Here is a 72,089-nt window from a genome sequence, read left to right on the forward strand (position 1 = left end):
GTTCTAACAAGGTTCTGTTCATCCGCTCTGCTACTCCAATTTGCCGTGAGTATATGCCACTATGAACTACCTTTTGATACCTTCTTGTTGACAGAAGTTATTTGTGGCACCCCGCCAAACACTAACACAAATCCTCATGTCAGATCTCGAGGTACTAGGTGGCACCTCGAAATTTCGACATGGTCTCCTCTATTTATGTTAGCATTCCAAGGTGTTCAACCTTCACTTGATAAACGACATACAATTCTGCATATAAACAAATAAAATATAATACTAATGGAAGCCTATATACATCTAATAATGTACGATATATCAGAGTACGGAAGAAGAAAATTTATATATTGGATTATACAGAGATCCCTCACTCTAACAAAATTCCTAATGTTAAAAACAAAAATCTATATTACTTTTGAATGAATCGACATCACTAGGGGTAATAACCCTAGTACTCACCAGGTAATGGACTTTGGTCGTCTATCTGACCCACCAGATAGTCCCCACTCGCTGGTTCTACGCTCGTCTCGCCAACTGCAGGCTTTGAAGTTAAAAAAATAGGAAGGAACGGGTGAGTAACAATGGTTACCCAGTAAGGAAACAAACAATTTCTACTAATAACCCCTCCTAACATGAACAAATAAACATACTAAATCATTTTAAAATATACAAAATTTTACAGAAGAAACTACGATTAACTGGTACATATAGCTAGGGATGAGCAACTAAACATTTTAAAACTGACATTACATCAACCAACGGTATTCACTATAGCATTTTCTTTATATACAAATCTAATTGATCAAATAAAAATATTAAATATGCATTTCATTTTATATATCAAAGTAAGACAACAGATACATAATACACTATGGTGGAGTATTGGAAAATTACTTAAAGGGCCTGGCAAAGGGACTTTTTTCTTCTTAATAGTCCATAAGTTTTGGGTAGTTTCTTAATAGTACATTTGGCAAACTTTTCTCTTTTTAAAATAGTACATGGACTTCATCTCCCACATTTCTCACGATAGATTGTCCTAAGAGTTCTAACTCATTGTTATCATCCAAATTAAAAGAAAGGATTTTTTGCATCTCAATCGAGTTTCGGAGATTCAATTTGATCGGAAAGACTTTAAGAAAGAAGAAGAAGTCATTTTTAAAGATTTTTCACTTTCATTTTTCTTAATTTTTGGATGAAAATTGACCAAGAATGGCTCTTTTTTGTTGAACCATTCTTTTAAGCAAAAACTGCTTCAAAAATTATCATTGTTATAACTTTCGTTCTTTTCATATTAGTTGTAACAAGACTTTGCACATTACTACCCAATCCGTTTCAGGTGTGATCAAACAATTTTCTCTTTCCTTATTGCTTGCATATTGAAGACAATATGTCAGTTAAGTTTGGGGGTATTATGTTAGTTCAAATTGCATTATATTTCATTACTAGTTTAGTTTCATGTTTTCAGAAAAAAAAAAAAATTGAAAAAAATCAAAAATATTTAACACTTCCAAAATATTTTTTTCAAACTCTTTCTATGTACTGTTTATATATGAATTTCAAATCTTAGGCTCATGTCTTAATTTTTTATCATAAGTTCTTTCTGGTATTCCTCCTCAAGAAAATTAAAAGAATACTTTGAAAATTCACGACACTTCTAATTAAATAAAAATAAGATTTTATGGAACAAGTATCGACCCTCTTCTCTGTATAGAGTGGTAGGGAAAACCAAATCTAATAAACTATGACTTATTTGTCCTTTGGTTGGCTGCTTAAAAGAAAAATAAAATTTGAATTAGTGTCACTTAGACAGCAACCATAGAATTAAACTAGGTACCTTGAAAATGACTACCTATTTTTTGTAAAAGGAACACCAGAAAATAGCGAAGTATGACAAATTTGATAAAATAAAAATCAGAAAGATGTGAAAAAGACAAAAGTAAAGTAAAAAAGTTAGAACTGAAAAAGTACAAAAATAAAAAGAGTCCAATGAGACCAAATAGTTCAGTAGGGTAAAAGCCATCAATGGTAAAAATGTGAGTAAACTAGAATATCACAGATAAAGCCCCTTAGAGGTATTAAAGTGAACATCCAACCTCTCACAATCCCAGATAGGATGTTTAGTTCTAAGTTAGAACTTAAGTAGAACCAACCATTCTTAGCAGTTAGGAGGTATAATCTTGTTTCTAAAAAGATGTTGCTTCTAAAAAGAAAAATCAGAAAATTGCACAAGTACTCAAGTTATCTTTGAAATTTTCTAAAATGAGGAATGAAAACTAGAACTTTGCTCAAATGTTTGGATATTTAACTGATTTATTAAATATCATTATATTCGTTTTACATACTTTGATTTTGATTTTAATATTTCTATAAAATGTTAGAATTTTGTGGGTATATTATCTACAAACCCTCATGAGTCAAACTCGTTCACTAAGAGTAACATAGGGGTTTAAGGGCTTACTGCATATGTTAAATGTAATCGGGAACCTCACGAAAGAGGTGTTATTTAAATTTAATTTTTGCTCGAAACTAGTAAAATTGAAGTTTGGGGTGTGATCAGGTCCTAATAAGTCTACTATGAGACCATAATTGTATAAGAATTATCCACAATTGATTGACACATTGTCCCAAATAAACATAAATCGTATAAATTTGCCAAAATATTGAAACTATTAGAATTTCTAACTATTTACAGGTAAAAAGAGCAAATTTGGAGATAAAGAATATTGAAACAATTTTTATTGCAACGCTCAAGCCAAAATAGAGCATCCAACTAAAGCACAGATCCCAATGCTACCACATCACCGTGCGGCCGTAGGCACCACGATAATCTCGAGAAGTTATGCCTCGAGATTTGTACTAAACATTCTAGACTCTTTGGTCGATACAATTGTAGACTCTTCTCAAATCAATTAAGGCAAAAATCCCATCCAATAATCCGATTAGAAAAGCTATAAATTGAGGGGATTGTCCCAAAGGAATGTGTCCCTCTTCTTCTTCTTAATTTAATTCTATATTTTCTGATTTCTATAAGAGAGAGAGTTCTTTTAAAGTGAGAGCTAAAAGAACTCTCTCCTCTTTGTAATCTTAGTTTAGTTCTTAATTTAATTGGAAACTTTGTAATTTCTTTTAAGGGAGATTTAGCTAAAGTTTGAAAATCAAGTTGCAACATAGATTGTCTCACTCTCTTTTCCACTATGTTTTCTTTATTTCACTATTGCTGTAATTTGTTCCTCGCAATAATCGGCTAGACTCTCCATAGAGAGGACAATGATGCCAAAGCGAGTCTATCTTGATCTAGTTTAAGCAATTATATTATTTCTATTTTAATTGTGCTTATGTGAAGTTTATTAAGTTTAGATTATCTGATTTGTATTGATTGTCTTCAATTTGATGATTCATGCTTAGATAAGATCAAGCTTAATCATACTTAGTGACAACTTGATATATAAATTTGATAATATCGTCTTGATTCACTAATCACTTACTATTGGATTCATCTATAAACTTAATCGAATTATCTTTTGATCCACGAACAATGGTTTGTTGGGTGAATTGAGATCGAATTAAAGTTATTAGATTATCAAGATAGCTTGCAAAGGTTGAATTGATCTCTCCACTCTTTTACATTGCTTTAATTTCTAATATTGTTTCATTTCATTTTACTTCATAGTTGTAATTCTTCTATAATCTGTTTTCAAAATTTGTTTTGGTTTCAATTTGAAAGAAAAGTTGAATCTCTATTTTTCCTGTGGAATGAACCTTACTCATCAAAGTTTCCTTTATTATTTGTTCAATTTTCATATTTGTAATCAATCCAAACTACAAGTTCGAACACTTTACCTGAGAAGGAACATACTCAATGGTAAGATACCCCACGAAATTCACCTTCTAACTAACCTCACATCCCTTGATTTATCTAATAACTCGTTTACTAGTGGGCCCATACCATCTTGGATAGGTAACCTTATGATGCTTAAGGTCCTATATCCCTTAAATACAAGCTTAAATTCCAGCATTCCCAATGAGATTGGATCTTGCACCAACGTTTCTTATCTTGACCTGTCATCTAACAACCTTTCTGGTGAAATCCATCCATATTTTCTATCCAATTGGACTCAACTCTTCTATTTGGCCTTGTCTAGTAATAGATTATCAGGGCACATACCAACTGAGCTTGGATTGCTATCAAAATTAAAATATTAGAAACTCAGTGATAATGAATTAATTGTAGAAATTCCTGAAACTATTTGCTATTTGAGTTATCTTGAAATCCTTCAAGGTTCTCAAAATCAATTGGAAGGACCTGTGCCAAGATGTTTAGGTAGTTGCATATACCTAAAAGTTCTATACCTCGGAAGCAACAAGTTATATGATACATTTCCAGTTTGGATGGAGACATTGCCTTTCTTGCAAGTCCTTGTATTGGGATCCAACAAATTCTAATGTCCCATTGAATGTCCTCAAACCAATTATGGTTTTCAAATGTTTCATATTATATTGGAAATTACTATAAAGTCTCAGTGAGACTTGCAATCAAAGGACGTGATCTGCTACTAACTGACAGCATCTTGACCATCTTCACATCAATCGATTTCTCTAACAATCAATTCCAAGGTGGAATTCCTGAAGTGATAAGGGACCTCAAATCTCTTATTCTATTGAATTTCTCTCGTAATAACCTCATTGGTCACATCCCATCATCGATAGGAAATTTAGCTCAACTGGAGTCATTGGATTTCTCGCAAAACAAGTTCTCTGGAGAGATTCCTTAGCAACTAATTCGCCTTACATTCCTTGCAATAATGAATCTCAAACATGATCAACTTGTAGGGAGCATACCACAAGGTTATCAATTTAACACATTTTCAAATAATTCGATTATGTGGGTTTCCATTACCAAGACAATGCAAAGGCATATAGGCGATTTCTCCCCCAACAACATGAGGTTTCAATGTCCACAAGTGACTTCAATGGGAAATCTAAGATGATTGGATATAGATGTGGGATGGTAATTGGTGTTTCAATTGAATATATTACTTTCTTGAAAGAAATGGATGGCTCATAAGGACTTTTGAAAGGAAATGATGCAGTCAAGGCAAAAGATTGAAGAGAATACATAGACTCTAGTGACATGGAAGATGCATAAATGTAATAAAAGAACAAGCTTTTGATCAATTTAACATAGTCGGCAAGGTTTATTTCAAAATTTTCATAAGATGTTGTAGTTGGTAACATTTGTTAATAAAGCAAGTTGTCTCTTCGCTTCTAATCTAATATTACCGACTCAAAGATTCAACTCCTATTTCTCCAAGAGTCCTAGGAAATTTGTTTGACAACTTATAAAGTTTTTCTTATTAATAGGTACATTTTTTCTTAAATCAGTGTTATCAAAATCTTAACCCAAAAATTTTGGAGTAATTTTAAAAGTATTGTAAAATAATTATAGAAATTGAAAATGTTGTCTTAAAAATCATTCTTTCGATGATTTAAATGAAGAGTCAAGACTACATAGAATTAAGGTTTTGTGTAATTCAAAGAGTTATAGTGATGATTGAAGTTTTTTCACTCAAAAATTAAAAATAATTTAGGGGTTTTTATGTAATTTTACATAGAATATGCCTTCTTAAGAACGTTTACTGGTCCCCCCAACTCGTTTTTCCCGTGTAGACTTTGGTTCGTCCTTTTTCTCATTAGTCATGCATGATTTTTGGACTATGACGAGGCATCTGTTAGAACATACATCTTTTTCGTTGGGAATCACAATTTTACGGTATCATACATATGTGCAATTGTGTACCTCTTTTCCCATTTGTCGTGATTTTCGGAATCCCCCTATGACATGCACCTGTGAGATTTTATTGCGACAGCCAAATATCTTAATTTCTTTTAAAATCCTTATACAAGTTCTTAATTAAATAAAAATGCAACCACTGAGATTTCCCATTAAAATAGTGAGTTACTATTGACAACCCATCAATTAGTTATTACATTCCAATTGTTTAAATTATTTATCACACACTAATTAAAGATTAAAAACACACTTTTCAAATATTATTGAAGTTTATCTCAAATCATAATCTCAATATTATAAAACATTAGAATACTCATATGAAATCCTAAACGCTCATAAAAAAAGAATTTAAACAAAAAAATACGAGAATTTCTATGGCACACCCCAACTTTTACTTATTCTCAACCATTATTCATCTATTTTCTATATTTTTAATTGGGATGTAATAAGTAAAAGTTGGGGTGCCAGTAGAAACTCTCGCAAAATATCTCTCACTGTAAGAAGTTGACACACCTCTTTTTTATTTTTGAGAGTTAGTTAGAAAATGATTTTTCTTTCAAAATTATTTTTATTTGAATTTTTTCAGGTAATCATTTCATTCAAAATAAATAATTTTATTTTTCATAAATTACTTTTTTGAAATTTATTTTTTCTTGATCTAAAACTTTGGTGTTGGATTGCCAATTTGGTAATCCATTTGTGCTCAACGACTCTTCATTAGTAAGTTATTAGGGAAAGTGATACTCTTAACATATTTTAACGAGCCCTGCTTAGGGGTGTCAATGGGTCGGTTCCAAGTTCGATTCCTATGACATTTGGAACCATAATCTTTATATTTCATCGGTTCTGATTGTAAAATAAGTGGAACCGGAATCAGAATCATAAAAAATCACGGGTACCCGTCAGTTTCGGTTCTCAAGAATCGAATAAGAAAAATTATTTCAAAATCATTATTAAAAAATTCCTTCTAAAAAATAACATATTATTTGTAAAGTATCAACTTAATAATAATTTGTTCCACTAACATGATAATTTAATGACTTTTATTTTCAAATATTAAAATTTATTTCCTTTGCAAGTAATAAATTTAAAAAGAAATGACTCATCTTAAGCTCAAATATTTAGTTTATATGAAATTTGAAGAACTTTATATCATATATGTTAATTTTAAAATATAAGATTACCTTGAATCATGTATAATGTAAAAATAAATGACAAAATAAATGGGTTCTAGGTACCTGCTGGTATCCATCGGATAAAACCTAATGGTTTCAGTTCCTATCGATTCGGTTCCATATTAGACTCGACTCTAATCAGTTCCAATAAAAAGGAAACTAGAATCGAGGTTTTCAATTTCGGATAAACCTCGGTTCCGGTTCTGGGTAAATGGGTACCCATTGACACCCCTAGCCATGCTACCCTTATTAAGTTAGTAAGGATTTCACCCTTACTAGGGGTCCTTGGGCTCACCTTGTGGCATCCAAAAACATGACCCGATGCTTTGGTATTGTAGAGGGAAAAAACCTATGAACTTTGAAAATAGAATTCCAAAAAGAAAAAGTTCTTTTTCACCATTGAATTTCATTTTTAAGTTTGGGAGTTATTTGAAAATTAGATAGTCGTCCATTTTCAAAACCTTGGATCAAGCTCAAAATAAATTATTTTTTTAATTTTTAATTTTTAATTTTTTTTATCTGATTTTTTCCATGAAACTTATAGGGTTGTGGCATTTGACTAGTGACTGATGATATGATAATCCTTTATAGCAAAATGACTTAAAAATTAAAATAAAAATAACACCTTTTTTACTTGTGTGACTACGACGGTCGATTCCTCCAAAATTAGCGGAGAGCGTTCATCGTGTGAGTCTTCCTATTTTTTATCTTTATCAATTGATCCGTTTCCAATATCCGAGATGAGGTATTCTCCTCCTAGATCTGACAATTTTCTACCTTTTCTAGGTGTTTTTTTTAGTAAAAAATGATATTTAGGTGTTAGGTAAGGACTTGGGACTTCAAATTTAGGATTTTGAGAAGATTGGAGAGAATTTTTGACCTCTCTTTCCTAGGATTTTTCTTAACCTACGTATTTAGATTGTGGATGCTCCTTTTTATAAAGTTTTTTTGGGAGTTTTTCAGTTTGACTAGGTTTCTTCAAGATAAAATTAAGTTGTTTAATTAAAGTTTTAATTCTTATGTATAATGAAGATTTTTAGGTTTTTGGGAAATCTTCCTAATTATATTTTTAATTCATTGGGACCCCAAATGGAGGGTTCTTTTATAAATATCATGTGGGCCCCACTTAAATAAATGACTCACCACTTAAAAGTTGGCCCGTGGGCTTAATTAATTGGTTTTATTTGTTTAAAAATTTTAATTTAATTTATTAAGATTTCACTTTACGTTAATAAATATTTTAATTATTAATTTCAAAATTTTACATCTTTTAGGATTGAAAAATTACTGGTTTGCCCTCAAAGATGACTTTTGAGTTGAGAAGTTATTTTTTGACGTTTTGGAATATTTTGAAATTAGCTTTTCATAAGGAATTTAATGAGGATATCGATCTTTGTTACTTGTCGAATTTGGTAAAAATTGGCGAAACAATTTATTTGATTTTAATTTGTTGTTTTATGTACTCGAAAGGATTTTTCTAATTGTAATGTAAGCTCTAAGGAAGTTTTGATGTTAGGTGTATTTTGATAATTTAATCATTTTTTATGATTTTTTCTCGTAAAACTTCTTTTTGTCTCAAAATGATGATTTCTATGTTTTGGGTCATATTTTCTTAGTGTAACGTGGTTTCTAAAGTTTTGCTTGCTTAAAATACATCATCCGAATTTCTAAAATATATCTAGTAACAAATAAAAAATATTAGAATATTCATCCATCATTGGGACCTATCGCAATAAGATTGACGAGTTGATTAATTTGGCGTATGCAAAAATGGGATGTCTACAACGTTATAGAGAAAATTAGGAAAATTTGTTTATAGTTTTGTTTTGGAAAATAAGAAAGTCACTATTAAAAGTAAGTACTTGCTGAAGTTTTTTGTGAGCTTGGGACTTTGATAAAAATTCACTTGGATTTCATCATTTGGGATCTCAAAACTTCAAAACAAGTTTATGTGCTCCCTTAGGAGACTTTGTTTATTAGTTTCATCTATAGGTAAGATTAATGACTTGAACTACACCATGTAAGGAATCAAAACTACATGCATGAGATTTTTGTCCACTTTGAACTTTTTTTTGTTGGTTCAAAAGGTTAGATATAAGCCTAGAAAGACTTACATCCTTACTTGTAGTTATTTTAATGAGTGTGTGCATAAGTGTATGCGTGAGGTGGATTTAGCAAGAGAAGATTACCTCATCAGAGGGCTTACTCTCTAATACTATTGCCACCGAGGAATAAAAGAAGATAAACATCTAGGCTAGGAAATTAAATTTGCAAGAAAAGTAAATGAAATGTAAATCAATTATACTATGAAATTTAAATTGCATGTAAGTAAATAAAAGTAAAGTAACCTAATATAATGCTCTCAAAGAGCTTATTGAAGATTTATTGAGGAGATTACCTCTAAGAGGGATCACTCTTTACCCCTAGAAGAGATTACTCTTTACCCCAAGCCTCTAGCTAAGGAAATGTAAAGCTACATTACTAAACTAGGAAACATGTAAATAAGGTATAATTACTTGAAATTAAAAAATGGGGATAGTAAGAATAAAGATATTAGATGGGGGAATGGATGGTTTAACCCCACCTTGGTCTTCTTATTCTTGGATTTTGAGAGAATAGAAAGCTAGAGAGGTTAAAGAGATTTTTGGGCAGAATTTCAAATCACCAAAATGAGCTTGTTTTTTTTATTTGCCTAGAAAAAATCTCAAATTTATATGATTTTGGAAGAACCTTAGGGACAGTTTTGACTTAAAACCTAGACTTCTCAATATTTTCACTAAAACCTTCATGGAAGATCTAAATTATTTATCTGTTCCTTGGTCTTGATGATCTTTCATTCATCCACGTGTCTTTCCAATTATGATGATCAAGGGATAGATTAATAAAAACCAACAAATTCTAAAGGATTCTTAGTTGAGGCTAAAATGGTCCTAAGACCTTCATATTGAATCAAATTGAAGAGAACTAGACCAAATGAGATGTAATTAAGTGGTTGGATTTTGAATAATTTAGTTAATTCCCTTAGGAGAGTCTCCAACAAATTAGGGATATGTTGGTTATTGAGCTCAAGTTCTAGAGAATTCTCTAGGGTGGACAAAGTGGTCATAGGCTTTGGAAGGTGGTCAATTTACATGAAATGCCATGAGAGCTCTTCGAATTTTTAAGAAGATTGAAAGGGTAAAATGGTGAAGCCTCCCTAATGTGTCTAAATCAAAGTTAAAGAAGGTAATTGACTTTCAGTGGGGACCAAGCAAAACCTTGGTTCAAGATTGAGAAGATCACCAAAAGATCCTAGGTGAAAGAGAGTTATGAAGTTTAAGGTGTGGGTAAAAATGGGATTAAAAGATGATTAAAAGAGGGAAAATCCTACTTAGGAGGGTGGATGAGGTCATTTGCTAGGAAGAATCTCGTGCACACATGGGTTCTCTAACTACCTAACTGAATTGGATGTATGGTAAGTACAGCCAAAAGAAATTATGTCTGGCCTTACTTAAGGTAAGGCCAGTGCAATTTTGACTTGCACATTACAAAGGTAAGGTCAATACAAACATTGGCTTAGTTATATGCACCAAACGGCCAAGCAAAGCTATGCTTGGCCGTTTGGTCCCCATGGCTAAGTAAAACCTGATTTTTGATGATCCTAATTAATCATCTTTGATTAGTCTAAGTGGGTCTCACTGATTGATCGAAATTCTCTCGATTTGATCTTTGATACTGGATTCGAATGACTCCCGAGCTTGTTCAATCAAATTGGAGTGTCTATATGGGTCAGGATTCAAAATCTCAACTAAGATGACTTGGATCTTGAATAAGTCACTCAAGTATGTTCAATTAAAAATGGAAAATAGATGTAAAATTAAAATTTCATGAAAAATCACAGTTTCCATTATCATTTTCAATGGAAATTGATTTTAAGTTTCATCTAAAATCCATTCTTGGCTGGATTTTATTTTCTACCAAATCTCACGGGAGAATCACTTTTACAGCCTATGCAACTGAGCCCTGTGCTCTCTCTCCATCTCGTCTTCTAATTTTTATTTACTTATTTAATTTATTTTATTTTATTTTATTTTATTTTATATTTCCCTATGTACAGTGAAAAGGTGGACTAAAATTTCCATTGGATTTGTATTTTCTTCTTCTTCAAAGATGGGGTATTTACAGTGGAAATCTCGTCCGGATTCATCCAAGACTGAGATGATGACCTATACATCATCCGATCTATATAAAAAAAATTAAAATTCATTAATAAATGGCTGGAAATCACTAATAATTTTTTTTGCCTATAGTTCCACAATAGGTGGATCCAAAATTAATGAGATTGTGGGCCATAATCATTGTTGTTCAGTCTTGTCACATGTGGCATCCATAAATAGGCAGGTGTCATTGGATTGGATGGGCAATCATTTTGGAGTGATTTTAAATCAAAAGTTTCAAATAAAAAGTAGAGTCCATTCGAACTTGCTTCAAATGTATGCTTAATTATTCTCACATTGAACTTGCATCTCACTTCAACTCTAGTCTCCCTCACATACAATTTAAGAGAGAAAGAGAGAGAGAGAGAGAGAGAGAGAGAGAGAGAGAGTGAGAGAGGTGTGAAGGATGGCTTGCTTTGAGAGGGCATCCCCAGCACTTAAGGAAATACTTCTCAAGTTGCATAGGTAAATTATCTGCCTCAAAATCCTAATCAACATTATCTGTTAATTGTTGTTTCTTTGTGTTCCGAATGTTGATATATAGTTCTCCTAGGAGTCGGATAATATTCATTCCTAACTTTAATTATCAATTTTATTTTTTATTTTGTGAAGTTCTGAAAAGATAAGAGAGATTGATCACCAATTATATGAATTCGGGTCCGTCCAATACCATATTCAGGTTTGTCTCAAGAACTACAGCACACACTAATAATTTATCAAAGACTTCGTCATGTATTATTATAAGAGTAACTTAACTTACTTCTCATGAAATATGTAATATTAATTGGTAATGTGTTTGGACAGGCTTCGGCATCAGAACCTCATCATATCTACTTATCTGTATCAACCTCACTTCTTTCTCCAGGATTCCCTCCTGCAGATAGCCTTCGAAATGGTACCCTACAGACCTTAAAAAGAGTGTATTCTGATGTAATGGAGGTCGTGGAACCCCCAGAAGTAGGATATCAACTTACTGTCAAAATCAACTTTTCTAAACTTCCACGAAGCAAAGGTTTGGTTTTTTTTTTTTTCTTTCTCATTCTTCGAACTGCTCTTAAAAATAAAAATAATAACAATAAAAGAGGTTTTTTTTTTTTTTTTTTGAATTAAATGTGGTTGCTTTCTTTAATTGGTCACAAAAACTATTGGTGAGACTAAAACAAGTTAAGCACAATGAGATGTGAATACTCGCATTCGGCAAAAGTAGTTGGGGGTAAAATACGAAACAGGGCACGCAAGAAGTCGAAAATATTTAGAAAATATGCTATTATGCTAAATATTTTGAAAATGCCAATGATAGAGTAATTTATATTTTGAATATATATATATAGGGTAGCGTTCAATGGCTAACTTTTTGGCAAAACATTTTTCAAAACATGAGAGAAGTTTGGAATGGGCTGATTTTTGGTGAGGATGATCTCTACGGTGAGGAGATCATCCTCATCAAAAATCAGCCCATTCCAAAACTTCTAACCCATGTTTACAAGTTGAAAATTTGTGGACCGTCCATTTTTTGTAAATTATTTTGATGGGATTAGAAGTTTTGGAATGGGCTGATTTTTGTGATGATGATCTCCTCACCGTAGAGATCATCCTCACTAAAAATCAGCCCATTCCAAAACTTCTAACTCATGTTTTGCCAAAAAGCTAGTCATTGAACGGGACCCATATATATATATATATTATATATATATATAATATTATATTATATATTCCTTTAAGCAACTTACATTTGTAAATCCTGTTTGGGTACAAAGTAAAACTAGAAAATAACTGTATAAGAAAGCAGATTCGGGAGAAGGTTACTTTTAAAAGTAGAAAGTAATTTCATTTACCTTTTTAAAAAGTTGAGATTTTCATTTTTTAAAGTAATGTTTTGAAATTGACCCAAACAAGTTTTTTAAACATTTAAACTTTCAAACCTAAAAACATATACTTTTTTTGGTGTATCCAAATTGGCGCTAGAATAGAATGAGTGTGGCTTGAAACATAGATTCTTGACGTAGTTGAAGCCGGGAAATGATGTGAAGGTCAACGTATGTCTTCTTCCTCATGATAAAACTTTGAATCCACTAGGAAAAATTAGAGAATGAGTTAAAAGAGCAGAAATTCGATTGATAATCGCAATTATGAAGCAAACCATCCCTTACAATAGCTTAAATAAAGATCGAGATTATTAATTCTACTCCATTTGCAAGTACAACTAGACTTATCTAAATGCAAAATTGAGGAAAAAGTCACCCAAAAATAAAAAAATAATGTTGGACCCGCAAAATCACTCCTGGTGCAAGTAGTTGTACAATACATTCTGCCAAGACAATACAACCAATATGCAGAAGAGAAGGCGCAGATAGACATAATAGTTCAAATAGAACCAAATAGAGGAAAATACCTTCTATCAAAGACCTTTGTTTTATAATGCTATTGGCACCCCAACTTTTACTTATTACACCTCAATTAAAAATAAAGATAATAGGTGAATAGTTGAGAATAAGTAACAATTGGGGTGCCAATAGAAGATCTGTTTTTTTCATTCTAGATTTCTATTTTTAGAGTTTAGGATTTTATATGAGCCTAATCATAATTGTAAACAACTATTGAAATTATTTGAACGAGTATTATAATGTTGAGATTATAATTTGAGACAAATCTTCATAATGTTTGAACTTTGAAGAGTTGTTTTAACATTTAATTAATTGGTGTGATAAATAATTTAAGAATTTTGTACAATGTCAAAAGGATCCCATTGAAAGTAAAAATTTTTTTATAAAAAATGGTATTTTTGGTAAAAAAATATATATATATCATTTTACTGTTCAAAGTTTTTTTCTGTTTTGGTAAAATAAGTTCAAAAGTGCTCTGTTTTTGGAATTATGCCAAATGTTTGCTCCATTTTGGTAAATTCCTCTAATTTTTGTGTATGTATGTCCTGTTTCAGAAGATTCTGCAAAGGTGATAACAGAGATTTCATCATTGCAAGCAGTGATACTGAGCTCCCAACTGAAAGAGATGTTATGGCATCTTGGTTCCAGAGATACCTCACATGGGATGTACAAACCTATCAAACTTGTCTATCACCCAAGAGAGCCTTTCTTTGTTATCAGACTGGTATTTTCACTCCCACATTTGCAATCTTGTCCATGAAAACTAGAGATATATACAACTCATGTTCTACATAAACTTGAAAGAGACAACCACTTAGATGAAAAGAATTACATAATAACTCCAAATTTACTACCAATTTATACTAATGCAACTGCTAACGTCAATTATTTGAAATTAACTTCATGTGCCTTGTACAGCCAGAAAAAATCACCACAATATTTCCAATGCGCTTCAAAGATGACTCAGATGTGATTATCGCGACAACTTTATTCCAGGTTAATTTGTGGACACTATTATTGATTATCAACTCAATCACATTTTCTAATAAGGACCAGTATCGAAGAATACTAAAGCGAACTAATTCCTCTAAGATGATATGGACTGTTATCTGCAGGAACTAATGGATGTGGGATGTTCTGGATCTTGTGCCAAAGCACCTCCTTGCACTTGGTCACCTATTCCTCCTCCAGAGCTGAGAGGTGAAGCTTTCCAAGATTTGAACACTAATGGGGGATTTGTCTCTTTCGGTACGAACTACATCTGGTTTACCTTTTAAGACAACGGCATAGGCATTAGCCTTAAACTTGTTCTAACTTCTAACACAAATTCAATTTACATTAATCAGATATTTTTTCAAGACATGTTGAAGGTTCAAAACTTGACAAAACTGTATGGAATCTATTGAACTTCTATGCCTATGTAAAGTATCATATAAAGGTAAAGTTTTTTCTTTATATAATTTCTCTAAATCTTTAAAGGCGTAATTCCTACATCCTTGGGCTGATCGATAAGATTGCATGATTAGTGTACACGAGGTTTCATACAAAGGAGGATGAGAAAGCGTTTGGAAAGTCTATCAGAGGTATCATTCAGTACTGTAATTGGCATTTTCGAGTCTTACAAATAGATCATAATGCTTTCTTTTTTGTTATATGATTCTTTCTAAATAATTTTGAGTAAAATTTTTAAATATGGTCCCCATTCATTCGAGATATAGCTTGAAGAAAAGCTAACGAAATATCAATATTTTCCTTTCTAACATTCAGGTCCTGCAGAACGCCAGGATGACAGAAGATGAGAATAATAAGAAATTCAATGGTGGGTAATTTCAAATGCAATATTGAAATTTATCTAAAGTACATATGTTCTTTTAGCTTGAATATCTAAAATACAAAATGCTGATTGATTTCACACGCGTGTGTGAGCACGTGTGGGCACACATTTGCACACATACACACAAAGAGTAAGCAAGGATTACAAGAGATGAAATTAATAAGAAGAGAAAAGGTAGATAATTACAATTGCAATGAGTTTATCCGAAGTGTGTATGTTCTTCTAGCTTTAATTATACAGATGTTGTTGGATCATGGTCCTTAAGAAACTGATTCTAAGCTTTTTCAAGAAACTTTGTTATTTCTCTCTTATTTCTATACCAAGATTTGCAACAGGGTGATCATGTGTGAATAAAACAATAACAATTGATCGTTTTAATTTTTTCCAATATTTTGATGCAGGTATCAGGTGTACAAGGAAAGTTATATGTATGTCAAAATCTAAAATATTCAGACGAAAATGCCGTAGTTTTGCTAAGAAGATCAAGAGAATCCGTTCCCCAATTAAAATTCATGGATTCAAACGATTTCGTTGGCGGTGGTTGAAAGTTCCAAAATTTTATTCCTTGACGAGATATACCAAATTGGATTGATTATCTTATTATTATCCAAGAATACCCATGTTTAATAACAGACATATTTTGAAGATCTATACCTTTATAGATTTTTATTTTTACATATCGGAAAATAGGGACCCTAAGTTGATTGATTGTCGCAGTAGCTGAAAAAAGACTTAAGTTCAAGGAAAATCTATATCTTTCTCAAGTTTCTCAAAAAGAATGGTTCGCTTCAAATATTAGGAGATTTGAATGCCCTTAATGTGAATCCACGAAGCAATAAAAAGAATAAGAACACACGAAACACACGAGGATTTACGTCATACAGTAGCATAGTCACCCAGTAGGGGTTTGGGAATAAGTCAGTAAGGGAAAAAATCGAAATAAAAGGAAAGAAAAAATCTAGAAAAATTGGGAGAAAATCGTAATAGCATTCAGACAATGTATTTTTTACTATGGAGTGGTGATATCATTTATATCATCAAATCCTATTTTAAACTATAAGAATAAATGGTCTTTGAAAAAAGCCTTTTAAAAAGTGATAATTTAATCACATTTTTTTTTTAGATCATGACTTTTTCAAAAAGTCGAGATAAAATCATGATCGCAACTTTCGTTTAAATCGCGATTTTTTCAAAAAGTCATGATTTAATTACCAATCTTGAAAATAGCGATTTAAACATGACTTTTTGAAAAAGTCAACAACTTTGGTGACTATGTTCGGCAGTGTGCCTTCGCCCACGGATCAGAAGTAATCTTCTTCACTAAGAAATCAAAGGATAACAGTACAAAACAAACACGAAAAAACTAAGGTTTAATCCCAACCCAAGCCCTAAAACCCTTGTACACCCTTCTCTCTTTCTCTCTCAAATCCTAGAAAAAGAAAACCAAATGTGGGTTTTCTAAAAAATGAACTGTGATAGGCTAATTAGGGAAATTCAAGTCATGCTGGAGCAGGTTGCATTATAAAAAATTCAGTGTGTTTTTGTTTCAGCAACTAGTCATTTTATGGGGCAGACAACAAACAATGTGGCTGAGTTCAGTGGTTTGCTTGAAGTTTTGTCTATCATTCCCTTGAGAGGAACAAATCTAATTATTGAAACGGACTCTAAATTGCTCATGGGTGTTTTATCGGATACTCTTCAGGTTTTGGTAGGAAACCCTGATGGATAGGAATCTTACTAGAAGAAGATATGGCCCTCTATTTATTTTTATTTAAGTGGATCAGTACCCTATAATAGAGAGATGTGCACACATATGCTTATAGGGTTCTGAATCGTGGTGATCTCCATCAATCACTAGAACTCTAGCCGACCCAACATGGAGAGGAGAGAAAAAGTGGGTCTGGAAATTGAAGAACACGATTGGGGATTTGCGCATATTGGATCATTGGCACAAGGATTACGAAAGGCACGCCTCCAACATAATCTTGGATTATTATTTTGACTTATGGTACAAGGTAAGTACCATAAACTCTTGATCTTTAGGAACATGAATAGGTATTCTTAAAGATGTATGAATGATTCTTGATCTTGAAAATTATAGAGTAATACTTATGTGAATAAGATTTTGTATGTTATAAATCTCACATGTGGCTTTGGAACATAGGTTCTTGAGTCTTCATATCTTGGATTAAAGTCTATTCATACATGATTGTTGCCATATTTGCTAGATTCTTTTTAAAATCTTGTAGAAACTTTATGGTTATTAAATTTATACTCATAGTTTTCAGATTTTGGTTTTTGATATCATACTCATAGATTCAGTTTTTCATTTTGATGTCATACTCATAAATTTCAGTTTTTTTGTTTCGTCATAATCATAGACTTCAGATTTTCGTTTTTGGGTTCTATACCCAGAAATTTCGATTTTTGTTTTGGTTTTATACTCATAGATTTCAGATTATCGCTTTCGATAGTATGCTCATGGATTTCAATTTCGTTTTCGATCCTTATACTTTCAGATTTTTCGGTTTTACTTGGGTGTTTTTAAACCCATGTACTTTCAGAATTTTTATTTTTTGCTTGGGTTTTCCAAACCCATATATTTCAATTTTTCAATTTTTTCTTGGAGTATTCAAACCCACAAATTTAGATTTCGTTTCTTTTGGGTTTCATGAACCCATTCAAGTTCCAAATTTCAGTTTTAATTTAGATATTAGGAATTCATATTTGGGATTATTAATTATTATTAATTTTCTTATTCCCATTATTGTAAGGTTTCTTGCTCATCGACTACTAAGTTATTGTCTTCTCAAAGAGTATGTAAGATTTTAATGCCTATATAGTTGTATTAGCAGATGAAAATTAATGAGATTTGTGTTGAGAATCAGATGAATCTGAACTTGGTGAAGAAAAAGTATCGAAAAATAGATAAGACAAAGGGAACTTGGTAAGCTACTCAAATTGTAATTCATGATTTTACATCAGACTTGAGTCCTATTTATAATACATCAATAGTACAATAACAGAATAAATTGAAATAACTAACTCTTCTCTTCTAATAAACTGAAATAACTAACTCTTCTAACTTTCTTTCTATTCCAAGTCTTTCTTCTTTCCTTTTTAATTCCATGCTTTCAATATGAGATGTAACATTCCAACACCCCCCCTCAAGATGAACATGGATGTTAATGATGTTCATCTTGCGAAGATTATGATGAAAAGGTAGAGATTTAAGGGGCTTTGTAAATATGTATGCGAGCTGTAATCTCGATGGAATATGGAAGAGTTTAATAACATGCTGCTGCAATTTTTCTCTAATCAATCTGGTTATGCTTTGTTCTCTCATGCTGAACTGGATTTGTGGCTATGGACATTGTTAATTTAATGTCAGTATATAGCAAAGCTGACTGTGAATGATTGATATCCAGGTCTTGTAAGGCATACAAAAGCCATTGAATTTCACATGTTGTAGTTGCAAGGGCTCGGTACTCTGCCTCTGCAAATGATCGACTGATTGTAACTTGTTTATTTGATTTTCATAAAATCAATGAGTTGCTAAGAAAAATTGCAAAACCAATGACACTTCTTCGAGTATCTACACAACCTGCGCAATCACTATCTAAAAAAACCCTTTAATTGAAAATCTGACGAGGATGGAAAGAATAGACCTTGCCCTAGTGTGGCCTTTTCATACCTCAATACTTTTGTAAATATGTATGCGAGCTGTAATCTCGATGGAATATGGAAGAGTTTAATAACATGCTGCTGCAATTTTTCTCTAATCAATCTGGTTATGCTTTGTTCTCTCATGCTGAACTGGATTTGTGGCTATGGACATTGTTAATTTAATGTCAGTATATAGCAAAGCTGACTGTGAATGATTGATATCCAGGTCTTGTAAGGCATACAAAAGCCATTGAATTTCACATGTTGTAGTTGCAAGGGCTCGGTACTCTGCCTCTGCAAATGATCGACTGATTGTAACTTGTTTATTTGATTTTCATAAAATCAATGAGTTGCTAAGAAAAATTGCAAAACCAATGACACTTCTTCGAGTATCTACACAACCTGCGCAATCACTATCTAAAAAAACCCTTTAATTGAAAATCTGACGAGGATGGAAAGAATAGACCTTGCCCTAGTGTGGCCTTTTCATACCTCAATACTCGAATGGCTGCTTAATGGTGACTGACTGCAGGTTTTGCTAAAAAATGGCTGACCAATTGTACAGAATCGGCTAAGTCAAGCCTAGTAAGAGTTAAGTAAAGTAATCTGTCAATAAATCTCCAGTAACCTGATGGATCGTCATATAAATTGGTATCATTTGCTGATAACTTAAGGATAGATTCCATAGGGAAGGCAGCAGGTTTTGATCCAATTAAACCTTGTCTTCAAGTATGTCAAGTATATACTTTCTTTGGCGTAATGAGATACGATTTTTGGACCTTGCAACTTCCAAGCCAAGAAAGTATTTCAGCTATCCTAAGTCTTTAATAGTGAACTTTTCATCTAAAAAAGGCTTCAACCTTTCAATTTCCAAAATGCTACCACTTGCCAATAGCACATCATCCATATAGACTAATAAGGCCATAAAAGAACTTTCAGATTTATTAATGAACAGAGAACAATCATAATTACCCTGAACAAATCCTTAGGAAATAAGGGCATTGGATAGCTTGGCAAACCATTGCCTAGAAGCCTGTCTTAAGTCATAGAGGCTCTTAAAAGTCGACAAACTTTCTGTTCTCCTTGGATAGCCAATCTAGGAGGCAATTCCATGTATACCTCTTCATGTAAATCTCCATGCAGAAATGCATTATTTACATCTAGTTGATGAAGATGCCACTATTTGACTGTAGCTACAACAAGTACTAATCAAATGGATGTAATCTTAGCCACAGGAGAGAAAGTATCAAAGAAATCTAGGCCTTCTTGTTGAGTATACCCTTTTGCCACCAAGCTTGTTTTATGTCTTTCTATAGTTCCATCAGCTTTATATTTCACTTTGAATACCCATTTACAACTAATAGTCTTTTTATTTTAGGAAGATTAACAAGCTCCCAAGTTTTATTCAACTCCAAAGTATTAATTTCATTTTTCATGGCAGCTTGCCTTTCAGGTAGTCTAGAAGCTTTTTTGTATGTTTTGGGTTCTGGAGAGTTTGTGATAGAGGTTAAAAAGGCTTTATGGGATGTAGGTAGAAAGAAAAGGGTGAAGAGAATAGAAATTACTTTTAGTTGGAGAGTAGTCAGTTGAAGTAGATGCCTAAGTTGCACTAAATTACTTTTAGTTGGAGAGCAGTCAGTTGAAGTAGATGCCTAAGTTGCACTTTGAGATGAAGAGACATTACGACAATAATAGTCTTGCAGATATGAAGGTGTTTGTTTAATTCTGGTTGATTTTCTGAGTTGTAGGACTTCTGGGTCAGTTGAATCAGATGTTGGATCCATATTGGATAGAGAGGGAAATGTAAGTGAGTCTGATTCAATATGTGCATGAGGTTCAGAGAAATGAGTAAAATTATTATGTGGTGATTTAGATTCCACATTTTGACATGAATTGAAAAATGAGTTAATAGAAGGTGAATCTGAAAAAGTTTGTGAAATAGGAAACAGAAAATAATGAGTTTCAGGATTTTGTGCTAACACTTGGAAAGGAAAAATTGTTTCATGAAAAATGACACTCCGAGAAACAAGTATCTTATTGGTGTTTAGATCTATGAGTTTATAACCCATAATATCATAAGGATATCCTAGGAATATGCACTTTGTGGTTCTTGAATCAAATTTTTTTTTGTGACTAGTTAAAGTTGATGCAAAGCAAAGGCAGCCAAAAACTTTTAAATGAGAAAGGTTAGGTGTTTTGTTAAAATGCTTTTCAAAAGGGGTTTTATTTTGAAGTAGAGGAGTGGGAATTCTATTGATTATGTGTGCTGCAGTAAGCACACAGTCACTCTAAAAAATTAATGGTAGATTTGCTTGAAACATTAAGGCTCTAGTAGTGCTTAGTAGATGTTGATGTTTTCTCTCCACAACACCATTTTGTCATAGAGTTTCTACACAACTTCTCTGATGCAAAATACCATATTTATGATAAAATTTTGTGAGTAAGAATTCTGGTCCATTATCAAACCTTATAGCTTTGACAGAAGAAGAAAATTGGTTTGCTATCATTTTACAGAAAGTTTTGATTAAAGATGGCACTTCTAATTTAGCTTTAATCATGTATACCCAAGTCCACCTTGTGAAATCATCGACTATAGTTAAAAAATATCTAAAACCAGAATAAGAAGTAGTGCCAAAAGGACCCCATATATCACAATGGATCACATCGAAACTTTAAATAAAATTACTTTATGATATAGAAAAAGGAAGCCTTCTTTGCTTTGCTAAAGGACATATGTCACAAACATTTGTACAATCAAGAATGATAGCATAGTCAATCTGTTTGAGGGAAGGTAATCTTGAACTAGATACATGTCCTAATCTACAATGCCATATATCTAATTGTTTGTGAGTAGAGGATAAAGCAAAAGGTACAGAATTAAACTGAAATTAATTGCAGGTTTTTATCTTTTGATGGAGCTTGAGTCAGATGGTAAAGTCCTGCTTTCTCAAGAGAAATTCCAATCATCTTCTCCATTAACTGGTCCTGTAAAAGGCAATAGGAAGCAGTAAAGGTAAGAGAAAGATTAGATTGTTTAGTAAGCTTGGAAAAAGATAATAGATTGAATAAAAAATGAGGAACACACAAGATAGTATGTAAAAATAAGGAATCTGAGAGACATACAATACCAATGTGTGTAGTCGAAACTGTAGTTCCATTAGGGAGATTTATGGATGCATTAATTGGTTTAGGTGTAGAATGGTATAAAAGTGGTGAATAGATCATATGATCTGTGGCACCTATGTCAAGAATCCAATATAAATTGGAATTTGGCTTAGAAGCAATAGAATTACAAGAAAATAGAGTTGGTTTAAGTGGAGGTTGCACGTTACCAGAAAAGTGAGAGGTGGTGACAAGGTTAATAGCAGGTTGGACATTATTTTGGTTGGAAGAATTGGGTTGTGCTGAATTTACAAGTGTCATTAGTTAATTAAATTCCTCTGGAGTGAAACAAAACTTTTGTTGCTCATTACTATTTTGATTGTAAACCTCTGGAGTTGTAACGGTAGCATGAGCAAAAGCCACATTTCTTTTTCCCTTTGGTCCATTCTAGCCAGGGAGATAACCATGAAGTTGGAAACATTTGTCCATTGTGTGACCATTATAGCCACAATGAGTACAGTGTAGGGCAGATTTCTTTGGTTTGTCCTTGAAAGATTTTGGCTGGTAATTCTGCTGATTGAATTGTTTTGCCATCAAAGCATTATATGTAGCAGAATTTGTAAGCTGCCTCTAACTTTCTTCTTGAAGCAGTAGAGAGAAAACCTTGGACATGCTTGGTAATGGAACCATTAGCAACAATTGGCTTCTGATAAAGGCATAAGAATCATTTAGCCCCACCAAGAATTTGAGTACATAATCAGATTGCTGTCTGATTTGTAGAAAGTTGAAAAGTTCACAAGTGCATGCTGCCATCTTGCCACATGTGCATGTTGGAAATGACCTATAGCTAATATACTCGTCCCAAAGGGTCTTAAAGGTACTGAAATATTCAGTAACAGAAAAAACACCCTGACTGACGCAACTCAAAGATTTCTCAAGATGGAAAACCCTTGGTCCATCACTCTTGAGATATCTGACTTTAAGCTTACTCTAAAATCAACAGCAGATACCATAAATAGCAAGCTATTTTGTATTTCTTTTGAAATAGACTTCATCAACCAAGAAAGAACCTGATTATTTTCTCTTAACCATGCAGTGTGTTTAACAAGTTGATCAGTAGAGGGAGAAGCAATTAAACCATCTATAAATTGTACCTTATTCTTTACTGTCAATGCAAATACTATCGAACGACTCCATACAACATAGTTCTCACCATTAAAGATTTCTAATACTAACAAAGCACCAAGATTATCACTTAGATGTAGGTAATATGGACTCAATGAGTCACCTGAAGGATTGACAGGAGAGGGATTAACACGATGAGAATCGCCAAAACTCATTTCAAGAATTTGTTCAAGAAAATGCAAGAAACTTGAAGACAATCGATGAAAGAATTCCATAGCAGAATTTCGCAAGGTAGAAGTTAAAAAATCAATCGATTTAGGTTGCAGAAGCTTTAGGTTTTCAATCTGATACCATGTTGAGAATCAGATTAATCTGAACTTGGTAAAGAAAAAGTATCGAAAAACAGATAAGGCAAAGGGAGCTTGGTAAACTACTGAAATTGTAATTCATGAATTTTACATCAAACTTGAGTCCTATTTATAATACATCAATAGTACAATAACAAAATAAACTGAAATAACTAACTCTTCTCTTCTAACTTTCTTTCTATTTTAAGTCTTTCTTCTTTCCTTTTTAATTCCATGTTTTTAATATGAAATGTATCACTCCAACAATTTGATCTTATGCATTAAAGATGGATAATTTCTTTGACAGCTTGACTGAACTGAAATGTGCTTACTATATTGATTTCTTGACCTTCTGCTGCTACTACTTGTTTAACTTACTAAAAAAGAACAGAGATCCCAAATGTGACAATTTCTTGAAAAATCAAGATAATTTCCTGGAGTATTGTACGATTGAGCTTGTTATGTCTCATGCTCAGTTGTTGAAGTTTGCTAAAATAATTGATTTTTGGTGGAATCGATCCCTCCAATAAATTACCATAAAGGATAAGATCTTGGAGGTTCTTAAGGTTAGTAGAGATCTACATTGGAATCAGACCAGTTAGTAAATTCTTACTAAGATAAGAAAATGGATTGTTAAGAGATTTCCAATCTCATTGGGGATCATACATGTGAACTTGTTGACAACCAAATTAAGATAAATGAGTTTTGAAAGAGACCCAATTTGAATTGGGATTTCTCTAAACAAGTGGTTGGAAGAGAGGCTTAGGGAGGTGAGACTGGGGAAGGCCAAGAAGTGTTGACTTGATGAAGAGTGCCATTAAGACCCGAGTAAGAAAGGTTTATCTTGACAATGCTCTCAATATTGGCATATAATTCCAGTCCAATTGCAAGGAGTGTTGGTGGTGACATTGGTTAAAAACCATGAAGTAAGAAGCTAGAATTAGAATTATTTTTCCATTTCAACAAAACTTCTGTTTCTACTACTAATATCTCTCCTTCTATGAAAACAAAAGAAAAAAAAACACAAATAGAAAGAAGATCTTCATTCTATATTGGGGTCTATCTTATCTATCAAAAACATCTTATTTATAAGTAAAAGGCCTCAAGAAAGAGAAAGAGAGAGAGGGAAAGAGAACTTTTGGTTTTGTTTGGTTCTTTATTTTAAAATACTCATTTGCTGCTATTGAACACTCCAAACACTTGAAGTTGCTAGTGGATACCATTAAGGAAAGGTGATTTAGACACTCCCCCCTCCTTATTGGTGAATATATAAAAACACTCTTATGCTTTCAAACTTATGACATTGTAGACACTTCATTTTTGCACTTGCCTAATTAATCAACTTGTCAACTCGATTGCAACAATTCCTAATGATAGATGAATATTCTAAAGTTTTTATTTGTTGATCGAGTGTTTCTAAAGCTCGGATGAGATATTTCATACAGATAAACTCTAGAAACCACACTACACTAGAAAAATACGACTCAAAACATATAAATCATCATTTTGAAACATAAAGAAGCTTTATAAGAAAAATCACTAAAAAATGATCAAATTACCAAAATACCCCTGACAACAGAACATAGGAAAACCCTTTCGAACACATAAAATAACAAACTAAAACAAAATAAACTATTTAGCTAATTTTTAAGAAATTTTACAAAATATCCCTCATAAGGTCCATGATTATTTCACGTCAAAAACCCATAAGTGACACAAACCAACACTCTCATTGAATTCATTATGAAAAATTGATTCTGAAACATTTTAAAACGTCAAAAAATGACATCTCAATTCAAAAGTTATCTTTGAGGGCAAAACAATAATTTTCCACCCCTAAAATTCGAAAATCTGAAACTAATAATTAAAATATTAATTAACGTAAAATGAAATATTAATAAATTAAATTAAAAATTTTTGAACAAATAAATTTAATTAATTAAGCCTATGGAGCAAATTTTAAGTGATGGCCCATTTATTCAAGTGGGGCTCACCAAATATTTAATAAACAACCCTCCACCGAAAATCCCAAAGAATTTAGAATAATTTAATAAAGAACCTTTCATTGGGGGGAGTTCTCCAAAATTTAAAAAATTCGCATTCTACTTAAGTCAAAAATTCAAAATTAAAATAAAACCTAATTAAAAAAATAAATTAAAATCTTATCTAAACCACTTAATAGATTAGTTAGAGATAGACATTATCTTTAAGAAACCTAATCAAACTCTAATTTATCAAAAAACTTTTAAAAAATGAGTCTCCACCACCTAATTTCGTAAGTCAAGAAAAATCCTAAAAAGAAAGGTAAAAAATACTCTAAATACTTCCCAAAACCTTATATCTAGATGCACAAGTTAATACTTAACCCTCAAGCCTTAGTTTCAACCTAAAAAAAATATCCAGAAACTCTAAAAACATCCTAAAAATCGGTAAAACATCCAGATCTAGAAAAAGACAGTCTCATCTCGAAGATTGGAAATAGATATAACAACAAAGATAAAACAAGAAAATTCACATGAAGAACGCTTGTCATCAGTTTCTGAGGGAAGTGATTAACATCATCATTCAAGTAAAAGAAAAAAAGTAACTTTTATTTAAGTTTTTTAGGTTATTTTGCAATGTAAATATTTAGGAAGAGTAGGGACCAGTTTTTCACCTAGCTAGATTGGTGCCTAACACCTTCCAATCTCATAACCTGATCCACGTAGCCGTAATCCTTTCGTAGTTAAGTATTTCTTATCCGTTTAGAGTTAATTTTTTGTTCCTAGGCCATAAAACTTGGTGGTGACTCCCAAAAAAAAAAAATGGATCCACACCCGCGAACAAGGGCACTTTCAATGGCGACTCCCCTGGGGACATTTTGAGGATCAAGCTTAAAATTTTGAAATATTAGTGCATTGCAAAATTAGCCTAGTTTTATTTTTATTTTTATTTTTATTTTTATTTTATTTTTATGTTTTTTTTTATTTTTCATTTTCACTATTCTTTTGGCATGATTGTAGATTGTTTGATTGGTTTTTAAGTTTAAGGCATTTTCTTTTTGAAAATTTTTTATGGTCCAATCGAACCAATTTAAGATTTTAAAAAAGTTAAAAAAAATTAAAATTAAAAAAAAAAAAAAAAAAAAAAGACATACTAGCAGCCCTCTCTATTGTGTTGTTGTTAAGGAAAGAGTAACTTCCTGTGTTATTTGAGAGTTACTATTGCCACACCAACTGTTACTAACACTACATTGACTATGTGCAATTATTTTAATGATTTATATAAGAATTGATGGAGCACTAGTAAAAGTTGATGTGACAATATCAGCTCGTTTATTACATAAAATATTTTTTTTAATGTGCACTTTACTCTAGGTTTTGTTAATGTTTTTTGTGATAGAATTTGTGGGTTTCAAGTGGATAAGACAAACTCACTAACCTAGTAAGATTAATCTTGCAGTTGATAGTGTGGCATCTAAAACATAATTTAAGAGACAAATTTTGTACTTTGAATTTTTTTTTTCAAATACAATTATTTTTCACCAAATTTTTTCTCAATTTTTAAATTCGATTTCATAGATACTCATTTTCAAAACCTTAGACTTAAGTTTAGTATTTTTAAAATTGATTTTTTTGTTAAACCAGTTGGCCCAATGGCGAATGGATCTAACCTGCCAATACTAAACCTACTGGACCAATTGGTTTTAGGTTCAAAGATTTGACCTAATTTGCACCGAGAAGATTCGATCATGTGGTCAAATTAATTTATCTAACCAAATGTTCAACTCCAACCAAAGGTAGACCCGTGACTAACATTTTTCCCACTTATGGTCACTATAAACTTATAGTGCCTTTAGACTTGATGTTTTCCACCGGACTTAGACTAATTTATATCAATTTTTTTATCATGTGGTTAAGAGTCAAACCTTCATAATCAATGGTTAATCTTGGTGTACTTCCACTCAAGTAATAATTGCTCACAAATATTTTAAACCACCATTTATACCACTTTGGGTCCGTCAAAAGAGTCGTATTGCCAGAATACCATCGTCAAATCCAAGTAGTTAACTCTTGCCACAAGGAAAAATAAGTAGCATGGATGAAACAGTGCTTCGTCAGATTTTGAAATCCTTTCAAATACAGATTATTGCTTATATTCAAACACAAATTGAAGTCCTAAATACTGAAAAGAAAAAAGATAAAGTTATAGAACTTCAGGGTGTGTTTGACCTTGTCAAAGACCTAGAAAATAATCAATTACTTGTCGATCCTATCTTTAGTTCATCGAATAACTCAAGTTGAAATTTTCTTGAAAAATATCAAGGATCCTGACAATCTTGCCCTTGGATTAGGGGCAATGACATTAGTCCCTACTATCCGTCTGCTAGAGAAATTCACAATGCCAGACATTGAAAAGTTTGCCGAGATTGGATGTCCTAAGACTCCTTGAAAGTATATGTCAGCATCATGCAATCTCAGGGTCTAATAAAGAACAGATGACTCAACTTTTTCAAAGAACTCTCATAGGACCTATCTTACGTTGGCTTATGTCACTAAACTCACCTCATGTAAGAATGTGATATGAATTGATGAAAGATTTTATTGATCAATATTCATTCAACATGGATATTGAACTCACAAGAAGAGATTTAGAAACAATCAAATAAAAACCCAAGAAAACCTTCACTAAGTTTATTGCTCGATAAAGAGTTAAAGTCGCTCAATTGTGGGACCGACCTCAAGATAATGAACAAGTCAAGACATCTTTAGGAATCTCACTCCAAATTATGACAAGTACTTGATACCTCAGTACCTTCCCATTTTTCAATCCCTCATTGAGGCTGAAAATCAAGTTGATGATTTTTACTTTTTGGGTATTTTTGCTGACTCATCTGAGTTAAAAATAAAAAATTTCAAATCCAATGTCAATGCTTTACAAGTGGCCAATACATTTTTTGCACTAGCTCTTCAAGCCACTCAATCCTCACAAACTAAGCTTATGAGACTATTTGCCAATCTTGGAATGTCCCTTAATATCACTTTCTAAAAATTAATAAAAAGGGAATTGTTGATACCTTTGTAACCTAAGCCTTTACCAAATCCTCTCCCTCCAAAGTTGGATAATGGGAAATTCTGTGAATTCCATCAGATGCCTGGTCATATTCGTGATAGGTGTATTACTCTTTTTCATGTTATTTAAGACTTGATTGAATAATGAAAGGTCACTATACCCACTCCTACCGCACTTAATGTTAAAACTAATCATTTACCTACCTTTTAAAATCAACCTCCACCCACTTTGAACCTGATATCCATATCCAAACTTGAGTCAGTTGACTCAATTTCCTTCATTTACTCGGTCAGTTCAAACAGTGTGTCTTCACTATGCCAAGATGAATATTTCTATCCTAAGACAATGCTGGAACTGAATAATAGAGAGATTATTGAAGCAACGGATTGCTCAGCATCTAATAGGCTAAAATTAGAACATGAAGAGATAGCAAAAACAAACAAGTTCAAGTCACCCACTAAAGATATCCAAAATGGCATAGACCCTAGTGTTGTGTCCATTCATTTAGAATGATGTTCTAACTTTGAATTTTCTTTTTAGCTTCAATTGCATCTATCTTTAAATTCACTTAGTCATTATAGTTATTTAGGATTTATTAATTTTCAAGCTTTAGTCGAGTTCGTTAGTATATGTCTTTTTTAATCCCTAATGAAATAAATAAGCTTTTAATTATCATGCATACAATATTGATGTGAACATAAAATCTAACATGATGAATGACTTACAGCTTACTAATCAAACATGATGAATATATGAATTAAAAAGTATACTCAAGGAGTACAAATTGGTACTACATTATCCTCAAGGGAACATGAGAGGATAATAAACTTAAAAAATTCAACAATGTTTTCATATGATCTTAGAAGGATATGTTGAGTATGAGCATTACATTACCTTTCATCAGAACAGATTGCACTAAAATAGATCAAGACATAAAGTCGAGGGTGAACTTCAAAGTCAAAAATTATATTAAAAAAAATGCAGTTGAAACTATCGACCAAGGTACTAAGACCCACAAGAAGGATCCACCATATTTTTCATTCAAGAGATGAGAGTTCTCATTCACAAAAGAATAAGATATTTCTCGAAATTTCAAGAAAGTTGAACAATCAAATAGAAATAGTTCAATCATATGTAATTTTACAAAAGACAATTGAAAACCACCCATTATCAAAAGAAAACTCTACTCGACAAAGCAATCAAGACATTGAGTTCCCAAAACCTTGGCCAAATCAAGTAGCATTTCACTAAAGGAGCCCTTCTTTGGTTGAACAATTTTCATATCTTACAAAGAAAAAGATATCTTTTTTTAGCCTTTGCAGTCTCTAAAAAATCAATAGCCCTTCTTTCTAAATCACACCAGCTAACCTCGGGAGGGAAGTTTTTTTATGAATTACGTTTTGACCTGATCCCAAAAGATAAAAAGAAAAATTTGGGGTATAAAGGCAACCTGAGAAGTTACTTCAGGTCCGATCACGCAAAAAAAATAAAAAATATATTCTCTTAAGAAAAGTGTCATCTAAAAAGAAAATATCTTATTTAAAGGTTCAAAAAATTTTAAGCTAAAGAGACATTAGAAAAATGAGAATCAAAAGAATTTACAAAAAAGAAAAGAATGTCAAACTAGGGGCACTGGAAAAAAAGAGAATCAATTACAAAAAAAAATGCCAAATTAGGGGCATTGGAAAAAAGGATAATCGAAAGATATTACAAAAAAAAAAAGGAATGCCAAACTAGGGGCATTGGAAAAAAGGATAATCAAAAGATATTACGAAAAAAATACCAAACTAGGGGCATTGGAAAAAAGAGAGACTCAAAAGAATTGACAGAAAAAAAAGAATATTAAACTAAGGGCATTTTGAAAAGTCGAACCTTATATCTTTTCTATCTAAATCATATCCTAAGCCCATCTATTAAATCCTTTTGAATGTTTATTGACTAGATTAAGGTGTGAGAATCAAAAAATTGTTGAGTTTAATATTTGAGATCATTAAAAAGAAAGAGAATCCCACTAAGTTGAAAATGGAATGGCCGACTTAGGCAAAAGTTAGGGCATAACAATAAAAAGGAAAAAGTTTGCTAGGCTGAAAATCTGAAAAAATGACTTAGACAAAAATCAAGGCATCCTCAGAAAAAGAAAAAGCAAAGTCCGCTAGGTTGAAAATCTAAAAAGGCAAAAATTAGGACATCAATAAGAAATAAGGAAATGAAAAATTCCACTGAGAATAAAGATTTAGAAGGAAACTTATACAGAAACTATAAAATATAGAAAATTGTTCGAGTCACAACATCCATTTTTCAGTCAAGAGCTCTCATTCAACAAAGACAATATTGAAATTGAAGAAACTCAGAAATTATTTTAAACATTTTGGATCTTTAAGAGTACATGTCCAAGTGTTTCCTAAAAGATAATGTAAAACCATCGACCACTTTGAAGAGAAAGATCTTTTATTCCAATAATTATCAAAATTTTAAGTTCAGCTTAAACTTTAGTCAAAAGAAATTCAGAAAAAATGATCAATTCCTTATTGCACATATGATGATCTTAAGAATCTTGAAAATTTAAAGGAATTCTTTTATCTGTCATTTATCAAAGTCCATAGTTTCTCATCCATACTTTCCAAGTATAATTCATTCCATCAATTTCATAGTCAAGTTTCAATTAGAAACCAACCTTGAAAGTAAGGGCATTTTTTAGAATAACTATGATTCCAAAGTTTTCATTCTTAATCACATGATCAAAAAAAAAATCTTAATCAAAAATCTAAAAGTCTAATGGAGTTTAATGTTATTATGAATCAAGATGCATAATAAGCCAATAAAAGCCTAATTTCTCAATCTTTAAGCTCAATAATACCAAGGCTCTAACTAACCCAAGCTCAAGACGCATGACTCTAGTAAGTTTGAGTCCGAGAAACGAGACTCCGACTTTTTTAGATCATAGATTATGATTTAAAGTAAGATTCTAATAAGTTCCTACAAACCTTAGTCCGAGAAACGTGGTTCCAGTAAGTTTGAGTCCAAGAAACGAAACTCCAATTTTTTTGAATCATAGAATGTGAGTTAAAATATAATTTTAATAAGTTCCTACAAACCTAAGCCTGAGAAACTTGGCTCTGGTAAATTTGAGTCTGAGAAAACAAGACTCAAAACTTTTTGAATCATAGAATGTGAGTTAAAGTAGAGTTTTAATAAGTTATTGTAAACTCAAGTTCGAGAAGTGTGACTCCGGTAAGTTCGAGTCCGAGAAAGAAGACTCCAATTTTTGAGTCATAGAATATGAGTTAAAGTAAGATTTTAATAAGTTCCTACAAACCCAAATTCGATAAGTGTGACTCCAATAAGTTCGTGTCTGAGAAACGAGACTCTAATTTTGTGAACCATATAATATGAGTTCAAGTATGATTTTAATAAATTCCTACAAATCTCTACCTAAGAAATGTAACTCCCATAAACTTGAGTTTGATAAAAGATACTCAAATTTTCCGAACTCTAAAAAAGAATTTCAAATAAAATTTAATAAAGCTCATATATCGCTTGATGCCGATAATATTATGACTGCAATTACCTCGTTATTCGACCTTCCCATACTTTCATATCGTATGATTGTTTTTATTGCGTAGATGCCTTTCAATTTGAATCGTTATTGTCAGTGAGAAAAAATTTCTAAGACCTAACACTTTTTTAATTGATGAAAGTTTATTCTCAATAATTCGATAGGAATACTCCGCATACATCACACCATTGCACACACGTGCACTTTTTTTCTTAGTTAGGAAGAATTTTCCAAAATTCAAGAACCTAACAATCTTTTAGTTTAGGGAGAGTTTTACCCTCAAAGATCTGAACATCCTGACAAATTGCTAAAAAAAGTCTAATGGAGTTTAATGTTATTTATTGAATCAAGATGCATTATAAGCCAATAAAAGCCTAATTTCTCAATCTTTAAGCTCAATAATACCAAGGCTCTAACTAACCCAAGCTCAAGACGCATGACTCTAGTAAGTTTGAGTCCGAGAAACGAGACTCCGACTTTTTTAGATCATAGATTATGATTTAAAGTAAGATTCTAATAAGTTCCTACAAACCTAGTCCGAGAAACATGGTTCCAGTAAGTTTGAGTCCAAGAAACGAAACTCCAATTTTTTTGAATCATAGAATGTGAGTTAAAATATAATTTTAATAAGTTCCTACAAACCTAAGCCTGAGAAACTTGGCTCTGGTAAATTTGAGTCTGAGAAACAAGACTCAAACTTTTTGAATCATAGAATGTGAGTTAAAGTAGAGTTTTAATAAGTTATTGTAAACTCAAGTTCGAGAAGTGTGACTCCGGTAAGTTCGAGTCCGAGAAAGAAGACTCCAATTTTTTGAGTCATAGAATATGAGTTAAAGTAAGATTTTAATAAGTTCCTACAAACCTAAATTCGATAAGTGTGACTCCAATAAGTTCGTGTCTGAGAAACGAGACTCTAATTTTGTGAACCATATAATATGAGTTCAAGTATGATTTTAATAAATTCCTACAAATCTCTACCTAAGAAATGTAACTCCCATAAACTTGAGTTCGATAAAAGATACTCAAATTTTTCGAACTCTAAAAAAGAATTTCAAATAAAATTTAATAAAAACTCACATATCGCTTGATGCCGATAATATTATGACTGCAATTACCTCGTTATTCGACCTTCCCATACTTTCATATCGTATGATTGTTTTTATTGCGTAGATGCCTTTCAATTTGAATCGTTATTGTCAGTGAGAAAAAATTTCTAAGACCTAACACTTTTTTTAATTGATGAAAGTTTATTCTCAATAATTCGATAGGAATACTCCGCAACATCACACCATTGCACACACGTGCACTTTTTCTTAGTTAGGAAGAATTTCCAAAATTCAAGAACCTAACAATCTTTTAGTTTATGGAGAGTTTTACCCTCAAAGATCTGAACATCCTGACAATTGCTAAATCAAGCTACAAAATTAACTGTCATAGACTTTGACATTCGGATATCACACTGTCTACTAAAGTAGATTTATTATCTAGTTTGTTTCAACCTTCTACCAAATAGGGGTATCTGTAGACACCTCATTTTTACACTCACCTAATTAATTAACTCGTCAACTCGATTACGACGATTCCCAATGATAGATGAATATTCTAAAGTTTTTATTTGTTACTAGATGTGTTTTCAAAGCTCAGATGAGATATTTCATACAAATAAATTCTAGAAATCACACTATGCTATGAAAATACGACGCAAAACATAGAAATCATCATTTTGAAATATAAAAAAAATGTACAAGAAAAAAAATTTTATAAGAAAAATCATTAAAAAAATGATCAAATTACCAAAATACTTCTAACACCAGAACATCTTTAGAGGCTACATTACGCTTAGAAAAATCCTTTCGAATACATAAAACAACAAACTAAAATCAAACAAACTATTTAACCAATTTTCATAGAATTTGACAAAATTATCAAAATACTCATCATAGTTCCACGATCATTTCACGCCAAAAATCTATAAGTGACACAAACCAATACTCTCATTGAATTCCTTATGAAAAATTAATTCTGAAATATTCCAAAACGTCAAAAAAGGATTTTCCAACTCAAAAGTCATCTTTGAGGGCAAAACGATAATTTTCACCCCTATAATTCAAAATCAAAAAAACTAATAATTAAAATATTAATTAACGTAAAGTGAAATTTTAATAAATTAAATTAAATTTTTTTGAACAAATAAATTCAATTAATTAAGTCCATGAGCCAAATTTTAAGTGATGGCTCATTTATTCAAGTAGGGCTCACTTAATATTTAATAAAGAACCTTCTACCGGATGTCCCACAGAATTCAAAATAATTTAATAAAGAACTCACCATTGGGGTGGATTTTCAAAATTTAAAAAATTCTCATTTTACTTAAGTCAAAAAAATTCAAAATTCAAAATTAAAATTAAACCTAATTAAAAACTAATTAAAATTTTATCTAAATCACTTAACAGATTAGTTAGAAACAGATCTTATCTCTAAGAAACCTAATCAAACCCTAATCTTATCACAAAGTTTTTTAAAAGGAGCTTCTACCACCTAATTTCGTAGGTCAAGAAAAATCTTAGAAAATAGATGTAATAAATCCTCCAAATACTTTCCAAAACCCTAAATTTAGAGTCCTAAGTCAATACTTAACCTTCAAACCTTAGTTTTCAACCTAAAAACTCTAAAAAAAATCAGTAAAACATCAAAATCTAGAAGAATGCAGTCTCATCTCGAAGATCGGAAGTAAATCTAATAATAAAGATAAAACGAGAAAATTCACACGAGGAACGTTCATCGCTAATTTTTAAGAGAATCAATTGTCGTGATCATTCAGGTAAAAGAAAAAAGTAACTTTTATTTAAGTTTTTTAGGCTATTTTACAATATAAATAGTTGAAAAGAGTAGAAATCAATTTTTGTTGAGCGGGATTGGGGCCTAACACCTTCCAATTTTATAACCTGATCCACGTACTAGTAATCCTTTCATAATTTAGTATTTCTTATCCTTTAGAGTTAATTTTTATTTTCTAGACCATAAAACTAGGTAACGACTCCCAAAAAAGAAAAAGTGAATCCACACCCGTAGATCGAGGCTATTTTCAAACATACCCCTACAACCTAGTTTAATCCGAATCGAAGACTAAAGAAAATGACCCAAGTACCTTCATATTTATTATATATCAATCTAAAAACCCTTTAATTTTATTACAAAATCCATTTAACTTCATAAGGTAATTGTTTTTTTTACCTCAATTAATCTTCAACCTTGCTATTCAAACTCCAATTTTCAAACCTCAATAATAAGATAAGATTAACTTCGAAGAAGTACAGGATAATGGTGTTTTAGTAATAAAAAAAGCCTAGGGATTTTCTACAAGATGTTAAAGAAATTGGTTCAAATAGAGGAAAAAATAATTTATCATAACGGTTGAAAGGCTTGAAAATGGTAAATTTTGGAGAGAAAAAGCGAGGGTTTTTTGCCTAGATATTAAAAATGAAGGTATATTTAGGTCATTTTGTTGTAAGTCTTCTAACGAAACCAAGTTCAACCAGGAATGTTGTGGACATCTCAGTATTCACTAATTAAAATGGGAAGGAGCATGTCTAAATCAATTACTAAGGGCCTGTTCGTTTGAGCTTCAAGAGCCATTTTTTTTTTCTTTTTTTACTTTTAAGTCAAAAAAGTTAGATGAATGATGTTCGTTTGAGCTTTTTTGACTCCCACAAATTTCAAATGAAGCCCAAAATAACTCTTAATGGAAATTGTCCAAGAAAGACTTCTTCAAATGACTTTTGCGTGAAGTCAAAAATGTAAAAACTGCTCAAGTATAGTTATCAAAATACCTTTCATCTTTAATCAAATTTTCAATAAACTTAACCTTAAAAATCAAAAGGAGATTACCAAGATACCCTTCATCTTTAAACAAATTTTCAACCAAACTTAACCTTAAAAAAAGAATTACCAAAATATTCTTCATCCAAACTTAACCTTAAAAAACAAAAGAAAATTATTAAAATACCCTTCATCCAAACTTAACCTTAAAAAATAAAAAGAAATTATCAAAATACCCTTCATCTTTAATTAAATTTTCAATCAAACTTAACCTTAAAAAATAAAAGGAGATTACCAAAATACTCTTCATCTTTACCAAATATACCCTTCATCTTTATTAAAATACCCTTCATCTTTATCAAAATACCCTTCATCTTTATTACTAAGACAAAAAACAATTCATCATCACTATTTTATTATCAAAACACCTTTCATCTTTATATGGATGTTGGATTGTGCATTATGCAAGTATTTTCTTTATTATAAAAATTTCATATATCCATTTTTAAGATGAGATGTTGCCAAAATTTCGATAGAATTATAAAATTTATAAATTTATTTAAATTAAAAATAATTATTTTTATAATTTTTAAATATAAATTTATTATATATATATAGTGTAATTATATATTTATTAAGGTATTCTGATCATTTTTTGTGCATTATGGATGCATTATCAACATTAAGGGTATTTTGATTATTTTACAAGAATTCAGCAATAAAAAATTGTCAAATGAACATCAATTTCTACCTTATGTGCTTTTGTAATGAACAAGCTTCTATTGGATGTAGCTGTTCAAGCTTTGGACTTTTGCTTCTTCTAAAAGATAGCTTCTAGAGCTGAAGCTGACTTCTGTAAATAACAGATCCTAAATAAATATTGGGCTTCCATAATAGTCTCATATTTTGGTAAAAGTCGTTCTATCATCTCTCATTTAATTCTCTGGACGATAAAAGATAATCACTAATCAAATCGAGAGCAATTTGGAATGGGCATACCTTTTAAAACGAATTTGTATAAAACAATTATATATGGAATGCCGGCCAAGCACAAGTTGCCCAAGCCGTCTATAAAGATTAAAAATTTATTGCTCCCATTAATATTGGAAGTCTGATGTCCTCCCTGAAAAATGCCCCGTGATATAATTTTTGGATTCATTTATCTGTTTGTTTGTGTATGTAAGTCTACTAAAAGATTGGCCTATAGATTTACTTGGATTAATAAGTGTTCCACAAGATATTGCACAAGGTGACATCAAACTTTTGTATTTTGGAGATTGACAAATTCAAAGTTCAACTGATGAGTCGATTTCTACCCCCTTCTCAAAGAATTAGTAGTCTTGATTACCAACCAAAAATCACACTATATATCTAATTGTCTTTTCATCTATTGCTAATATCTTAGGTATTTTATCATTCAATTGGGATATGTTTAGAAACTTTGCATCTTTATGGAGACATGAAATGACTCCACTAGTTGAAAAAAAATGTTTCAATAAAAAAACAATGAACATAAGGTTTACCTGAATATAAGTTTTTTTTTCTTCTACATTTCTTAGCCTTCCATGTGCTTGGAATTTATGGATCATTTTTTAACATTTTCCCTTGCTTTCATTCTTTCTCTTCAACATCCGTCGTTACACATCTATTTTTTATACTATAATATTATATTTGATTGTAATGCAAATTAGCATCTTGGTTATTTCAAAAAAATTAAAACATATTTAGTTCACCAATCTAAGATTATGAGATCTTCAAGTGAAATACCTAAAGGTGCATCTAGGGTGTAAGGGCGACCAATTTGAGTTCAATGCAAGCTCAATGAATAAATATTAAAATTATGTGAAACCCACACCGATCTAAAGTTAAAATTGATCAACTTTTGAAATTATATTATTAATTATATCAACATATTTAATGACGTTTTTTTTAATAACATTAAAAACTTTTTAAGTGTTTTCGCAAAGGTTATAATAGACAATGCTATATTTTTTCATTGAGGTAATTTGACCAACAAGTTAGGGAAACCAATATTTAGCCTTGGTGGCTAAAAAATGAGGAATTAGTAGACAAAGACCTAAGATCAAACTTCATGTGCAAAAAATCATTTGGGAGATTAAGCATCTGGAATGACACATAAATCTTTTAAGATCGTCAATACCTTTCTTGGGCAATCATAGTCACCTTTTGTCACTTGGTTCACCTTGTGAGTGGGAAAATAAGGTTGAAAACTATACAAAGGTTTTTTTCAAAAAAAAAAATTATGCTTTATTCTAGGAATAATTACTAAAGAGAATTAAATACTTTAGAGAGCTACTATTACGACACCAACTTTTACTAATGCCACACCACTTATATAAATCACTAGCGTCAATAAAAATTGGCATGGCAATAGCAACTCTCATATCTTAGTACTTACGAAAAAAAAAGAAATCTATTTTTTCAAAAATTACCAAAAATGAATTAAATCACTAGGCAGTCTAGCATTTTAGTAACTCATTGGCCTATCTAGTGTTTTAAATGGAAAATAAATTGTTGGCGTGTTAAAGCAAATTATTAAAATGTTGGCCAGTCCAACATTTTAATCATTCAAAGGGCAGTTTTGATAAAATAATGATGTTTTAATTCATTTTTGATAAAAAAAATTTAAATATAAAAATATTTTATCCTAATTTAATAGTTTTCCCTTTATTCTACAATACATTTAGGTACACACCTTAGAACCACCAAAGAAAAATTAGCAATGAATTAATAGTCACGTGGACAATGAATGTGCGAGTAATTCAAATACTCCCCCAAAATTGATAAGATAAAATTTTGACTCGTGCTAGAGTGACCTCAAGATTGGATCTCATATCACACATCTTGGCGTGAAAGTGGATAGAAATACTTTTTCAATCGTATCTCGAGAAGAGTATTTATGGTTCTCGTACACTTTTTAGTGTGTTATGTGAGTTCGAATCTTGAGGTCACATCAGGATTATTCTAAAATTTTTACGGGATGCAATGATGTTGGTAATTAAGTCTCAAACAACACATGTGATTGGACAAACAACGATTTCCTAGAGATTCTTATTGAATTCTTAATATAAACTCCTAGAGATTCGCACAAGTGCGATGTGAGGTTCCCGCTTGAAGTCACTTGTGCACGACTCGAAAACTAATATAGTCATTTCCCCGGCAAATATCGTCCTTAAGATCCAACCGTAAGAAATAATGTAGATATTCGCATTAATAAAACTAGAGTCTGTTCTGATCCGTCCGGTCGGACCGGGCTATTATTATGGTAAAAACGGTTCGCCGTAAATGACGTCAACACTGTCAAAATTCTAATGGAAAAGAACCGCTCTTTCAATTCCCGCGCTTGGCTTTGGAAATTGGAAATGAAAGGACAATAAAACCCTAATTGTAGAAAGAGAGTCATGGTTCTTCTCCTCCTTTCCTTGGTTTGCTTCTGTGATTGAGGTTACTTGGAGCCCAAATCAGGTCATGGCGGAGTCAGCAAGACATACTCGATTCATCAATCCTTGGGTCCTCCATTTGCAGAAAATGGGTTTCGAACTCAAATGCCCCTTATGGTTCGTTTTTCAACTTCTTTGATTGAATGTAGGGTTTCCATAGTTTAGTTCATTTCTTTGATACTCTGTTTCATCTTTGTTATTGCTGTTGCAGCTTGAACCTGCTCAATCGACCAATGTTGCTTCCATGTAATCATATGTTCTGCAGGTATTAGTGGGTCGTCGATGTAATTCTTCTTTGTGTTTTAATTTAATCTGGGTCTTTGAAATTTTCCGATCTCAATTTGTTATTTATTTATTTATTTTTTTGAGTGGGTAGTTGGTGTGTTTTAATTTGAAATGAGTCATTGAAATTGCTTGTTCTAAATTTGGGTATTTTTTATTTATTTTGGTGATTAGTTTGATGTGACGTTTTCGTGTTTTAATTTGATCTTGGTCATTGAAAATGTTCAATCTCAATTTGGGATTTGTTTTAGTGGTTAATTGATTTTAAGCTTGTTTGTTCTCTAATTAGGTCTGGGTCTTTGAAATTGTTTGATCTTAATTTGGGGCTTTATTTGGTGGTTTGTATGCAGTTCATGCATTCCGGACTCAAAGGAGTTCCCATCAGATTGTCCAATCTGTAAATCATCTTATGTCAACCGAGGTAGATTTAATCTCAAACTTGATCACTTTACTTCCAAATTATATATAAGTTTATCAAGTAAATTGAGTTTCGGGTTTTGTAGATTTAAGATCAGCTCCTCACATGGAATATATGGTGAGCATCTACAAAAGTATGGATGCCGCTTTTTCTGCTAATCTCTCTCAGCAGGTCTCTCAAGCTGATCTTCTTGGTATTCTCCTTTTTCTGCTCTTATGTGGAAGTTTTCCTTTTAAAATTACTGTAAATTTGAGCTACATTGGTGATTTGGTTCCCTCTCCCATGTTGTAATCATTTTTGTAGATGTGAGAAAAGCAAAAGCTTCAAACCAATGCTTGGCTTCAGAAAAGATAGATAAGGATGATAAATTAAGCAATGAAATGATTGGGGCGACTGGAAATAAACGGGTTCAGGTTTCTCTTCGTCCATCAGAACTTGAAAGGCCCATGAGATCTTGTATGCTAAGAGAGAGTGGAGAGGTCAGAGAATTTGGGAAAGTGGGAAGCAAAGAAGAAGGTTTAGTTGGTGAGCAAATTCCATCATCATCATCATTTCTTTGGTCAAAAGATAAACATCACAATGAGGGTCAAAATCAGGGAATAGATTTTAATCAAGTGATGCAAACATCACTTGATAGCCCTCCATCCTTTGGTGAAGCTAAGGATTCGGATGACGACATAAGTGGTCGTAGTGGTGAACATGTACGTTTATTTTCTAATTGTGACATTTTTTTCTATTGAAAATTTGTTCTATGTTTGTGATGCACCTAATGTTTGGACTTACTTGTTCGTAGGTAGTAAATTTCTTGTGAGAACTTTGTGGATGTAAAACCTTCGAAGTCTTCTTATTACAGTTTGACCACATAGATTTAAGTTCATTATGGTTTGTCCTTGTTGGGAAATAAGGCTTTAAAAAAAAAATTACTAGATGTTATTAGCCACCAATTTGGTGGTCTAATTGAAACTAACCTCCATACTTTTGTATAATTTCTTACATTATCGAGAGAGAAGAACAATAACTCACTATAGATCATAATTGTGCACATTCAATCACTTATGCAAGATGTAAATTACGGAAGAAAAACATTTTGAAGAGTATTAAACTATCAATAACACTAAGGCAATATTTAAATAAAACTTTGAGTGGAAAATGTTGTTGGTCTTATCTATCTTCATATCCTATTGTTCTTTTGTAATCTGATGTTTCTCAGACTTCCTATTTATCATATGATGAGTTTCTCCATGTTCTAACCTTACAATTCTTTGTTAACATATGAAGCTATGAGCATCACTTTTGTCTTCCCCACGGTTGTCTTTAGCTTAATTACCTTTGGTAATTTTTCCACATTCTAACATTTTTTATGCTTGGAAATTTTTATTGCTGAAAGATGCTCATTGTATGCTCTCACATTTTTCTTTTAAAATACTACCCATTGGATATTTTTTCTTATGATCTGTTTGGAAACTTGGCATTAACGGGTTTTGTAGAAAAATTCTACTAGAAACATGCGCCTGTTTTGTACGGCTAACTGGATTTTTCATACTTGTGTACTTATTTTTAAAGCACTTGCTTTTTACCTTTGATAAAATAATGTAAATTACTTGTTCTTAACATTAATTATTCTGAGATTGATTCAAAAGAAGAAAGATAGTACCTTTGCACGTTTAATTAGCATATATCATGTTGTGCTTTGCCAACATTTGTTTCCAAGTTCCTGTCGACCTTTCAATTTATAATACTGGAATGGATTTAAATATCTATGCAGAGTTTCAAGAGATTGCTACCAAATGGCACAATCATAAAGGAAGTGGAAAATGCTACAAATACAGAGATTTATAGAACACCCATCCTCCAAATCAAAGAGGAGCATCTCAGAGAAGCAAAGAGAAAAAAGTTGGACTATGGGCTTCAAGACAAGGTTATAAATAGTGGCATTAATGCTCACTCCACATGTTTGGATTTTGAAAATGTACCAATATCTAAATTTGGAACTGAGCCTGAACCTTGTAGACGTCATTTTGGTGCACGACCATCTAGTACTTCAAACTGCTTTGATGCAAATCCAGCTGTCGTATGTGCGTTTTGCCAGTCTTCTAGACTATCTGAGGTGATAATTTGTTACTCAACTTGCGAGCATTTTCATATATCTTACGACAATTATTAAAAATTGTTGCATTTGGGTGAGGCCTAGGATTTGCATTTCCGACAATAGAACATTTCATCTATGTATTATGCAATGTTTGGCTAGTGGCTCACGTCTTCTTTTGATATTATTTTCACCACTTTTGTGCTTTCGATGGGAACTTCCAGGCTTCTGGACCAATGTTGCATTATGACAAGGGAAAGCCCGTAGTTGAAGATGTGTTAACCCGACCCAATGTCCTGCATGTCCACAGAAAATGCATTGAGTGGTATGTCTCAGATTTCTTTCATAGACTTTCTTCTCAAATAGTAATAATATGTATAGTTATGATAATGAAAGTAAAAGTGGGAAGCCATGTTTTTTTTTTTTGAATTTTAGTCTTATCATAGTTCTTCCTAATTGATGAACATCTGTGATAATATTTGAGAATGAAGGGCACCCCAAGTGTACTTTGTCGGTGAGAATGTTATGAACTTGGAAGCAGAACTTGCAAGGGGTGCTAAGCTCAAGTGCAATAGTTGTGGGCTGAAGGGGGCAGCTCTCGGATGTTATGCAAAATCCTGTCGGAAGAGCTTTCATGTTCCTTGTGCGGTTAACATTGATGATTGCCGGTGGGATTGTGTAAGTTGCCTTAACTGGTGGTCGCACTAGCAGGTGTTCCTGTTTTTTCAAAGAATTGTATTTTTTTTCTTGGTTTAGAGTTTAGATAATTCATATTGAAATTTTGAGACATGGTGTTGAATCTTAATTGGATAGAAACAAGATGTTTTTCTGGGCACTCTCATTGGATGAATTCATACAGAAATCATTGACATCAGTCCAAGTACAGGAACTCCATTACCTTGATGGTACTTTATTTGTTGAGCATATCCAATGAGGGCCGATTGTTTGAACACCTAGTTTCTATCGCATTCCCCTTTTTTCCTTCATGCATTGAATTAATTATAGTTTGCAACTCTTTTGGCTTGTGACAGGAAAATTTTCTAGTGCTCTGTCCAACTCATACTTCACAGAAATTTCCAAATGAAAGATCAAAGTCTAATAGGAACCTGGGGACAAGCAGTTCTTCCACAACTCTAATGTACCATCTTGTTCCTTTGAACTGTTAACTTTGTATGCCTTACTTTAGTTGGAAGTAACTTGGTCAAATTTTTATTCACCATTGTATTGGGGCTTTGCTGCTTGTTTAAATTGACTGTGTAGAAAATCATTGTCTTGCTATTACCTTTTTAGTTTTTTAATTTTGGGTTCTTAAATGTTAGTAATAAGACTTTCAAATTATTCGGCCATGATTCAACGTTCAATAACCATTTGAGGTGCAACAATCCTCAATCCTTAGAACACTCACAATTCCCACTTGGAAGTGGAGCTTCCTGACGGATGATGTAGATCTACGAGGTGAAATGCTTGATGGATATGTACCTTTTGTTTTATATGGTTGTTAGGGTTAACACCCCAAGGTCTTCATGTGAGTATGCAATCAATAATTATCCCAAACGCACAAATCATGGTCTTCAATGCATCCTGAGTTGACAGGTCAGGTCCTAGGCTACATAAGTTTGAGATTTTAAGAACCGGATTTGGCTTTGATGGTGATGATGAGATTATTGGAATGCTACATAAGCTTTCTTGCCCTCTTATGGCCTTAGAGTGTTTGGCCCAATTTTTTTTCCTGGTGTAAATGTTAGTTACTCCTATCACACTTGTAATTGAAGAGAAAAGATAATTTGATAGTTTTTCTCGAAGATTCAGCCAAATTGACCCATCTCAATAGTTATCCTTCCCTATTTGAAATGAAAAAGTAAAATAAGTGTAGTTGTTTGGAGGTACACAATTGATATGTGTTTCCTTTCCAGTAATAGATTGTATCTTTGATGTGTTTTCTTACAAATCTTCTGGTGGTATATTTTAAGGAAAATTTTTCTTGTTTCCTGCTTTGTATTATTATTGTTTTACCAGAGCCAGCCCGCAATTCAACAAGGTCTGGGAAGCATCATCTGATACAGTTGATGAGTGGGTTTTGTGTGGGTCTGCTCTTTCTTCTGCAGAGAAGGTATACTCTATTTATATGGAGAGCTGCATCTGTTTATTGTTCATTAGCTCCACTTGTGCTAGAAAGAATTATATAGAAAATGGTACATATTTTTACATGGAGAGTTTTTTGTGAGTGTGCAGAATTTGTTGGCCAAGTTTGCAAGAATAACTGGTGCAACTATCTCCAAAATCTGGAAGCCAAACATCACCCATGTTATTGCAGCCATTGATGAGATAGGTGCTTGCAGCAGGACATTGAAAGTTCTTATGGCCATCTTGAATGGGAGATGGGTTTTGAAAATTGACTGTAAGCTCTCTTTTTTGTTCTTGTGCCCGCACCTCCTACTTGTTGTGTTTTAATAGTTTTTATATATATCCAACGATCAGCATTTTTTATGCCATGGACTTGATCTTGGTCATTGTTGCTAGCATTTTTCATCAAACCTTTCTATCCTGATATTTCTAGTGGACAGATATATTATGTTTCATTAGCTTTACTAAACACGTGTAGTACTTTAGCAGCACCAACCAATCCCTTTTGAGAAACTAAAAAATGGAACAGTAAGGGAGGACTGAATCGGTTGTTCTTATGTCAAAATTGTGTGTTTAATCTTTTATGACAATAATTGACCATTTAATTGGCATTAAAGATTTAAATGCTTTGTTAATTGTCCTTTGTGTATTTATACAACTTGAGTTTCTGCTAGCAGGGATAAAAGCATGCATGGAAGCTATGCATCCTGTGGATGAAGAGCCTTATGAAGTTGGCCTTGATGTTCATGGCTGTCACGATGGGCCTAAAAATGGTAGACTTAGAATTATGGATAAGGTAACCCCTGTGTGCATACTTCACACTTCAATAATGTTGTATTACAAATCATGGGTTCACTAAAATTAGTGTGGATACGTGCAGGCACCGAAGCTATTTAGTGGCATTAACTTCTATTTAAGTGGTGATTTTGCACCCGCATACAAAGGATACCTTGAGGATCTGGTGTTAGCTGCAGGGGGTACTATCTTGACTAAGAACATTTTGATCTCACAGGGTTTTGATCCAGAAACAGTTTGCTCTACAACCTTAGTAGTTTACAGTCTTGATCCCCTTTCAAAGTGTGAACCAGAGGAAGTATCTTCAGTTATGGAGAAGAGACGAGAAGAAGCAGAAACTCTTGCCGCTCAAACTAGATCATGGGTTGTGGGTCATACATGGCTTTTGGAATCCATCGCAGCTTGCAAGTTGCAACCTTTTGCTTCTTAATGTAGGGTTTTGCTAAGGCGTTTTTTTTGTTGTAGGAGAACATTGGCATGCTAAAATTGGTTCTAAGTAGCCATGATGTATCTTGTGTTCTAACTTATAAAAAATGGTGAGCAATGTCTCTCTCTTATTTTGGGTTTGGGTCAATTGTCTAGAGTCTTCTCTTTCTAAACTTATTTACTGCAATCAATCTGTTGGGACCCTTCTTGGGTGGTCTGTTTTGGTAGAAAACTCTTACAAATTGAAAAAGAAACTTCGAAAGGGGCAGCCCGCTTCAAAATTTTGAAGAAACCCTCTTCCTTGGATTACATGTGGCATCTTCAGGGAGGTATCCCAAATATTGAAGAAAAAGTAGGGATGTGAATTAAATATGAAAAGCCGCGTGTCAAAGTGCAAAGAGGGTTTCCTTCCAAATTTTGAATCGGGTTGCCCTCTTCAAAGTCAGACTCCTACCAAACCATTGTGAATTGTAATCTTCTTTGGTAGAATGACTTGTTAAGTTAGTGTCTTGTGATCATGTTTGGATGGTGTTTCTTGTGTTTTGGTGCTAAAAAATGCTAGTGTATCGTAACAAATGTTGCCATTGATTGGTTTCCACTTCCATCAAAGTCAAAGGCAGATTAATTAGAAATCTCACAACAGTATCATCTCAGATGCAGAAACTGAAAATTGGCAGAACGAGAAGTTGTCCAGACTCCAGAGCAGTTTCCTACTTCCAACTTTTGTGGGAAGCTGATAGACAATGTTTCCAAGATATTAATTTTAGAGAAACCAAAAATATCAGAATTTTTTAATATTATTATTGTCAAAAATAAAATTGGAGTTGTTTTTTATGACAATTTTTGCAACCATGATTTCGATAGGAATGAGTTCTAGACTGGAGGTTGTCACTTATCCCAATCTTGTTGTGGTAGTGGGATAGGTAGAAGGATTTCATATTTCTGTGGACCTGCTTAAGGTAGACTAAAGATGTCAATACAGTATTGAAACAATATTGTTGAAAAATTATAAAAAAATTTCCAAAATAATTAATATAAATATGTATCCAATCAAGAAACCCTTACTTATCTGAATAGTTTAGATGATTCATTTACTTATTCGGAAAACAATTTATGCATTTATAGTTAAAATGTCAGAAATTTTAGTGCGATTTTATCGACTCTCAAATATGGTACTAACACATTTTTATTATTTTGCAGCATTTTACTATGATTGAACTTTAAGGCATCGTGTGGGTCAAGCTTGTCCCCGAGATATTAGAAAATTTTTGAGGTCACATTATTAATGCAATTTGTTCCTTGGCCTTGAATTGTCCCTTGACAATACTATAACATGCGTGTGCACTCGGTAGACAGTAATCTTGAAAATAACTTGCTTGTTTGATTTCATTGGTGTGGTATTCATTGATACAGGTCAGATAAATTATAAGAAAGTCAATTACTCATCCCCATCCTTTGAACCTTCGTGCGCTTGGCTATTGTCCTTGTTTGGTAATATCTCAGTGGCTTTCTGCATCTCCCTTACCGATTCCATTACATCAACATTGTAGACATGGAACTTAGCAACAATCAGAAAAAAAATAAAGTTAAGAAGGCTCAATACATCATAAAACCAATAATAGTAGTTTAAGGAAGACACATTTAGATTATTCAACATTCATCCTTTTCCACCGGTCTTTTTTGTGATATTGGAAACAGTTTTTAGATGAAAACTACTTAGGAAATTTCCAAGACTGACTGGGTTTGCACCCTAGGTCATGACTTCGATTCTCTATATGCCCTTCCATAAAAAAAGGTGGCTTTAGAAGTCCCAAGACTTTTCATTCCCACGGGTGCTTGACCATAGAAGAATTCGATCTTTGCGAATTCAACAAACATATCAGCCACACCCATCGAAGAAAATTTAGAGAGAACTATGAAAATAGTAAGAGGCATGGTGTCATTTTTACTGGTGATATTGTTATCCATTGCGACATTAAGTCTCATCAGCTCAGCTAAGCCGGCAAGGGCCATTATAATTACATGCATGACTAGGCCAATTCCCATTCTTTGTAACAAAGTGATTCCTCTTGGATTTTTTGTGTATCTTCTTATTGCTGGCACGAAGTATTGGTCTTAGATTACGAGGCTAATTAACATAGAGAGAGTCACGAATGTAGTAAGACCTGCAATAGTAGTGAGTGATGCCTTCCTGGTAATGTGCTTGAAAACTTGAAAAATGTTGACTCTATATAGGGCTGAAACTAATGTCCTCTTGAGGAATGTTGATAGGGAGCCTTATTTACGTACAAGGGATACACCTTGAGGATCTGGTGTTAGCTTCAGGGGGTACTATCTTGACTAAGAATATTTTGATCTCACGGTCACGATCGAGAAACAGTTTGCTTTACAACCTTAGTTATTTCAAAATATGAAACAGATGTTTCAAAATTTGCAACTTGGATTTCTATATGATATGATGTAGGGAATTTAGAAAGATTTTTGGTTTTAAGGGACACATTTCAAATCTGCAGCAAATAGTAAGAAAACCATAGGAAAGAAATGGTTTCCCTGAAAATAACTTGATTAATTATGGTATTCAATTCAAACATTTACAGGTATATTCCCCCTAAATTGAAATGTATATATGACAATCATGCCCAGTTTTTTAACGATCTTAATTGAAAATTATAAGATTTATTAGGAAATAATTAGTATATTCTTTTAATTACATGACTATCTGAAATTCATTCCACAATCCAATGGATTGCTTAACAAAATAACGTGATCTGCATCTCATACTAGTTAATTTTTTTTTAGAGTTTAGACCTTTAGTACTTAGGAAATTGGAAAATTTGAGCTGCAAGTGATGAGTTGGTTTCTAGGCCCTTTGCATAGCATTAATAATCTTACAAACCAAAAATCACCCATCTACCGTAGGGACTTCTTTCTAAATACCACGTAACTTCTGGGCAATAAGTTAACAACTCAGTTAGTAAAATCTCTCTCTTTAAATCCCTCTTTAGCTCTCAACCCACTATATGATTTCTTAAAACACCATCATGGTTTAGTATAAGGGACACCAAAAGATATTCCTTTACACTATCGGTTTCTCTCAGTAAAAAAAAATGATATATGAGATAAGGAGCACTCAAATTGTCTTTGCTACTCAGTTGCTCTGGATGGGATTGAGTTAAAACCCTTAATCAAAGAAACAACAAAACCTGAGTTGGAAGACACTCTTAACACTTGAAACAATGAGTCTTGATCAATGAAATCTACAGTACAAGATTTGAGTAGTATACGCTATGGTTTTCGATAAGCTTGACTAGATTATACTACAATATATCTTAAAAGTTTCTTACCTCCCAATATTTATGGAGTTAAGTTCATAATAACATCTTCTAGTCAAGCTCATGCCATGGTTTTCTATCATATATATTTGTTTGCATTCTTTTGGTGGGTAATATTAGATTAGAAGCAAAGAGACAACTTGCTTTATTAACAAATGTTACCAACTACAACATCTTATGAAAATTTTGAAATAAGCCTTGCCGACAACCTTTTGCCTCGACTGCGCCGTTTCCTTTCAAAAGTCCTTGTGAGCCATCCATTTTCCTTCCAGAAAGTAATATATCCGATTGAAACACCAATTACCATCCCACATCCATATCCAATTGTCAAAGATTTCCAATCAAAGTCACTTGTGGACATTGAAACCTCATGTTGTTGGAGTGCTGTTAGTGGAGAACTCGCATATATGTCGTTGCATTGCCTTGATAGTGGAGGCCCACATAATTCCGCATTATCTTCATAAGAAGTATTTGAAAATGTATCAAATTGTTTGCCTTGTGGTATGCTTCCCACAAGTTGATTATGCCCGAGATTCATTACTTCAAGGAATGTAAGGCGAATTAGTTGCTGAGGAATCTCTCCAGAGAGCTTGTTTTGCGAGAGATCCAATGACTCCAGTTGTGCTAAATTCCCAACCGATGATGGGATGTGACCAGTGAGGTTATTATGAGAGAAATTCAACAGAATAAGAGATTTGAGGTCCCCTATCGCTTCGGGAATTCCACCTTGAAATTGATTGTTAGAGAAATCGATTGACGCGAAGATGGTCAAGATGTTGTTAGTTAGTAGCATATCACGTCCTTTGATTGCAAGTATCACTGAGATCTCATAGTAATTTCCAATATATTTTGCCTGAGACTCATCGACCATCATCATCATCGCCTTCCAGCTTTGGAAATATTTTGTGGGCAAAGATCCCGTAAATCCATTGGAAGAAAGATCTATAACATGCAACATTTGAAAACCATGATTGGTTTGAGGACGTTCAATGGGACCATAGAATTTGTTGGATCTCAATACAAGGACCTGCAACAAAGGCAATGTCTCCATCCAAAATGGAAATGTATCATATAACTTGTTGCTTCCGAGGTCCAGAACTTTTAGGTATTTGCAACTACCTAAACATCTTGGCACAGGTCCTTCCAATTGATTTTGAGAACCTTGAAGGATTTCAAGATAACTCAAATTGCAAATAGTTTCAGGAATTTCTCCAATTAATTCATTATCACTGAGTTTCAAGAATGCTAGCCAGTTGCAATGGCCAAGTTCCTTTGGTATTTGCCCACTTAGGTTGTTTGTGGACAAATCCAAATATTCTAAATTTGATAGCATTCCAATCTCAGTTGGTATGTGCCCTGATAATCTATTATTAGACAGGAATAAAAGTCGATTTGGGTCCAATTGGATAGAAAATATGGATGGATTTCACCAGAGAGGTTGTTAAATGACAGGTCAAGATAAGAAAGGTTGGTGCAAGATCCAAGCTCGTGGGGTATCTTACCATTGAGCTTGTTCCTTCCCAAGTAAAGGAATCGAAGTTTGGTAAGATACTTGATTTCTGATGGAATCGGTCCTTCCAATGAATTATTTCCCAGGCGAAGGAATTGGAGGTTCTTAAGACTAGTAAAGAGGTCCACTGGAATACAGCCTGTTACATGGTTATCGCTAAGAGAGAGGGACTGTAAGTTTTGTAAATTGCTAAGTTCATTTGGAATCGTACCACCTAGGGAATTACCGCCAAGCTCAAGGTCATGGAGAGCTAAGAGATTTCCTATCTCAGAAGGGATCATACCTGTAAAATTGTTGGAACCCAAATCAAGAGAAATGAGTTTTGAAAGAGATCCAATTTGAGATGGGATTTCTCCAGACAATTGGTTGTTGTAGAGGGTTAGGTTGGTGAGATTGAGGAAGGCTGAGGAGAAGTTGAGTTGATGAAGAGTACCTGTTAGTGAATTGTTGGCAAGGCGGAGAATACGGAGTTGTAAGAGATTTCCAATCTCAGAGGGGATCGTACCTGTGAAATAGTTATCACCAAGATCAAGAGAAATGAGTTTTGAAAGATTCAATTTGAATTGGAATTTCTCCAAACAAGTGATTGGAGAGGAGGTTTAGGGAGGTGAGATTGGGGAAGGCCGAAAAATCGAATTGATGAAGAGTGCCATAGAGACTAGAATAATAGTTGAGGTTTATCTCCACGATGCTGTCCCAGTCGTTGTCGCATAGAATTCCAATCCAATTGCAAGGAGTAGTGGTGAGATGGTCAGACCATGTCCATGAAGAAGTAATAATAGGAGAATAATAGATCAAACTGTTTTTCCAGTTCAGCAATGCTTCTGCTTCTTTGTGTTTTTGTGTTTTTGCTGATGCTGCTACTGGTTCTACTGCTCTCTCTTCTCCCATTATACTTATAAGAACAAAAGCACAAGACAGAAAAAGAAAGAAGAATGTAGTCTTCATGATTGATTGAAAGACTATCTTTGATTCTGAACTATATATCAATCAAAAACCATCTAATATTTATAAGACAAATACATGAAAGACGGAGAGAAACACAGAACAATGTGAACCGATGGAAAAAAAAAAAAAACAGAGAACAATGTGTCTCTAATGTTATTGAGTCGTACTGGGGTGACACAAAAGGAGACACAGGGGTGACAAAAGGCTGTGGTGTCGTGCACATTACCGTAGATGCTTTTCCGCGAGATACGAAGTAAAAAGCATCTACGGTTATGTGCGTGCCACCACATCATTTTTGTCACCTTTGTGTCTCTGTTTGTGTCATTCCAGCATTTTCTTTTCTATATAGAAAACGAAGACCAGCAAAACGATTCCAGCATGACTCTATAGTCTATGATCCTCTTTTCCGCAAGATCATGGAAATAACATAGGAAAATGCTGGAATGACACAAACGGAGACACAAAGGTGCCTACATCTGTGCCTCTTTCATCCCCTATACTACACATTCATTAATTAATTAAATTTTATTTTCATTTAGATACCACCACCACCACCCTATGCTTTCAGACTTATGACCAACACATTCTCCTATGTGCCACTTTTTATTACTTTAGTTACACTTGTATTACTACCAACCAACCACCCAGCACATGACAGCAATTAAATTAAGCCACATTAGTGGAGGGGCATATAAGATCGAAGGAGTGACTTGGTAAGTAGTAACCATTGACTTGGCTCTTGGGCCTTTCTAGTTACTCTTTCACTCCATTTATTGAAGATAGTTGAAGTTTATAAAAGAAATTGAAGTAAAAATGCTTAAAAAACATTTCCTGTAATTTTAAGAATTACAGAAAAAAATTCAAAATGGTATAGGGGGTTTGTGTAATTTTACACACGAAAACGTCTTGACACACAAAGTATGTCTTATTACTCCCTTCAAGACGTTTTCGTGTGTAAATCTTGGCTTGTCCTTTTTTTTTTGTCTTGTTGACTCCTAGGCATGCCCCGCCTAAGACCATTAGGAGAAAATTACTCGATGGATCTAGATGTCTTCCGTTTAATTCTTGAAAAATTCATGAATTTTTTATTCTTTTTTTCAATGAAAGTGGTATTCCTGAATTATTGAGTTATTCTGAATAATTCATGTATTTTAAGTTAAAAAAGAATAAAACACGTTTTTTTTTAGAAATTTTACAAATTTTCATAAGACTCGGTCGGAAAAAAAATGCTACTATAACTTGTTGTATGTTGCAAAGTGTAAACTTGTAAGTTGTGATGTGTAACACAAGTCGACTTTGAAGTAACCATGCTTCAAATATTTGGAGGAATCCACTTTTTAGGTGACAAATGTCCATTTTAGCTTTAAAAAAATAATGATATTACCCTGTACATTTATTTGAGATTACACCTTAATTTTCCAAATTGATGATTTATCCCTTGACTTTGGTCTTTTTTTATAAACTAATGGAACAATAACCTGAATGCCCTCATTATCTGCATCATCATTATTACAATCACCACTATATCACCTTCACCATCACTATCATATTAGTGAATTTTTGTTTTTCGGATTTTTGAAATGAGATGGATAATACAATATGAAGCATATGGTGCATATTTTCCATTTATCGAATTTTTTACCTGCTTTTTGCAATCCAAAATCAAATAGAACTCGCATTTTTTCACGTATCAAATTTTTTCCGTATTCCGAATTGCTAACAAGGGTGTGGACATAGTAAGTTTTTCAAAGGCTAATGATGCCCATAGGTAATTATCTTGTTGCTTAGGTTTTGAGTCACTTGCTTCTATTTTATCATTATTAATATTAAAGGAGTTTACTTGATTAAGAGAATTTTAAGATAAAAGTGGTGGAAATTAATAGAAAACTAAAATATTTATATTACTTTTTTTTGAGTGAAGAAATCCAATTTCTAATTATTTTATAGAAAATACAAATAATAATTTATATTTAAATAAAATATTAAATAATTGATATAATTGTAAATATGTTGTTAAAGGCTTGTCAATGTTGCAAATGAAAAGTTATGGTATTATGGGAAATCTAAAATTCATGACTTCCAATTTATAACTAAGGGCTTCTATGAACCATCACTCTAAATTCTTCTCCAAGGAAGAGTTGAAGCTGATTAATATTAAAAGGAGTTGGAGAAATGTTGTGAAGTAGATATGCATTTGTAAGAGCGCACTAGACATTCATAGGACCCTAAAAGGTATATAAAAAGTCATCATCTTCTGTCAACACCATTGGAGTATGAGCGAGGCTCGTGTTTGACAAGTAATAAGGGTATGGTTATTTTCTTCAATGACTAATGATGTTTTTCTTACTAAAATATTTTTGAGTAATTTAGTAAATCCCCTATAAAATTAGTGATTTTAGGTTTACGCCTTGCATAATGCAAGAGGTTTAAATTGATCCACTTGAACGAAAGTCAACATTCTCCTTTTTTTTTTTTTTTTTAATGAATGAATGTTGAAATTACAATAAATTTGTTTTTACTAATATATGTTTCTTAGGTTAGTGTCATCAAGATCTTAACTCAAAAAATTTGGGAACTATTTCCAGAAATATTGTAAAAATGATAAATAATAGTTTTTTCATTATATATTTAATAGCGTTATAAATGCTTTCGACAAAGACTTTTAAAAAGAATTAACTAACAAAACACTGCTCGGTGCAGAGACACGGGAAACTCAAGAAGGTGACTCTTGCGTTGATCAATAATACAAGAAAGCTAAGGTCATACTTCCAAGCGCACCCAATTGAAGTCCTAATGGAGTATCCACTCAAATCATTATCAACAAGTCCGATCTTCAGGTCAAATGATAAAGTGGGTTATCGAACTATTAAATCAGTTCGAAATTATGTTGGCTCCAAGAGTCTCAATAAAAAGATAAGTAGTTGCTAAGTTCAGTTAAATTTCCCCACATAATATCTCGACTCGGCAGGAGAAGAAACAACAACAGAACTATCTCGAGATGGAGAAGAAATAGCACCAAAACCTTAGTCTTCCAAGACTAGGTGGAGACTCTTAGAGGATGGATCGTTTGATGATGAAGGCTTAGGGGAAGTAATAGTATCAATTATCCCAGAGAATATCAAGTTAGAAAAAATAGTCTGTTTAGCATTCAAAGCCTCCAACAACAAAGCAGAATACGAAGCCATCAACTTGGGGTTGGAGATGGCTTCCCATCCAAACATCACCAAGTTGTGGGTTTGGTTGTCATGCATATCAATGTGATTATTGAAGCCAAAGATGAACGAATGACAGCGTATCTGAACCTAATTCAAAGATGGATGAGGAAGATCAGGCATGTAAAAAACTTCCAAATGCCTAGATTGGAGTACCAACATGTGAATGTTTTGGTATGTGTAACATCGATGTTGGAGACTAACTTCTAAAGGGACATTTATGTCCATTACTAAGAGATTCCAAGCATCGGGCAAAAGGAAGTGGCAGCAGTAGACCCACATCAAGCAGTGAACTCGAGCTGGATGGATCCTCTTAAAGCCTACCTTACGAATGCGGCTTTACCAAAGAATAAAGTAAAAAAAAAGAAGGATAAAGGAAAAAAAGCAAGTCACTAGTAGTTGATCAATAGAGACTTGTATAGAAGATCATTTGGAGGACCTTACCTATTAGGGCTTAAAATGGGTTAGGTTTCAGACCATATATGCGTATATCTATATATATATGAAGCATTCGGAGGCCCTAAAGAGAGCAAAACATTGTGCTAAACATTTTTCAAAATAGGATTTAGAAGTTTCAGAATGATCTGATTTTTTGTGAGGATGATCTCTTCACCACATAAAAAATCAGCTCATTATGAAACTTCTAACCCTAATTTACAAGTTGAAGAATCTTGGACCGTCCGATTTTTGAAATCACTTTTGATGGGGTTAGAAGTTTTGGAATGGGTTGATTTTTTGTGAGAATGATCTCCTCATCATAGAGATCACCCATTCCGAAAGTTTAAACCCATATATTGAAAAAATGTCTGGCTCTCTTGAAGGCGTGGCTTGATTTACAGTACCTCTTTGTTGACTAGTACTATCAATCTCCACAAACTAGAACCGTGTCTCCATCCAAAATGGAAATTTATCATATAATTTGTTATCTCCATGATCTAGAACATTTAGGATTATTTTACAACTACCTAAACATCTCGGCACATGTCCTTCCAATTGATTTTGCAAACCTTTAAGGATAGTAAGGCTGGTACAAAATCCAAGCTCATTGGGAATGCTAGAATTCAAGCTTGTATTCGTGAGACTTAGGACATAGAGCATCCTAAGGTCGCCCATGGAGGATGGTATGGACCCACTACTAAATGGGTTGTTACATAAATTATGTAATGTAAGGTTTGTCATGTGGCCAATTTCATGGGGTATCTTACCATTGGGCTTGTTCTTCTGGTATTGCCGACATGGATAAAATGAATATTTGAGAATAACGTGTCTAGTTTTTAGCCACAATAACGTGCCACTATTAATTATAGTTACATAATCACCCCCAATAATTCTATCAACCACAAGATTTAACTTTCGTTCTTTATTTAATTCTGGTATCATGATATGCCAAAGACAACTCGGAAGTGATTCCAACGTACCATATGTTACCAATCTGATAACATATCCCTTGACCTACGTTGTTTCCAAGAATCCCTCATCTTCAAGCTCTTGACCTTTTACCTCTAACACTTGTCCTCTTCAAACCCTAAGGTAAAATAATTTACTGTTCACCTTCAATTATGTAAGATTCTATTACCTTCAAGCTTTAAACCTCAAGAACAAAATAGGATTTTTGAGAAAGTAAAGATGAGAGATACCTAAATAGAAAAACAAGATTTATTTACAAGAGGTTGAATTCCCTTAGCAGTTGGAAAGCTTGAAGACTGATGGATTTGTCGGAAATTTTTGCTCATTTAAGTGATTTTTTTAGTCTTCCAAAGTAGACTGAGGTCGGGTGTATTCCTTAAATTCAAATCACAGAAGGGGTCTCTCATATATTCATCATAACGTATGAGGTATGTCAAAATCACCATCTTGGGGTGTCCATATAACTAGCCTGGGTCTTTCTAGTTATTCTATTTGTCCATCATATCAAGAATGGTAAAGTTCATAAACACAACTCATATCTAATTAAAAATATTTAGCACTATTTTCAACTAAACAACACAATTGCCATTATTTTACTTGATTACTAAAATAGTATTAAATATTTAAAAAAATCCGTAGTATTAAATTACTCTTTTTGAAGTCTTTAGTTGAAAATATGGATATTTTTATATATTAATTCAATACTGTAGTGCGATTACACGCTAAAGACTTCAAAAAAGAATAAAAAGTTGTCAGTCTTCTATCAAGACACTATTAGAGTAACGAGGTGAGACAGGGGTAGTACAGGTAATATAATAATGATCGAAAATTATATAACTTGGTTGAAAATAATGATTTTATATTTAATGCATTAAAGTGGACCAAGGAAAACTTGTCGTCTTTTATCTTTGAATTCTCAACTATCACGCCCCAATTTTAAATATAAGATTTCCCAAGAAAAATCTCAATGAAATTTGGTACGTGATTACCCAATACGTAGAATGAAGGATGAAAGTTATAATTTTCATTGTTTTGCTGAATATTAGAGATACCCCTTATGTTTTGATATTGATGGCATGCATCCCTTGACCCTAGTCTTCTAAATAGATTAAGGGAAAAAGATTCAAATGCCCTCAACTTCAATCATTAGTCAAAACCCTAGATTTTTCTTTTTATAACTAGTCATCTTCAAGTTTTCTAACTTCCATGGTATATCTACTCAACTTAATATTCAATTCATCGTTTTTTACCTATAACTAATCATTACATAAAATCCTAGATTTTTATATCCCGAAATCTCATTGTTTTCAATTTTTAAAAAAACTCTTAATTGTTTTTTCTTCGCAAAATGAATCATCTTCAAGCTTTTCAACTTCTAGGATAATTTTAATCTTATTTTAATCCATCATTTTCTACCTTTCTTTCTTTGCAGAAAATCCTAGATTTTTCAATCAAAAATTCCATTATATTCTTTTTTTACCTCTCAATAAAATAAAAGTTCTATCTTATCTTGAGATTTAAAGACTTGAAATAGCACTACAAAATTTTAAGTTTTTAGCGGGGGTAAAAAACAGCTGCAAATACCAAAAAACCGTCGCTATTATTAATAGTGATGGCCACGTGTAACGCCACTATACGTGGTGTAGGTGAAGGCCATATGGAACCCTATAGTGGCGGTCATAAACCGCCGCTAATTGATTGTATTACCGTCGCTATAGGTATGAATGATACCTATAGTGATGGTCATAAACCGCCGCTAATACCGTCGCTATAGATATAAATGAGACCTATAGTGACTGTAGTAGCCGCCGCTAATTTATTTTTTACCGTAGCTATAAATACAATTTTGAATGCCTATAGTGGCGGGAATGGCCGTCGCTAATAAGATTTTTTTTTTAATTTTTTTAATTTTGTTATATTTTATAATAGAACTATAATGTGTATTTATAACTGTGGTATAGCTGAAAGCAAAAAAAATCACTTGCACAAGTCCACAAGGGGATCAAAGAGCTTATTCAAGAGTGTAAATGCAACACCAACTTAAATGATCATCTTCTCAGATCAACCATTCCACTGTATGCTACAATCATTATATCAACACTTCATTGAGAATTTGGGTGATCCACATGAGATCCTATCCATTGTTTATGAGGATGAAATTCAATACACATGTGCTTTTGAAGGGAATGTCTCAACTTCATCATCCAATGTATACATATGAACTGACCTATAATCTAGCCGGACCTTCTCATTCTCCCAATATCTGTAGATCTAAGTGAATATCAGTTCCAGCCACAAATAAATAAATAAAGGATTAAGAAGAGAAGCAATTGATACAAGTCAAATGAAATCAGTAATTAGTAGGTTTCACCACCATTGCATACAACACCTGTTGAGACATCAATGGTCTCTCAAGGTAAAAGCCTAACTATTACCATTAAGACTTAAAACTGAAGCCTTTACATTTATTTAGCATCTAATGTTACTGTTGGAGAAACTAAAGAGGCAGTCTAGCAACATCATAGGAATCCACCTGGCATGTTAACGAGTGGGTCGGACTTTCTTAGAAGATCTCCTACTTAGAAAGTTGAAATACATTGTGTTACCTAAGCATTATTTTAGTAAGAATCAACTATGAAAACAACAACCAAACAAGCCCTATTCACAACTAATAATCTTAGAAAACAGATTTTGTAGAACATCAATAAATAGAGCTTTGTAGATTTGTTCATCGAAGAAACAGGGAGATAGGGAATTTCATATGATTAAATGTATTTAAATATTCATATTATCGAAACTGCTTTAAAAGTGGCTAGTCTAGTTTGTGGAAGCAGATTTGACTAAGCTAGAGTATTGAGTTGAAATGAACAAAGAGATAATGAAACAAGTTTTGTTTTGGCCCAAGCAATGAAGTTCCAATCAAGGAACTCAACAGAGACAGATCCAAACCTAACGCCAGGAGGAATATACAAACTCAACATCACCTGTCGGATAGTGTCAAAGTGCTGGTTTGGAGGTGAATGGGTAGTCCCAAGCAATAATGGATTTACAGTTATGAGAAGATTTAGAATAACATTTAGGTACATCTATCAAGATCTTAAGAATTATCTCCCATATTTAGCCTTTAATTTGCTTCTCATTTATGAACTTAAATCATAGATAACAGGCTTAAAAAGTATTCTAAATAGTTAGTTAGCCAAATTCACTAAATAGACTCCTACCTATGTCGGAGTTCTAAAAGCATTCAAATCTCAGTCAGAAATTCGAATCTCAAAGACGTTCTAAATGTGGTGGTGATTTGTCATAATAAGTAATCCTATATTTGAAAGTTATCCGAATGTACACTGCCTTACATATCAAAGGATAAGACTACATATGACCGTATTTGCAAAATGAGATCATCAATCAAAATCAGATCTAGTCAATTTAAGTTTTGCTACTAGTCATGAAACCTCGTGTATTAAATGAGCAAAGAGTGATTGGTCAATATAGAGAAAATTTCCAAGCAGTTAAAATATGCTTTAATCTATCCAAGATACATGAGGAATCTGTTTCAATCCCACTCTTGAGGATACATGATTACAGCAACTAGTTGGTTCATTGACTAGCATGCCTCATGACACAAAAAGAAGACAACATATGTTGGCATGTAATTGATGGATGATCCTTGTTGCAAACATTAGCAGATAAAATATTTAATCAGAAGTAGCTCATACCTCTATTAGCTTCTTCAAACAGATTGTAGCCCTCTCCAAGGCTTCGACATCTTCATCTATCCCTAAATATTCGAATTGGAATCTGCAAGATGGAGAAATAAGTACAGAAATAAGTTATTCTGAATTCTGATATACCACCCTCTGTTTTTTACCATCTGTAAACCATAATCTGAATCCTGTTTTATTCATAAATGTATACTAAAATGGAGAAATGAAGTGATCTACTCAAAAGTATTCACGAAAAATACAAAGGTGTTCCTAAAGGGTTGATTAGATGACCAATTCATTCTTCAACTACTTGTAGACCACCTAGAAGTTTTCTGGAATGACAAACAACAGTCAAACAGAGGTAAAAGTTTCAAATGCACAACTATACTATTTTCAAGTGATGATAAATTTTTAGATCACTTAATCAAGTGGCAATGTTAATATAGGGATTCCCATGAAGACAGAGAGAGTAACTGAAACTTAATCACTAGAAGAAAAAGCCTCTCTTATATATAAAATGACCAAATAAAGATGTTTTTATTAAAGGCAAATAAGAAATGTGAAGGAGATGAGCAAGGTTCAATTAATTAAACAATGCATGAGGAATTGAGTTTTGTTAAAATAAAGAGTAGTGTTGCTATCAGCCCCATCCGATTGTTTAACTTAAGATCCAGACTGTGGGATGGTTCTCGAGATAGACAACATTGGAGACATGAGAATCAGACTTTGGCACCATGATGATCAGGTGGTGTTGGGGTTGACGGTATCACATTCCTAACATAATTTTAACAAAAACACTTTCCTTACTAAGTTAGTCAAGCTAGGCCTACTCTAATTTTAATACATAATGAGATAGAAAGTTTAGATTCGAGATTAACGTAGGAGTGCTAAAGTAGAACATAATACAAGAATATTTCATATAGAGTATACTACAGCAACCAACAACCATTTTATATGAAGAAATGTTTCATAAATAATGTAGATGCTAGCATTCAACCAAGAAAACAAATAATAATTGTGAAACTACGAGGAGATCTTACATTGTTCCATCTGTCATCAAGAAATTCATTGATGGCTATGGCATTTTGCCCATACATCATAGGAAAAACATAGTAGCCCCAAACCATCCATGGTTGAAGATCATCTGCAAACACAGATAGAAATAACTAAGCAGCAGCTGCTGCATCCATTCCCCCTTCACATTTCTGTTGGGCTTGCTCAGCCATGAGTTGCGATTGTCTTGTTTCCTAGTGTTCTTGACTTTCCATCCGTTCCTACTCCTGAAGCAAGGCAACATTGATGAAAGAACAAAGTGAACATTAGTTGTATTAAAGTTCAACATGGATCGGGTTAAAGTAGACAAGAGATGTTAATCAAGAACTGATTTGGAGATTCCAATAAAATCTAAAAATTAAATTTATTCTCTCTATTTTTATATTGACAGTTATTCTCTTAGACAAGAATTTCCTTTAATATATAAGTGTCAAGTCTTTACCGCAAGCATATAAACAGACAATACCTTGCTACAACATAGAGGCTAACATAAAGCCTGTAAACCATCTTGTATCACCCAAAATGAGTCAATGCCAACTCAGGCACTGGTATGCGATTAGATACAGAAACTTTTACAACCTAAAAACCCACTACAAGTTGCAGGTAATCATGGACATATCCAGGACCATCACAATCTAAATGAAACGCACCTGTGTAACCAAGTTGAGTTTAATATAACAAATCACATGGAATTAGAAAATGAAACATGCTGCCTACAAAAATGTAAAGTATAGAAATAATTCATTTACCAATTCCTAAGCACTAACTTGCTTCCTTTCAAGAAAATGTGCACGATGTCATCTAATATACAAATTGTTATAAAAAGCATGACCCTGCTAACAAAAACTCGTGTTAGACTAAGATTCGATGCATGATTGCCTAGTCTCATGCTCAACTATCTAATTTTTTAGATGGGATGCTATATGTTGGCTAGAGGGGCTAATTAGTAGTCTTTTTGGTTCTCCTTTTTACTGTGATGTTCACCTCGATCATCGTCTTTATTTTTTCAGTTAATAAACTTTATACCTTGCAAAAAAAGGGGGGGGGGGGTGTCTGCCCAACGAAGACCAATCCATGTCGAAAACTACATTTTGGCCATCCAATTTGCAAACTTCAAAACCTCCATGAGGGCTTTGAATTTTTCATCATTGTTAGTTGCCTTTCCAAAGAAGAAAGTCGTAGCCTATAGAATGTGACCCTAAGAATTTCTAGCAATACATTACCCACCTGCAATAAATGCAGCTTCCATCTGATATAGCCTGTCCCATTCAGGTTTTCTAAATTTAATGTATTAGACATGGATAAATCTATGCCTTTGTTAGACAGTTCATAATCAAGACTACAATTTAAAAGGCCAAAATATCTAAATACTCCATCGTCTGTTAAGCAATCGAATGCAAGCTCTACTTTTGGATGTAAGGTATCAAAATAATCTATAGTTAGAAATAAGGTGGAACATAAGGGTAGTGTGCGACCAATGGAATAGCTACACATGGCACATATGTAGCAAGTGGCACTGAGGATCATACAACTAGTTATTCCTGTAGCCCAAACTTGAACCATTTTATCCTTTCAGCAAAATCAGGAAGTTATATCAGGCCAATCAGAAAAGTTTATGAATCATGTATTGGGTGAGTCAATTCTATACTTAAGGGATCTCCTATGTGCACCTTCAAATGATCAGTCTTTCTAATGAGGGACCTCCAATGATGGGTCTCATAGCCGAATGTGCACCTATTTATGGCGATGTTGTTGGTAGACTGTGATCAACAATCCACTAGACATATACCAAGCTACATGAAACAAATGCTGTGCTAAGGAAGCACTTTACGTTGTTGTTTCTGGGTGAATTTCGTGTACAATCAGAGACCATTAGACAATACAAAGATGAAGGACAAAAGCTTAATTCTAAACCATAAATCCATCGAATTCGATGGGAGAAAAGAACCCTAAAAATCTTGTTATAAGAATCATACCTCGTTCGGCCGAGCTCAAAGAGCTACGAAATCTGCGATGTGGATTCTCCAAACTTCAGAGAATGTGAAAATCTGCCATTGTTTTTCAACATTATGATATCGAGAGAGAGAGAGAGAGAGAGAGAGAGAGAGAGAGAGAGACCTGTTAGAAAGGGGAGTTTCCGCCATTAAATCAAAACCCTAACTGTAAAGGAGATGAGAAGAGATTGTTAGAGAGAGAGAGAGAGTATCTTCACGAAATTTCGTTGACAGGGAGAGCGTGTTTTTACAAAAATCCGTTAGTTTTCACACGCAATATTCAATAGTGGTGCCTAGTTTGGCCGTCGTGGAAAATGTGTCGCTAAAAACTTGTATTTTATCAATAGATAAAATCTTAAGATAGTTGATGAGGGTTAAAAAAAAATTTTCCAAAGAGACTGAAGATAGATGATGGTTTTTAGAAGAAAATTTTGGATTTTTGACTAGAGGTTGAAGATGGGGGCATTTGAGTCTTTCCCCCTTAGTCTATGTAGAAGACTGAGGTCAAGGGATGCATGTCATCATTTTCAAAACATAGGGGGGTATCTTTAATATTTAGCACAATATAAAGGGTCATGTCTAAATCACCCTTTTCATTATAAAAAGAAATTACATTGAAACAGCAATAATTCATTAACCATCAGATTGGGTACTAATGGCTGACTGATACAAAGACAAATATAAACTAAACTAAGTCTTTATCCGTAAGTGGCATCCTCCCAACTTTCGGGTTCCTCCTGAAGTTCTTATTCATCATTATTATCCGTTGGACATGAAAAGTTCGTGAACGCTGAAGCCAAGAAAGTAAATAATCCATGAAAACTATAATATGTAAGAAAATTGGGAGTTGGAATAAAATAAAATAAAAGGAAGACTTATGTGGTGATAATTTTCAATGTTTTCGAAGGTAATTTATATAGATAACTATATCACAATTCTGAGTGATTTATTTGTTGGTTGCCTAGAGTTGGGATCAACCTCTCTCGGGTGGTTTGTCACTCTCATGGTATTTAGCCAACTAAAGAGTTACCTCAACTAGATTGTACCCCGCTCTCAAAGTGTCCCACACTCCTCATGGTACTATAGTTGTCAAGGTATTTTGAATTAGACCACCCTGGGACTTCCTGACCTCCTGTCCTTAGACGGGAGTGATCCTACCTAGCTAGGATCAACCTCTCTTGAGATAGTATCTACCCCTCAAGGTATTTAGCCGGGTAGGATTGGGTAGGAGTATAATAATTAGGAAAAATTATCAAAACGGTACAGTTTTGGAAAATATTTACCAAAACGGTACACTGTAGCAATTAATTTCGAAAACGGTAAATTTACCGTTTTCGGAATTAATTTATTTTATCAAAACGGTAAAAACAGTAATCCATTATTTTTTTATTTCGAAAATGCCATTTTGTTAATTTTGACTGAAATTACCATTTTATCCTCGCCTTTTTCATAAAAATGTCTGTAATTTCAGTTGAAAGGGTTTCCTTGTTCTGCAACAAGTCCAAGACGAAGAGTGCCACCTCCATCCCTCTCTCTCTCTCTCTCTCCATTGGGGAGATCTTGAAAACATTGTAAGTTACCCTCTCTCTCCTCTCTCTCTCTCTCTCTCTCTCTCTCTCTCTCTCCGTTGTGAGAACGTGAGAAACTTGCAACTTTCTCTGTATTTATCTTTCTTTGTTGTGGAGATTCTCCGTTGGGGAGATGTAGAAAATATTGCAAGTTTCTCTCTCCCTCTCTCTATCTCTTTCCATTGTGGAGAACGTGAGAAACTTGCAAGTTTCTCCAGATTTGTCTTTCTTTGTTGTGGAGATTGTTAAAATAATTTCGATTCAAGTCTCTTTCTATCTCTCTCCGTTGTGGAGATTTTGAGAAATTTGAATCGAAAGTGTTTGTGTTTGTGTTTTGGAGTATTCGAACCCTAAACTTTCCATAATATTTTGTCCAAATTCTTTTTTGACTTTTTATTAAATATTGTCATTATTTGCTTGTTGTTAAATCTCTTTCAACAGGAACCTTGGAAAAATTGAATACTTCAAGATGACAATTTTATTTGATTTTAATTTATAATTTTTTTGTTTCTACAAATGGAATGCAAATTATTCATAGTGAAAGTTTATTATTGATGAATTTAATTACGTTTAGGGGAAAAAAGATGTAGTCCTCATATCATTAAACCATGATATTTTCAGGATAATGAAAGGACTGTAACAAGGTGTTTTTTGACATAAGATCAAAACTATTTTAGTCAATGTCAAAAGGTGCTTTTTGACATAAGATCAGAACTATTTTAGTCAATGTCAAAAGGCACATTTTGACATTAGATCAGAACTATTTGACTCAATGTCAGAAAGTTCCTTTTGACATTAGATCAAAACTATTTTAGTAAAAGTCAGAAGGAGATCAGAACTATTATAGTCAATGTCAAAAGGCTCCTTTTGACATTAGATCAGAACTATTTTACTCAATGTCAGAAGGAGCCTTCTGACATTAGATCAGAACTATTTTAACCAATGTCAGGAGAAGCCTTTTGACATTAGATCAGAACTATTTTAGTCAATGTCAGAAGGATCCTTCTGACATTAGATCATAACTATTTTAGTCAAATGTAAATTGTACATAGAGAATCATTTTGATATAATTTATTTTTGTTATGAATTTAATGTCAAATGTTTTTTTTATCTCACGTCAGAAGGTTCCTTCCGACATTATATACAATACATTCTGATATAATGTCAAAAGTATCATTCTGATATTATATTGTATTGCTTATGAAATTAATTAATTATTTTGAATGGGTCTACGTTAGGTCAATCGTATTGGAAATAGTCTTTCATCTACGTTGACATGGTATGTTATCCTCTTTTTATGACATTAAGTATCATATTTTTTTACATTTTAAAAATACGATGACATAGCAATATATATTTTGCAGGCACGTGTTGTGTGTAACGCGGAAAGATTTTCACAATTCTTCTCAAATTTAACATTTGAGCAGAAGACATGTTTAAATTCTACTTGTTTTGCTCCACTACTATCTATGCCACGCGTCCCAATGTGTAGCAATTTGATTTTTCTTCTCATAGAGAAATTTAATCCTAAAAATGGTTATTTTTCATTTGGAATTAAAGATATTTCTATTTCAGAAGGTGAGGTTGCATTGATATTAGCTTTGGGAGGTTTGTATAGTAGTGATGGAATCGGTTCTCTCTCAAAGAAAGACGAGCTTTGTGTACAATTATTTTGGAATAAGTACTTTGACGTGCCAACAGAGATAACCTTAGATTCTTTTGAGACTATACTTAATACAGTCTTAAAAAATGAAAATATTATTGAATTTAAAAGAATATTTTTATTATACATAGTTATTACATTTTTACTTCCTAAGGACAGACTGAAGATAAATAAAGAACTTTTAAGTATGATATGGTGCGATGAGATCTTCAATAGAATCCCATGGGGCAGATTAGTACACAACCACCTTTTAAAGTCTTTACGCATCTGTGCGACGAAGTTTAAGGAAACTGGTAAACATGTACATTTCTATGGTTGTGCATTGGTGCTTCAGGTAGGTAAAGAAAAATTTGAGTTATTAATTTAATCTTACTTCGAAGTACTAGTTTTATAAACTATTGATGTTTATTTAAGCACTCGTCCTGTATTCTTATGCACTTGTAGGTATGGGCATTCGAACATATACCTGTAATAGCCCCCCGCATATTTGCCAATCATTTTCCAAGGTACCTGAAGTATCCTTATTATTTAAATGAGGAACGACAATTTTACGTCGATAAGTTTGTCAATTGCACGGTATGAATTATTGAACTACGATTTCAATCGTATATATATATATACCTCCATCTAATACAAATTTTTTTATATGCATGTATCATCTTTAACAGATTATCAATAAGTTGAAATTGACCGATCATGAACTTTGTGAGGCTGTTCTTGCTCCATTTTGTAAGGGTTATAAGAGGAAAGAGGAAAATGGTGTTCGGTCTAAAAGGAAAAACTTAGAGGAGGTTGATAAGTTGAAGAAGAAAATGACGGTGATGGAACAGAAGTTGAAAGATCAGTCTAAAGTTATCCAAGAATTGAAAAAGGACATCAAATGTTTGAAGTCATATAATGAATCTGGCCCTAAGGTATTGTTTCTCTACTATATGTGATAAATCCACATAATAGGTTACATCCACTTAGAAATCATTATGAATGTTTGTTTTAATATCAAACAGTATAACGTTAAATTCGATAAAGCCTCGGACTTTGCACCTTCGAAAACCAAGTCATCTCCCCATACCAACACCTCTGTCGATCCTTCAGATATGCCTAAGGCATCGACCCCTACCAAGGGCTTAGACGATCCTTTAGGTATACCTAAGTCATCGCCTCCGACAATGGGCTCTAGTGTTCCTTTTGGTATACACAAGGCATCCCCCTCAACGAATACTTGCACAAATGAGTATCCACTTCACGAAGAAGAAATTGGAATCGATGCTAAAAAGACATCTGAAACAATGCCAATGAACCATTCACCTGAAGTATCATTCTCTTCCTCCACAAAATACAAGGTACCTTGCATGAACAATATTTAAAATGTTCAATAAATATTTCATGTGAGTTGATTTTTATGATCATTTTCTATTCTTCTTATTCAGCTGTCTACTAAAGTTGATAACGGACGTAGTTCGCCTAATATTTTGAAAAGTAATTATCTCAATAATGAACAAAATTCAGAATTCAAATTCGACGCTGATAAGGTATGTATATACTTAATATTTAAAATTTTAATGTAGAAAAAATCACTCACATTCGACTTCATGTTTTGTCTAATTTTTAGACTTATATATTTTTTGTTAGGAAATTGTTATCTATATAATAAACGCATCTTCAATAATACCTGTCTAACTTTTATTTTTTATAGGCTGAATCCTCATCTCCTCTTATAAAGCTAGAGTCTGAAGACAACAACATTCTAGCTAGGGGGAATTCATCTGATTTTGATCAAAAGGTGTGTGGTCGTTTGTCTTACAATATCCCCTCTTGGGATTTATCCGGTATATTTATTATGTTGTAAGATTTTCAATCAATTTCTTTGATTTGAAATGTGTATCTATGCACATACAATTTTTTATTGCATGTCGTTGAAATTGTTAGGATGAAATGAAATTTTTAATCCTCGTATTAATTGATTTCTTTAGCGAATAAGATGTATAAATTTTAAAAAATATATTATTTGAAATGTTATATCATGGTCAATTTAAATACAATCAGTTCGTTATTCATACGTAATTGTTAACTTCATATTTTAAAGGTGTGAAGTACCATACGAATACGAGTAATTTATGCAATGTTGTCATTTGTTGTAGGAGGGTGGGTATTCCATGAACCCTGTGAAGTCTAAAAGAGATGTGAAACCTTCAGTATATTTGAAGCCACCCTATGCACCCTTAGATATACGAAAAAAGAAGAAGATATGCAAAGAGTTGAAGTGGGATGTATGCATGTTTCATATTTCATTTTGATTATGTTTGTTCTAATATTATTATGAATGATATGTAATTATTTTACGTACTAATTTGTAGAGATGCGCTCGTAATTATTTTCATGATCCTAAGCGCCCCTTTACCAACGAAGAATTAACGTTGATAAATTCACATCACGTTGATATAAATTTGGAAGACGGGTATTATATTTCGAGCGCATCTATTGATTCACTTAGGGGGGTTGGGTGGTTGGACGATCAGGTAACATTTTTTCATATTTTAATTTTAATTTTTTTGAGAATTCTAGAATGATTAAATATTTCTCTGACTTTGTTGCCACACAGATAATCGATGGATATTGTAAATTTCTTAAAAGGAGAGAATTGCAACATCCAGATCATTTTCTCAAATGTCATTTCTTTAGTCCAATGTATATTGTACGTCCAATTGATATAGACACATCATTTACATATCTTTAAGTTAGATGTGTATATCTTTATAAATTTTTTTTCATTAATCGGTGTAGGTATTACTTAAGGAAGCTCAAGAAGATTACTCTAGCTGGTCAGTGGGTAAGGTCTTGTTGAATAATTTTGAGAGTGTGTCGGGCGAAAAATTCCAATTAAATAAAAACCTGAAAGCGTTTACCAGATCTGACTATCTTAAATATCATATAACATCTTGTGATAAGATTTATTTTTTTTCTTGTCTCGTGCCTCCGTATATTTATTTTGTTGTTAAATTACCTCTCATTCTCACATTGTTATTAATCACTAGGTATTTTTTTCCATTCACGCACACGCTCATTGGGCCGTTGCAATATTGGACATAAAAAATAAGAAATTAGAATTTTTGGATTCCCTCTCTAAGGACTGTATGTCAGTCTATAAAGTTGAAATTAAAGCATTGGTATGTATTGATAAGTTATTTAATAATTATTACGCTAATTTAGTAAGGAATTCCACAAGTGCTTATCACATTATAATTTGTTAATGCGTAGAAAGAATTTTTCCCGATAGTACTCGAGCAGATGGGGTCAGCGAAAATTGACATCCCACATTCGCCTTGTTACGATCGTAAGAACATTCCCAAACAAACCAATACATGGGATTGTGGAATGTTTATTTTAAAATATATTGATTACGCAAGCCGCGGATTAGAATTTAATTTCAATCAGGTACTATTATATCCCATTTATCTATTTTTAACTTAATTTGGAAACATTCAATTATTAAGATTGATGATTGTTTTACACATCACTCTTTGTAGGAAGATATGTCCAACTTCAGGTTGCGGACTATTCTTGAGGTGGTTATACAGATGGCATTACCTTAAAAGTTGTTTGTTCTTATTTTTGTTCATTACATTGTTATCGACAATGTAGTCGTGCATGAATTAAAGATTTGGAAGTCATAACCAATTGGGTGGTTGGGAAGATCGATGTTGGAAAATGCAAAGTTATGGTCTTCACGTTTAAGGTAGAAATCCTAATCTACGTTTATTGACCCTATTAAAATTATAGATTATACATAAAATTTCGTAAGGAGTTGTGTCGACAAAATTAAATAGTATAATATAATTGCATGGTGACACAATCATTCATGATGAGTTAAATGAAGTTTGGTAAGTAATATCTATTATTTGAAACTATTAGTTCACGTCCAATCAACCTTAAACATAGTATCCACCTTTTGAGACATGTGGATATTATGTATGTAGGAGTGTTAATCTGCATTTATTGACCCTAATAAATAAAGTGATAAATTGATTAATTTCTGTGCAGGGAGTTAGGTGGGCAAAAGAAAATATGGTGACATGAGCATTCATGAGGAATTAAATGTCATTTTGTAAGTATTAAATATCAATGTAAATGCACTTAATAGTTCCATTAATAGTTATAGACTTCACCTTCATTATATAATCTTATTCAGGGAAAGAATCCAAATTTTATTCCTATTTAGAAGCTGCAATGAATCACGATGAGAATATGCGTCGTGGATTTCGGACAGGAGATGCATATAGAAAGCACATGCTGGAACGCGAATGGATTCTACTTGTGAGGGATTCAAAGAAATTGATTAAAGAATCCAAACTTGTGCAATTACCTATCCCAAAAAGACGTGCGATTTCGATGCCGCGTCATAACCTATATTCACTCCATGCGGCAGTTATGAGGTTACGAGCTAAGGTATCAAGAATGTGTAGACAAGTTTTAAGGATTTCATCACATGAAGTTGATAACGATCCCAACTATGCATCTACTTACGCTATGTCGGATGAAGACGATGACAGTTCTTCTGACTTTGAAGATTAATTTTGTTACTATAGACTTGAGAATTTAAGTAAGTATGTTTAGATTCTAAAGTTTTTGTTGAAAAACTAAGTTTGGTTAATTTCATCACAATATTAAATGTGTCGCTTGTAAATTATTTTTCATCTAATTTATCTAGCATTTAAAAAGTTGACAAGGCAATAGAGGATCTTTTAGATCATCTTTATGTGTTTGTCAGAACAATCATGTATTTGTTTAATCTGGGCTTTAGCCTTCCCATGAGTCCTTTTAGTGGCTGAGAAATTCATTGTTGCTTTAGAACAATCCATGAGCACTGTAGACACCCGAATTTGAGCGGGCCCTCGACGTAAGATGCCCCCAAAAAAATCGAAAATTGGAATGGGCCCTGAAGCCCAAACCTACACAAAATCCAATACGTTTCAATTAATAAAAATTCGAGGCCATTTACGTGGCCCATGGACCCGCACACCTCACCACTCTCATACATCCTTAAAATCAACCCAACCATTCAACTTAAACCCAATCCAACTTAAGCCCAATCCAACATAAACCCAACTCAACACTCTTCTACAACCCAACCCAAATCCATCACCTAAGCCCAAAACCCTACCCAATCTACCACTAAAGCCCAAAGCCCACTTCACTACCCAAATCCAATCCAACCCATCATCATCACATCAAACCAATCACCAAGAGATGACACATGTCATCATCTTCTTCCACCTCCCTCATCTAATCAACTCAACCCATAACCTTACCCTAACCTAATCTATTCCCCATCCTCTCATCATCAACCACCAATACCACCACCCATACCCTACACACCCTAACCTATTCCCCATCCTCTCATCATCAACAACCAACAACTCAACCCATACCCTACATACTCTAACACTATCATCACCCACATCACAACCCATATCTCCCACACCTCAACCATCACCTTCCCTTAAAATACTCCCATAAAATCACCTCAACCCATACCTCCCATACTCTTCTCTCTAATCATCTAACATCACCAATCACCTCAACAACTCTCCATCTCTCCATTTGCCACATGTCATCATCCCTTCAATCCTCTCAAAATCAAATCAATCACCACTTATCTCTCCAAATCAAACACCATACTTCTTCAACCATCTCAACACTCCTTCTCCAAACAACTCCCTTACACCACCACTCCTCCCATCAACCATCACTCATCTCACCCCACCAAACACTCTACCCAAATGGATTTGGGTAAGATCCAAACCATTTGGGTTAAAATACAACCCATTTCCATCATTACAAAAATACCCTCATTTTCATCTCAAATTTCATACCCTTTTCCTCTAAAACCCATGCCATTATCCACTATTCTAAACCCTCACACTATTATACCCCTAAAATACCTCCCAACTTCTATAAAAACCCCTCCATTCTCCTCCTACACTAACTAATGAAATTTTTATAAAAATCCTCAAAACACTACAACTCTCTACTTTACTCTCTTCACTACACTCAACCCTCTCTCATCT

At 33.1% G+C, this 72,089-nt stretch overlaps 4 protein-coding genes and 1 long non-coding RNA gene across 11 annotated transcripts; 4 read left to right on the forward strand and 1 right to left on the reverse strand.

Annotated features, from left to right (window-relative positions):
• Positions 1-11,521: 11,521 nt before the first annotated feature.
• On the forward strand, positions 11,522-16,051 carry ARPC2B (actin-related protein C2B). 2 transcript variants are annotated; one of them, XM_086428388.1, is made up of 10 exons: positions 11,522-11,621; positions 11,769-11,835; positions 11,961-12,168; positions 14,095-14,264; positions 14,459-14,536; positions 14,656-14,788; positions 14,887-14,978; positions 15,067-15,123; positions 15,308-15,359; positions 15,776-16,051. In XM_086428388.1, exons 1-10 carry the CDS (start codon positions 11,563-11,565, stop codon positions 15,964-15,966), a joined length of 1,107 nt encoding a protein of 368 aa, XP_086284514.1. In that variant the 5' UTR covers positions 11,522-11,562; the 3' UTR covers positions 15,967-16,051. The 2 variants fall into 2 exon arrangements, with proteins under 2 accessions (XP_086284514.1, XP_086284515.1); XM_086428389.1 differs by having other exon boundaries at positions 14,098-14,264.
• A 23,395-nt stretch (positions 16,052-39,446) lies between these two features.
• Positions 39,447-45,773, forward strand: BARD1 (breast cancer associated RING 1). 3 transcript variants are annotated; one of them, XM_086429084.1, is made up of 13 exons: positions 39,447-39,619; positions 39,714-39,767; positions 40,135-40,205; positions 40,288-40,395; positions 40,506-40,903; positions 41,968-42,309; positions 42,513-42,613; positions 42,780-42,966; positions 43,320-43,426; positions 44,305-44,398; positions 44,521-44,686; positions 45,090-45,208; positions 45,425-45,773. In XM_086429084.1, the coding sequence occupies exons 1-13, from the start codon at positions 39,531-39,533 to the stop codon at positions 45,635-45,637; spliced, it is 2,049 nt and encodes a 682-aa protein (XP_086285210.1). In that variant the 5' UTR covers positions 39,447-39,530; the 3' UTR covers positions 45,638-45,773. The 3 variants fall into 3 exon arrangements, with proteins under 3 accessions (XP_086285210.1, XP_086285209.1, XP_086285211.1); XM_086429083.1 differs by having other exon boundaries at positions 39,452-39,619; positions 45,293-45,773; XM_086429085.1 differs by lacking the exons at positions 39,447-39,619; positions 39,714-39,767; positions 40,135-40,205 and having other exon boundaries at positions 40,313-40,373; positions 45,293-45,773.
• A 3,367-nt stretch (positions 45,774-49,140) lies between these two features.
• LOC147382926 (receptor-like protein 43) lies at positions 49,141-50,475 on the reverse strand. Its single transcript, XM_086427243.1, has one exon. It carries the CDS (start codon positions 50,296-50,298, stop codon positions 49,141-49,143), a length of 1,158 nt encoding a protein of 385 aa, XP_086283369.1. The 5' UTR covers positions 50,299-50,475.
• Positions 50,476-64,282: 13,807 nt separating this feature from the next.
• Positions 64,283-69,321, forward strand: LOC147382927 (uncharacterized). 4 transcript variants are annotated; one of them, XM_086426985.1, is made up of 12 exons: positions 64,283-64,364; positions 65,600-65,640; positions 65,726-66,358; positions 66,469-66,600; positions 66,693-66,938; positions 67,029-67,364; positions 67,452-67,553; positions 67,718-67,804; positions 68,163-68,291; positions 68,379-68,540; positions 68,806-69,188; positions 69,280-69,321. In XM_086426985.1, the coding sequence occupies exons 2-11, from the start codon at positions 65,638-65,640 to the stop codon at positions 69,109-69,111; spliced, it is 2,136 nt and encodes a 711-aa protein (XP_086283111.1). In that variant the 5' UTR covers positions 64,283-64,364; positions 65,600-65,637; the 3' UTR covers positions 69,112-69,188; positions 69,280-69,321. The 4 variants fall into 4 exon arrangements, with proteins under 4 accessions (XP_086283111.1, XP_086283114.1, XP_086283112.1 ...); XM_086426988.1 differs by lacking the exon at positions 64,283-64,364 and having other exon boundaries at positions 64,879-65,640; positions 66,469-66,530; XM_086426986.1 differs by lacking the exons at positions 64,283-64,364; positions 68,163-68,291 and having other exon boundaries at positions 64,879-65,640.
• Positions 69,322-69,664: 343 nt separating this feature from the next.
• LOC147382928 (uncharacterized) lies at positions 69,665-70,291 on the forward strand. The gene is made up of 3 exons (XR_015173414.1): positions 69,665-69,757; positions 70,063-70,126; positions 70,211-70,291. It is a non-coding gene; the product is annotated as an uncharacterized LOC147382928 (long non-coding RNA).
• Positions 70,292-72,089: the final 1,798 nt, after the last annotated feature.

This window comes from Akebia trifoliata, chromosome 16, assembly GCF_017979445.1.
Source record: "Akebia trifoliata isolate Shusen 1 chromosome 16, ASM1797944v1, whole genome shotgun sequence".
NCBI lineage: Eukaryota > Viridiplantae > Streptophyta > Magnoliopsida > Ranunculales > Lardizabalaceae > Akebia > Akebia trifoliata.

Coding starts and splice junctions, on each gene's coding strand:
- LOC147382926 (XM_086427243.1), bottom strand. CDS start 50,298: ATGCTATCAAATTTAGAATATTTGGATTTGTCCACAAACAACCTAAGT.
- ARPC2B (XM_086428388.1), top strand. CDS start 11,563: ATGGCTTGCTTTGAGAGGGCATCCCCAGCACTTAAGGAAATACTTCTC. Junction 14,537..14,655: donor TCGCGACAACTTTATTCCAG/GTTAATTTGTGG, acceptor TGTTATCTGCAG/GAACTAATGGATGTGGGATG. Junction 14,789..14,886: donor TGGGGGATTTGTCTCTTTCG/GTACGAACTACA, acceptor TACATTAATCAG/ATATTTTTTCAAGACATGTT.
- BARD1 (XM_086429083.1), top strand. CDS start 39,531: ATGGCGGAGTCAGCAAGACATACTCGATTCATCAATCCTTGGGTCCTC. Junction 40,396..40,505: donor CTCTCAAGCTGATCTTCTTG/GTATTCTCCTTT, acceptor TCATTTTTGTAG/ATGTGAGAAAAGCAAAAGCT. Junction 42,967..43,319: donor ATGATTGCCGGTGGGATTGT/GTAAGTTGCCTT, acceptor GGCTTGTGACAG/GAAAATTTTCTAGTGCTCTG.
- LOC147382927 (XM_086426985.1), top strand. Junction 66,359..66,468: donor GTTGTGCATTGGTGCTTCAG/GTAGGTAAAGAA, acceptor ATGCACTTGTAG/GTATGGGCATTCGAACATAT. Junction 67,805..68,162: donor CATCTGATTTTGATCAAAAG/GTGTGTGGTCGT, acceptor CATTTGTTGTAG/GAGGGTGGGTATTCCATGAA.